This window comes from Lepidothrix coronata, unplaced genomic scaffold (genome assembly GCF_001604755.1).
Source record: "Lepidothrix coronata isolate B3197 unplaced genomic scaffold, Lepidothrix_coronata-1.0 Scaffold101, whole genome shotgun sequence".
NCBI classification, from domain to species: Eukaryota; Metazoa; Chordata; class Aves; order Passeriformes; family Pipridae; genus Lepidothrix; species Lepidothrix coronata.
The window spans coordinates 311,472-372,419 of NW_016690281.1; the positions used below are offsets into that span (position 1 = coordinate 311,472).

Consider the following 60,948-nt stretch of genomic DNA (forward strand, 5'->3'; position numbering starts at 1 on the left):
ACAGCGCTGCAGAGATACAGGGCAGCAGCTGCCACGAGAGCTGCGCTCGCTGCCCTCTGACAGGGTGGGCCAAGGGGGGTAGAATCCTGCTCGGAGCAGAGACTGAGGCGTTGCAAGAGACAGCTGGATCAGCTGAATATGGGACTCGTTTCTCAGGGCTTGGGGGAGAGGAGTACACTGGCCTCAGTGCCACGTTATGGCGCGGGTGCTGCTGGGGCACCTCCTCAGGACACTAGTCCCTGCTCACAGGTGTATCCTTCAAGGGCCGAATTATACCACACCACAACTCAAAGATTAGGACCCTGAGGTGTAATTGATCTTCTGATGGCTTTTTAAACATCTGGTGAGAAGGGGCTGCTTTCCAAACAGCAAAGTCTACACCAAAATGATCTTGATTTGAATAAGTATTCCATCCCTGTTTGGTAAATATACCCAGTGTTAATGGTGCTTAATGGTGCCTGTAATTGGTGTCTAAAGTTATTTAAAAGTAAATTTACCAGAAAATAATTAGCAATTTTATAGTTCACTACTTCCTAATCTTGTTGATAAAAGTTTTTCCGTGGTTTTTATCAGATGACACAATAGGGCTCTGCTGCGAAATAACCTTTTTCAAATGAGCAGGAAATTGTGCACACAAAATAAGATTAAAAAAATTTCCTCCTAATTTCTTTGCCTGGCAGCCAGCCCTCTCTCTCCTTTTATTATCCACTGACTTATCCTTAATCAGCAACTGAAACTTCCCAGGCATTGCTTGGGGATTTGTTCTTTGTGACCTTGGGAGGTGCGCCCCAAGCTGCGAGGTCAGTGAGGAAAGCTGTCCCCCACTGCAGGGACAAACCTCACTGCAGGACACACAGGCTGGCCAAGGTAGTCCTGGTCCTCCTCCTGGTCCTGGCTGCAGTATGGCCCTTTTGGCAGTGGTGGAGCTGTGGCCCACGGGGCAGGAAGGGGCAGCCAGCTGGGCTGGCAGGTGGCAGATCATGGCCAGCGCTGTCCTGTCGTGGCTCCCACTCATGGGGAGTTGGTGCTGCTGAGGGGGTCCAAGAGAAACGGAATCGAGAAATGCAGCTGCTACAACGATTTATTGTTTAGTGCTGTGGGTTCCAGGGTTCAGTTCCAGACGGTCATGTCGTTCAGGTACAGAGACACCAACTGACAGAGACGCTTTTGGGAGGAGGCGACAGCACAGCAGGTTGGGTTCAGAACAGATCAACTCTCCATTTTCAGTCTCTGAACCAGAAAGTACCAGCTTTTCCAGAACAATGAATCACCCAGTCTGTATATAAAATTAAATATAATTTATGCTTTGCTAATTGAAACCAAATACAAAATTCAATTTCCTGTGTATTCTAATGCTGACATTTGAATAGTTTAAAAAAAAAGGTGTTACTAACCTGACTCTCGTTTGGCACACCACTCTCCAGCCATATAGAAGATAATTCTCCCTCCAGCCCTGGTGACAGCGCAGCAGCCATGGAGTGCATTTCAGAAGAACAAAGCAGAATAACCTCCCCCAGTCCCTGTGCCCCCAGCCCACCCCAGAGTGCCTGGTGTGTACCTCGGGAAAGGGTTGGGGGCAGGGGAGTCCTATCCCACCATGCTGAAGTGGTTGGTGTCCATGGGGCAGGGGAGCGGGGTCTCCTCTCCCACTGGGCACACATCAGCTCCTGCCAAGCTGGAGATGACATCTGGTATAAAAAATAAACCTCTGAATATATGGCAGAAATAATAGGAGTGGATGTGGGCTGGCAGGCGGGAGAGGCACAGTGGGCACAGCGTCTCCCCGGCCCACCCAAGAACCATCGTCCCCTGGGGCTGAGCCCCTCTGATGGGCAGCCAGGGCCACCAGTCCACCACCTCCACTGTCCACCAGGGCCAGCCCAACACTGTGCCAGGACTGCAGCATGCTGGACACAGGCAGAGATTCCTGGATATCCCTCTGGTGACAGGAACATTGGGCCTGGAGCTCCTCATCTTCCAATAAGTATCTTGCACCAAATCCAAATTATGCAACAACAGGTTTAGTTCAGGACCTGTTCTCACATTTTAATAATATGTGAAGCACTGTAAAATTATTCTTATTACATACTTCCAATTTTCCTGTAATAATTTGGAAGTTTGTGGGTTTCTGAAAACTGTGCTATGTCAGGAGCTGATTTTAAATCTGACCAGGCTGATGGGAACTGACGTGACGTCAGCAGGGACCTTGTGGTGCCCCTCCAGCATGGCCCATGCAGTAAATTGTCCAAATGGCTTCAACTTTTATCATCCAATACAAGGCACCAGCACCACTTCACGGTGTAATGAACCACGCAACAGGCCCTGGAACCCCAAGTAGGTTCAGTTTGTCACCCAGTGCAACGCTGATTTCATCTGGTTAGCTGGAGCCGTAGGGAGTTCTACATTAATCAGAGCTGAGTCCTGGTTCTCCCGCAGCAATCCCGCTCTCCATGCTGCCAGGGACCTGCTGTCCAACAGCACGGGGCTTGCATGTCATTACATCCCACCCTGGAGGCATCTGTAGCCCTCATCAGAGCAAAGGGAGCAGCCGGCAGTATCCGAGCGTGCGAGGGACTGTTTCAGCAGCTCTGTGTTTCTTCCCCATTGTTCTCTCTCTGCCTGTTCTCTCTCTCACTTTCCTCAGCGATGGAGGTGGAACCCTGCAGCTGTGTTGAAGCACTGCTCCTGCTCTCTGCTGGGCCCAGCAAGCAGCTCCCATGGCGTTGGAGGATCCAGCTGGGATATAGGTTTAGTCTACAATTTCTACCAGGATTTGCAAATTTAGTTGACTTGGCCGTTTCCACTAGAAAGCACAGGTTTTGTGTGCTGAGCAGTGCTTGCCCTGGGAATTAATTGCTGTTTTGTAATTCTGAAGTATGACGAAGGCTGCTTCCCTGTTCTGCAACCCCAGCTGTCCACAGCAAACAGCAGGGATTGCATTTTCAAGGTGCAAATGAACAGCAGTGCCAGGGGTCCCAATGGTCAGACCCTGTGCTGGGGCTGTCCTCAGACCTCTGCCCTGCAGCCACCCCCGGGAACGCCCGGCTCCGAACCGTGAGCAGGGCACGGCACGGCCTCACCAGGAGGTGCTGCACAGACAAGGTGTGGCTTCACGCTGTGCCTTGGCCGGGCACTGGGAGCCTGGCTTGCTCCTGGAAACCCGGGGAATGTTCTTTCAGCTTCTAGGAGGGTGAGAGTCTGGGGGGATCCCAGTTCTGACCTCACTGAGCATCCCAGCAAAGCAGGAACAACTCTCTTCCAACAGTGGAGATGTACCAGTCGGAGGAGAATTGGGCCCAGGTGTTTGTGGCACTTGGTAAATTCTAGTTTTAGTGCAACAAGTAATTGAAACGTGGTGCAAATGAAGTTCCTGTACATAGTTCCACTGCAGCATAACTGGCTTCATTCCTTCCACACACTAAGAGCAGTGTGCATATGAGTGCACACGGCGCGAATTTACCAGACCTGATGCCGTTGTTTGGGAAAAACTAAAATCCAGGGCAGGAGAAATCAAATATATGGGTTTGTCCCAGTGCTGGGTTTTGGGAGCTGCCCTCCCACCCAGCTCGCTGTGGCAGGAAGCCTGGTCCTGCCTGCCTGGCCGCAAGGGGGACACCAGCAGTGAAATGTCAACACAAAGTACCCCATCACCCCAAGGAGCCCTGCTCCCTCTGCTTCCTCCTCCTCCTCCCACCCACCCTTGACCCCCACTGTCATGGTGGGGAGAGCCCGAGAGCAGCCCGAGGTGACAAGCCACTGCAGTTTCAGAAGTGGACACACAGAGCAACTTTGGCTGCAGCCCGGACAGCGCAAGAGCCTGGAACGCACAGGGCTGAGCCTCTGGCCCCGAGTGAGTTTTGAGTCTCAAATGATGACTCCCATCTCAAAAAAAAAAAAAAAGGTTTTTTCCTGATCTTGTGTTTCTACTTATCACTTTCTTCCTGCTCCCACTGGAAATCTTGGCCCGTCATTTGGTAAAACATGACATTGAAGGGTTTGTAAAATTTCCGCAGTCTGTGGATGACATCTGGGTCTATTTTGGGGTGAGTTCGACCCTTGGACTTGCCCAAGCACCGGGGAGCACTGCTGTCCTCTGGCTTCTTTAGACAGGGAAACCCCTTGGTTTTATTAAAATAAAAATGCTTCTCTGTCACAATCCTTTTGAGGCCTAGGAAGTCCTGGACCTTGGCCATTTCCCCTGCTGGGTCAGTGATGAGCCTCTCACCACTGACAAAAAGGATCTGGGAGAGGGGGAAGTACTGGAGCCAGTTCTCCAAGTGCAGGGCATAAATCCCGATGCGGATTGCACTCCAAGAGGCGTCAATCAGCCCCAGAGTCCGGTTCTTGAAGGCCAGCACCTCGAAGGTGGGGATCTCCGGCTTCTTGGAGAGGGTCTGTGTGTAGTCCGAGATGGCCCTGGTGACCGGGTTCCGCACCACCACGATCAGCTTCGTGTCCTTGGCCATGGAGTGAATGCGCCTGGGGGCCTCATTGGTCACGAAGTAGCTGGGGGTCTTCTCCATGGTGATCTGGCCATCCAGCGTCTTGGGCATCACATTCCTGTGCAGGAGCAGAGGAGGGGGTTAGTGAGGGGCCAGGCAGGGGTGGGCATCCCAGCGTCCCTCCTGCCCTGTGCAAGTGTTGGCAGGATGTTCAGGAGGAGGGACGCTGTCACTCCCATAGGCCCACAGACCCAAACACTTCTGGCTTTGTTTCTTCTCAGCCCCTGGCCATGGTGGGCACCTGAAATGTTAAGTCAGCCTTGGTGACACATTATACAGGCAATTTGCCATAGGCATACGTAGACCAAAGCTAATTGACACTAAACCTGCACAATACCTGCCTGTTCAGAAGCCATCTGCTCCCATTTGCTCAATTAAGCCTATTCATTCCAGAGCTGCTGTACAGAGCAGCGCAGTTCGGATTACACAGGACCTTTTTGTTATGATGACATGCTTTTAAATGTCTCAGCTAATAAAACTTAATACAGAATAAGATCCCTTGCTTCTAGTACAATAATTAAATTTATTTACTATCTTGTGTGTGAGAAAGAATGACTTTTCTTTTATCTCTAATTCACATGCTCTGTCAATAATTAATTGCTGCTGGGTTTTGAGCTTCCCATGCAAGCACTTTTATTAGCCAAAAGGAATTTGCCTACTGGATAAATTAGCATGTAGCAAGATTTTCCTGGATAGCATATTACCATATCGTGAAACGAAACTGCAGTGAAATAGCAGTTATGGCTAAGAAAATGAAGAGGTAAATGCTTGTCCCAATGCCCCCAGTTAAGGATTATCATAGTGAGCCAGAGGGTACTTAGTGATGTCCCTTGCAAGAGCACCACTGCCTTGTTCACACCTCCTGTGCTGCCCGGGGCTGGAGGGGCTGGTGGCTGTGTCACCAGCCGGGCCCCTGCTCGCTGCCCATGCCCACCTGTGCCGTGGCCCCAGCTGTGGGCAGCCCCAGCCCTGCCACGGTGCCGAGGAGTTACTGCTCCCGGGAAGTGCTCGCAGCACCAGGCAGGTCTCCTGTGGCACATGCAGGCTGGCCATGCCCAGATTTTGCAGGATTATTCCTTCATATTGCAACTATTTTTTAGTACAAACATATGGTGAGGAAACAATGTGAATAGGCTGGAAATGGCTCTGTGAGAGCACCTGGGGCAGCAGCAACCACAGCGATGCTGACGTCAAACTGCTGGGCGGCAGGAAGACCCATTTCAGGAATCACATGGCTGAAGCCTGGAGCAGAAGCAGCTGACAGGCACAGCCCAGCTAGATGTGCCTGTCAGTGTAACCTCGTATTTGTGGCTGCTAAAGGCATCGGATGGCTTTAACCTCCCCCATAATTTGTGGTCGTGCCAGGTTTGTTCTGCTGAGGTGCTGCTGGGGGAGGCGAAGGGCTGCCACAGGGCTTCCAGTGCCCTCAGCATTTTGGGTGAAGAGGTCAGTAGTTCCTGTGGCTGCCCCTCTCCTGCTGCAGAACCTTTCCAACTTAACAGTCTCTATCTGAGTCCCAGTAAAGGGGCCTGTGGGGACGCAGGGCTGCAGGGCTCCAGCTCCCTGTCTCAGAGACAGCATGCTGGTGGCCAGGCTCTCCAGGAGCCTGGCATCATCCCTCTGGCATCAGGCCCCACTGGAGCTGCCTTCCTGATGGCAAGGTGCCTGCAGTCCTCTCCTCTGCCCAGAGCACTCTTGTGCTTCATCCCTGCCTCGCATCAGCCACTTGAGTAGCAGTGACATGCAGGGAACAAGGATTAGTCAGAACGATACATCTTGAGGTATTTTTTCCTTTAAGAAAAGCCTGAACAAATTAAGAGGTATGTGAGCATTTGCAGAATTACACACCAGCTTCTGTGGGGGGATCCAGCACCTGGATTTAACAGCCCTGTGGGAAGGAAGCAGCTTTTATGGCTACGCACATCACAGCAAGCCCACAGTACAATCAGAGATGAGCCCTCGGGTGCCCACAGGGTGCCCTTGGCCAAGCACGAGGTGGTGTGAGGGACTGGTGTGAGGAAAGTGAACAGAAAATGAGGCCAGGAGGCTGAGCACGTGGGCAGCAGCGCTTGCCCAGAGGACAACAGGAGCAGAGGTGCTCCCTGCTGCTCACCACAAGCCTCTGACAGATGGGGTAGAAATTATGTCTCATTCTTGGGACAGAGCAGTGACAGGAGGGAGGAGAGATGGGGGCTGAGCAGGAGGAGGGCTGTTGGCTGCCAGGGGCTGCCACTGGCAGCATCACTCCGTGCCCATTCTCATAGCCCGGGCTATTGGCTGGCAGTGGAGGATGGGGAGTGACTCACCTCCAGAAAGGACCAGGGCCATGATCACAGGGTGTCTGTTCATGAGCACGGGGTGTCCATTCCCCACAGCAGCACCAGTCACCCCAGGGTGTTTGGTTTAGTTCGTATAAACAACACACTGGGGGTTTATGAAAGAGGCACGAACGAACTATTAATTACAATGGCCCCTTCAGATGATGTCATCACAATAAACATGAGCCAAGAAATTGCAGAGCTAATAATCTGGAAGTGTTGCCACATTTAAAGACCATGTTTAACTCTGTGCACAATAAAGACAAATGGATGGATGGGTTGGTGCTGAGGAGAGACAGCGGGGAAGCAGAGATCAAGGAAAAGAGGAGGGAAAGTAGATTCAGCTTTTGCTGTACAGTTTTAAGGATAAAGCTGGGAGCTGCAGTGAGTCCTCGATACACCTCAGCCCTGCAGAGCCTGGAACAACTCTGGCTCTGGGATTTACACGCAGAAAGGCTTTTCCCCAAACTCTGCCATGTTTCAGAGTCCCTTCCCAGCTGCTGCCCTGTTGGGGCAGGTGCCTAGCTACACCGTGCTGGTGAGGGGGGCTTGAGCCTGCAGCCTCGGAGCCGGGGGCCCTGCACACAGCCTGTAGCACTCAAAAGCTGCTGCCAGAGAGCGGCACACAGCACCGCCGGCTCCTGCTGCTGGGAATAACAAGGGTGTTAAAGCTGGAGCAGCCCAGCCACTGGCACGGCAGGAATGCTCCTCAGAGCAGTTAACCTTCAGAGAGCTGCTGCCATGTGCTCTGCCCTAATTGCATGTGCGCCGATGGAATGCTAACCAGATCCGTGTGCTCGGGCAGAGCGATGCTGCATCGCTCTCCTGCGGCGGCTGCTGCAGAGTAGTTTGCAGCACAGGGCTGTGCCTTTGCTCCTGGAGGGGACACGTAGCCTTTGGCACACACTTTGGTTTTCCCTGCAGCGTTTCTGTCCCTTCTGAGGCCAGGCTGGTTGGTGAAGAGGCACAGTCATGCTGTGACCACACTCGACATGCCTCCGCAGAGCAGCCCAGGAAGTAAGGGCTGGAATGGGACACGTCTACTCATGGTCCTGTCGCTGGTGTCTCCCCACCTGCCGCTCCTCCGTTTCTATTGCTGACCACCTGAAAAAGGGGAGCAATTACAACGAGCCCCTGGGAGGAGCTCCACTGCCACTGGCATGGACAAGCCGTGGTTTTTAAGATGAGAATGGATGTGGCACTTAGTGCCCCAGTCTAGTAACCGCGGTGGTAGTGGATCGAGGGTTGGAGCTGATGATCTCAGAGGTCTTTTCCAACCTGGCTGATCCTATGATTCTATGAAGCCCTCTGCTCCCTCATGGGACACGCGTCATCCCCTTGTGTTGTTGGTGCAGCATTGCTGAGCTGTGCAATGCCAAAATGAAACTCTCATGTGGGACTTGGGTCCAGGAATTACCTGGTCCTCCAAGCAGATTGATCCAATATGTATTACTGGGTGCTTGCTTGGGCTTTTGATGTTTCTCTCCTTCCCTGTTCATTCCCCAGTGCTGTGCCCAGAGGCTGAGGAGGGCCAGGCTCCTCTGTGCACCCCCAGGCCCCCGGGCTGCACAGGGACTTGCTGCCACCACTCCTTCATGTTTCTGCTCTGTGCATGGAAGGGCCCAGCCACTGCGGGCAGCTGGCAGGACCCCTGGCTCCCACGTGCCTTAGCTTGAGGCAGAGGCCAGCTCTAAGCTCTCATTGGGAAAATGTGCTGTAGTAATTGTTCTTAACTGCTGGCTTCAGACAAGCTCTCTATTTTCAAAGGATACATTTTATAAATTTGTGAATTTGCATGTTGCCAAAATCCCCTTGTGGTTTATTTAAATCCAGATTATCTTGTTTATTCCTTCAGTCACAGCTGTCATTTATCTCTGTGTAGGCAGCTTGTTCACGACGTTGCAGGTTTCCTGCAATCCCACTCAAAAGGAGTCTTTGTTAACTGTATTTTCATGTTTTCAACAAGAGAAAAAGTTCATAGCTAGGGGGCTTGGGGAACCGCAGAGGAGGACATGGATTTGCACGACTGCCATGGAAAGAGGTGATGGCCAGGTACTGCAAGTGTCGCCTGCCCACAGAGCTTCCTCATAGTGGAATAAACATCTGCTTTTGTCTTCTGAAAAGACAAACATGAAGTCCTTTTCCTTTTTATTATTAACACATTCTGGTATAATTGCTTGAGCTGTCAGCTGTGACCTGCCAATAATTCAACAGGCGTGGGACTTTCAAGGGGAGAGCGGCATTGCAACTGAGCCTGCAGAATGCATTAAAAGCAGAACCCATTTGCTTTAAGCCCCCGAGTCAAATCTCTTGTTGAATTTGTTCAAACATAAATTTACAGCTGAATTTACATAGGTTTAATGTTTTATAATCTTTTCGGTCTGTGAATCTATATTCAAGAGTGAGTGCATTAGCTCAGAAATATTGTGCTTAACGCTGAAAATAATTTTAATCTCTCCAAAGTCCAATCCTTTGCACATCACTAAACCTCAGAAGCCAATCCCTTCTAATAAGAGACACAAAACTTGCATCTGTCGCTGCCTAATAGATTCACACTGCTCTAATTCAAACGGCTCGCACATGTCTGTTAAAAACCATTAAACGCAAATTGTAAAGCACTTTCAGAAAAGCAGGTGCCAGTTCAGACTGGGGCCAAAGGAACACAAATTGTCCACAGGAGACTCACTGGAAGAGTTTAATGGTTAGGAATCTGGTGGCTGGGAGAAGGAGTGAACCATCCTTCTCTGTGACTTGAGCTCTGCTTTTTCAGGACTTAGAATCCTCAAGCAATGGCTGCCTATACCATTGGTTTCCCCTTGTCTCCAAGAGAAGGAGCTTCCCCCCTTCCCAGAGTTCCCCAGGCCATTTGGTGTCCATGCAGAACATGCTCACGAGGGGCAGTTTGAGATTGCAAGGACACTTCCTTGCCCCATGCCAGCCACATCCCTGCTGAGCTTCTCCCCAGTGTCTCCCAGGCCGTGCAGGATGTGGGAACCCAGGACGCTACAGCCAGAGTGGGGGCAGCCACAGATCCCACTGCAGCCAGGCAATAAGAAGCAGTCAGGGCTTGGGAGTGTCTCAGTGCCCCTCAGCAGGACCAGTCATGCCCCCATTGCTGCCGGGGGCCGCCTGGAGCCATCTCTCCATCCACAACATCGGCTGGGATGGAGCACGGCCCTGGGTTGCCATACCAACGCAGGTGCTAACGGGTGTTGACTAACTGTGAGCTGATCCGATCAGAGAATGGTAGCGCTGAGTTGCCATGGCAACCGAGATGCCAAATTGGAAATGGTGTCGATAGCAAAGGTACTCAAGAGGTGGCAAGTGTGCACAGGGGGCAGTGCCCGGCCGGAGGCTGCAAGCACCCCAGTGGGCATCTACCTGCCCAGGCCACCCACGGCTCCTCCTCCTGGGGTGGTGGGATGGTTCAGGGCACTGCAGCAGCTCGGCTGTGTCCCACGTGCCAGCCCCAGGTCCTCCATTTCATGGGGCACAGCTCCCCTGCTTCCTTCTTCCCTCTCCTCCTCCTGCTCCTCCTCCTCTGTTGTCCTGGCAGACACGGCCAGGAGTCAGTGCTGCTCACTGTGGCAATCCCCAAAGGATTCGGTTCCCCAGCCCAGGGGTGCAGGGCACATGCCTGGAGGGATGATTCCACCCACGAGCATCATTCAAGCCACTCTCCCAGACACTGAGGAAAATGCCTTTGGAGTACAGCATATTTCTAATGTGATTTTTCATCATCTCACCTAGTCTACAGTCCAAAAATCACAATGAAAGGGCTTCCGTGTCTCCACAAAATGCAAAATCTTTAACGGCTCATTGGCATGTGCTTAAGTTGGCCCAGATAAGAAGTTACTCCTGAGAACCTGCTATTGATTCTGTCAGGGATTCAAAGGTTTTATAGGCATCGCTCAGGATCTCTTTAGTACTTGTACCTTCTTAATGGCTCTCATCACCGATAGAACTGGAAACATCCCCCAGTGCCCTGGGAGCAGCTGACTCCATGCCAGGAGCTGCTGCCGTGCTGCTGCCCAGGAGGGTGTCTGCCCTCCCGGCCAGCTGGGAGAGCCTCCTGGGCACCCTGGGGGGACAGTCCTTCCATGGCTCTTCCAGGATCTTTTAGGAGGTGAGGCAGACACTGGGGCTAGGGAAAGGAGTGGGCAAACTGCACCCGGGAAGGCTCTTCTCCTCCTACCACTATGCAACAAAATCGGTGGGCAGGTGGCTGAGTAGCAGACAGAAATATAAACATGCTCTGATTTCACTGGGACCATCTGGCTCAGGCATGATAGGCGGGTAGGGATGCTATAATCATGGACAGAGAACTAAGCTGATCCATTAAAGTCTTTTAGCAGAAGCAACTATGGAACCTGTATTAATCCAGCAATGCTTTGTGAACAGACATCACAAGGTTAGATCCATTCAGCTGCAATTAAAACCAACCCTCACTGATCGGGCTGGCTGGGAGAGCTGTTGCAGCATTGTGTTCCCCAAGGCTCTCATGAGTATAGACTGTTGATGCTCACACAATGCAATCTGAAATTATGATCTAAATGCTAAATCTTGCTTTCTTCTGTTCTTTCCCCAAGTGGATCTCCTCTGGGACATGGCTGTTGCCTTGTGCCAAAATCCTTTGCCTATCTGACTGCATGGCTCTCATACAAATTGGACAGGCTCAGGTTAGTGCTGTGGGGTTCCACTGCCCTCCTTGTCAGCAGCTGTGGGATGCACAGGGGTGTGTTGGCTCCTGCACTTGAGGAGCTCCTGGCATGGCTGGGAGCACTCAGCATATCTGTGCCAGCACACACAGCCCTGGGTGTCACAAAAAGCCCTCAGCACCACTCAGCTTTGCTTGGCTCTGTGAATGGAGATGCATGTTCAGTGTGACACTGTTTGACCAGGGATAAATTTAGCCCAATCTCTCCAATTTTAGTGCAAGATTTATTGGCGGTCAGTATGCAGCCATGAAACAGGTTGTAAAAAAGGCAGAAAATGCCTATTTCTAACCCCTGTGCTGTCAAAATTGTTTTGACTAAGCCTCACTACCGTTCTCTACAGAAGCACTGCAATCCTATTCACAGAGAATCTCTTAGTGTCATCTACCAGATTTAATTACTATATTTGTCACAGTTATAGCAAAGCAGCCCTAGTCTGAGCTTCTTGCACAGCGCTGGAACGAGGACTTACGGGCAGGCAGTGGTGTCCTGCCTCCTCTCACTGAGGATGTTCAAGTCAAGGTAGTCTGCTCCCAGTCCAGCTTTCCCTTCAACACAGGGGTTCAAGTCCCTTCAGTGACAGCTCACTCACTTTCCACTATTTTTTGCCTTCCCTGTGCCAGTCCCCAGGCCCCTGCAGCTACAATGGGCCTGTGTTACATGAAATGCCCACACACGTGCCATCTCCGCTCCCAGGACAGAAATCCTCTCTGAAACATGCAGTCCAGTGCACCTTGTTGGCAGCAGTCATTGCAGACCTTCACCTCTCACTCCCTTGGGATTTCTGATCTGGAAACTCTGCCAATACACAGCACGATGAGCCCCTCATCGCCAGCTGTGGCCTCCTACCCCAAGCACAGTGGCAGGAACCCGCATGGACACCCGTGCAGGAGAGCTCCCGTCCAGCTTGGCCTTGCCGGTTGCTAACTGATGCCCATGGAAGTTTCAAAGACTGTCAACAACACAGCCCACAGTATTGCAGGCTGTGCTTCCTGGAACAGTCAGCTGGATTTGGGAAAGCTACAGGTGAGCAGGAGAGCTGTGTGCACACCATGTTAAACACGGATCAGGCTCATCTGGGCATTTCAAACCTACTCCAGTTTCCCAAAGATGTGCCTTTCCTAGGAGGGAAGGCCATGAAAATACAATATTAAAATGTAGTGGTTTGGAGCTACACATCATGAGGAGTCCTTTTTCATCTTCTGGAAAATTTACTTATACCAGGAAAAACACTCTCACGATAACAGCTGCCTAAGTGAAAGCACCGTGGCTGTATCATGCTAAAAGCTTTTCAGGGAAAACAGTAAATAAATTCCACTCTTCAGATGTATCTGGATGTTATTCTAACACAGTGCCAGAGTAATAGGTGAGCCATCAACAGCTAAAAGGCTGACAATTGTTATAGAGGAGCGATACTGCCGAACAGGCTGAAAACACATCCCGTGCAGAGCTCCGGTGCTTCTGGCAGACGGGGATGGGAGAGGGGCTCCCACCCCACTGGTATGGAAAGGCTGGACACAAAACCACCATCAAGGCTGTCACAGGAGCCCCTGGCTAGTCAGAGCTAGTGTCCAGAAGCATGACTCTCTGCACCTTCCCACCTGCATGTTCCCTTTCTAGTTGTAAACAAGACTGGTCCATGCAGGCCACCAGTGCTGCAGGCTGAGCAGGTGAAGGGGGCAGGTGGGGAGGTGACAGGCTCTCAGGGGACAGCAGATGCTGGAGCAAGGCCAGTCCCAAATCCCTCCACATAGACACTGGGTGGCAAGATCTTCCCAACTGCACTAAACCTCTCAGCTGTCCAAAGCACATTACCCCACTGTTTTACCTACAGCAGGCCAGAGTTTGCATCAAGCCCCTGGAGCCCAGCAGACACCCTGAGCAGAGCCTGGCACTCCACTTGCCATTCCAGGCAGCAATACACACCACCATGCCATGCCAGCCTCCTCCCCATGCAAGTGGGAACCACCTCAGTTCCAGCATCAGACAAGTTCTGTGGTAACCAAGGCACATCCCACAGTGACCATAAGGACCACGCAGATCTGAGACTCCTCCATTCCCTTCCTGGAGCTGCTCCTCTGCCCCTGGAGGGAGCAATGCCAGCCAGGCAGCTGCTGAGGGCACAGCTATTAATTATTTGCTTCTGTCAATTATTTCAGGGTTTAAGTTCATTTATTATGTATGCAAAAATGGTAATACATTGGCATCTGTATGTCTTTTAGGCATACAATATCCTTATTATTCAAAGTGTTTTTTCCTCCGTAATTGAATGGTTTACCTTATTATCACACTATGTTAATGACCCAGCATTTCCATTTTTCTATAGGATGCTTAATTGTAAGCAAAGTGCAATCAGAATCAGAGATGCCATCTGTAATTGACAGCATCATAATAACAGCTAGCATTGCAGGAACAAAGTACCAAAATAAATGGCAGCAGGGAGAAAGCTGCTCTGAAAGCCCCCAGGAAGCTGCTCTGGGCTGGGACAGAGCCCATCCACATGGGATCCTCTCCCCAAGTGCTGACAGTTTGGGCATTAACACAGATAAAGTGCTACTGATATCAGTTTGTACATTTAATCAGGTTTTTTGCAGTTTTCAGCGAGATGTGAACTATATCCCCATCCAAGGCATTTGGTTCAAATCAGCTGAGACAGAGAATAATCAAGATTTATGATTCTCATTCTGACTCAGATCACACAGTCAGTGCAAACGGTACAAGAGAGCTTCCTCCCTGAGCCCCAGTGACATCCCTCTGCTCACCCTCACACAGTGATTTAGTGTCCACCCCAGGAACTGTCACGACACTGCTGCGGCTCCGCACAACGTGACTCCAGGTTCCCCCAGTACCCCCGGGCACTGTAGGGGCACCACAACCCAGCTGGGGGTTGGTTGGCAGAAATCAATAAAACAGCACTTTGCAAAATAAAAGGGAATTCATCTTGCTGTGCCTCACAGCACAGCTTAGAGCAGCCTGAAGCAGGAGCAGCTTGTGGTGTGTCTGACCTCCCTTACCCAGAACATTCTTGCTGAGGAACCACACCACTGGTTCTCACAGGTGATTCACACCTGTCCCCGCAAGAGCCAGGGGCTCAGGAGCAGAGTGAGCACTGGGATTGCAGAGGGGAGGGCCAGGGATGGCTCAGGAGGCAGCTCCCAGCAGCAGTAAGGGCTGTCAGCACATCCTGGAGGCAGTTCCATTTCCAGGGGCTCATCACCAGTCCAGGGAGCTAAGAGCTCTCCAAGACCTCAGCTGGGAAGTGAATGTTTGAATAAAAACTAAATGATCCAAAACCAACTCTAATAAAACCAGCCAGGTGATGGGAACAGAGCAGTGGCAAGGCTGTTTCCAAGCCATTTTGAAGGCAGCCGTGCCGTGCGCTGCCGGCTGGCCGGGGTGTGCTGTCCCTGGCGCCCGGGATGCTCCGATGGGCTCCTGCCCAGACATCTGCTCCACCAGTATGAGACAGATGCGAGCCCAGGCCAGGCAGCCCAGCCACAACTGTGGAGCTGTGTTCTTGCACATCCACAGGCTACATCCACACTGCCCAGCAGACCTGGGAGGACCCTTCCCTGGGCAGCACAGCCACAGCATCTCAGCCCATAAACCCCATCTCACGTGTGTGGTTCACTGCACCCTGGCACCAGCAGTGGATCCGTTCAGGAATAGGGTGATGGGAGCTCCATCTCGATTGTCAAAGGCAGAGGGTTGGGACAGGGAGTGTGGGCTCCTCTTCACTCCTGCACTGCTCGGAATGAAGGTGGAGACGCACGTCAGCCATGGAGGGAAAATAAACTCTGTTATTTATAATGCCGGAGCGACACTGCCTGTGCAGGGACCTGGTCATGTTCTGTTTCGTCAGGGTTTGCTGAGCCACCTTTTCCCACACACACCCTGTGTGTGGCACCACTCAGGGTCAGCCAGGGCTCTCCATTAATTCACACATCCAGTGTAACATCCAAGTGAGCGAAAAAACAGCCCAATGCCACTCCAGTCAATAGAGTAAACAATTCATGGTTTGGATAAACAGAATTGCTAGTGCTGAAGAGCCCTGGGCAGCACTGCACACTCTGATTAGTGTAAATGCTAAACACAAACCAATTAACACCCTCTAAGTCTGCTTATCTCATGTCACTTAGTGCTAAAATAAAGCCTAACACTAAATACACACATTGATTTAGCCATTAAATCTAACATCACTCAAAACAGTTCATTATATCACCAAAAAACAAATAAAGTTACCTGATTTTTCAGAACCTGCTGTATTATGAGTAACGACTCAATTGCTCCACCCAGCACCAAGGAGTTACTATTGACACTGAGAACAGATTGGTACAGCTTTGCCCCAAAATCAAACCTGGGGTCACAGGTGATATCCCTGCATGACCTCAGGCAGCGCTCCTGTGGAAACACTTGGGGCCCACCTGATGCTGTGCCACCAGCTACAGCACCCAGGTACAAACATCACCATCGCTAAGAACACAATTGCTCAGCTGGTGCCAGCATGAGTCCCGGGCATCCATCAGCCCTGCTAAGGGGGAGGACAGACTCACCACACAGTTCCAGCAAACCCTACTGGCCAGTGCCCCTTTCCAAGTGCACAACCAGCAGCGACAAAACACACTCCCCTTAATCCCTGAAGAACCAAAGCTACTTTGGGTTTGATTTGGGTTTTATATGACTCTCATCTAGAAACGACTGGAAGCTGGCGCGTAAGAAGCGGATGATGGGAAAAGCCCATCGGGGGTATCCTGCCCTAACAAGAACTGGGAGCAGGTGGGGAATGATGGGTGGATGTTAGTAGGCAGTGTGGGATGTTTACATTCCTAATTACAAGGGCTAATTCTTCGCCTTGGCCAGGTGTCCCTTCTGCAGACAAGGTTAATGGGATGTGAGAGGCCACAGCTGCCACAGCACCAAGTGAGGAGGACAAGCAAGAGACAGCAGCATTAATCAGCCAGGAGCCATGCAGAAATGGTTATCTCAAGCTGTTTGGAGGCATGGAGTAAAAATAAATTTCCCTGTGTTTAATATTCTGCCAGTCAGCTCCTTTTTGTAGGTGGAATCTATTAAAAAATTATCTTTCTGCTAAAATGCTAAAGTATTTCTGACATTTAACAGCTTGCTTCGAGCGAAAAGGTGCAATAAATACATGGGAGAGCTAATTGGCACCAGAACACCCAACATCCAGCCCGGCATGAGCAAGCATTGCTGTGCCAGCTCCTGACAGGTCTGGCAGGCCTTCCACTGAGCACAGTGCCCTGGCTCCCACCGTCCTGCTCAGCTGAGGGAACTGGGAGGTTCCCACTGTCATCCAGCAGTTGCCAACAGAGCGGTTGGAGCCGAGGGTCCAGGGGACACGTGCTGCAATCTGGTCCTACCCCAGTCTTCACTTTGAGGTACTTGGTTGCTGCAAGATGCAGAAGGAACTGCTTGGCAATGTGGTCTCAATAAAAATTAAAGCTTTAACAAGAAGCCAAATAGCTACAGCTAATGCTCTTCTGAATGAGATCTAAATTTTATTCATAAGCATCAGTGTCAGAACTAAAACAACAGTTTTATAGACCCTATGAGCATAAACAGCTCCACTGATTCAAAAACAGAAACTGCACTTCTGAATGAATCAACTCATTCATTTGGAACAGAAGCACCATTCTAAGTACATGCCTCAAATAAAAGAGAGAGCCAGAGACGGTGTTCTGGTGAGCCTGCTTCCAAGGAATGCACTGTGCAGAGGATGGGAGATGAGGGGGCGAAGACTGGGAATATGCTAGGGAGAAGGAGCAAAGATCACTCAGGGACTGCCTAGGACATGGCTGGAAGTGGGGTGGGATGGTGTTCCCATCTCATCTGCATGTGGAAAACAATCCCAGATGGAAAAGAAGAGTGCTATGCTGCTATGGAAATCCCTGCTGAGCTCCAGCATTCAGAAGGGGCTGGCTCTGCCACCTGTTGAAATGGTCTTCATTCATTTGGGGTCAGTGCCTTGGAAAAGGGGGTGAGCTGTATGGCTAACAACTAACTGATAAGAGATTTTTAGAAAAATAGCTCTTGGAGAGTGCTCTCAGACAGACAGGTAGAAGTCAGGTAGCCCACGGTGTGGTATGTGTGTGGGTCATGGTGAGAGCACGCCGGCCAGAGAGACTCCAGAGCACGGCTGAAACAGGGTTGGAAAACACGCTGTGTATTCCGTTAGGAGTTTGTTATGCTGCTAATGGAGCCATAACGGGCTCTGGACCGTTTGTTCACTTTACAAGGCCAATTAAGGACTGTGCAAGGGGGAAGTGTAAGCTCCAGCACCTCCACTCTCACACCCCTTCCGCAAGTGGGAATGGGACCGAGCAATTCCAGTCGACAAGGAAACAACCCAGATATCATGATGTTCATCCAACCCTGACAGCCCAGAATCCTGGTCAGGACAAGCCAAGCAAGCCCCCTGCCCCAGGCAGCCCCCAGCCTCCCAACAGCCCTGTGAGCTCAGGTGATGCAGAGCCGCTCTCCCTGGGAGAGCCCGACTTTGCCGCTGCTGCGCTTCCCGTAACTGGGGCAATATATCTGTGGCCACAAATGAAAGATCAATATTTATTTAACAGACACACTACCCTTTAGAGCCCCTTAATTGTCAATTAATCATCATTAACTGACAGTAATTGAACATGCTGAAAGCTGCGATCGCAGCTTTCCCCCACAGCAGGGCCCTGGCGCAGGCACCAGCAGAGGTGAACAGGATGGAGGTGGCAAGTGGAAGAAGGACCACAGTGGCACTGCCAGCCCTGCAGGGATGATCAGGGACTGCTGCACCCCAAGCTGTGCTCAGCCCATAGCAACCTGTCACTGGCAGGACAGAGCTCTGTGGGCTGGGGATCCTCACAAAACAAAGAGTCAGCCCTGGAACAGGCAGGTGCCTCTCTCCCTGCAGCAGTCCCACAGCCCTGACATGCTGGTGCTTTGGCTTGTCTCAGCTCCCACGGGAAAGGCTGAGAGTGGAAATGAGAGGAGTGAAGAGCTCGTCAAGAAGGAGGACATGGCTCTGCTCTGCCTGCCCCAGGGGCTGCAGTGGGTCCTGGTTAGGGGGAGCACCCATCCAGCACCCGTCCAGAATCCTGATGCCACTCACCTGCTTGCCATGTGCTGCCTGCTGGAGGCACAGCTGGTAGCAGACTAAGCCCAGGGGATGCCTTTCCCTTGGGAGAGAAAAGCTGCAGTTTGTTTCTTTCCAGATTTTACAGGAATACATACCAGCAGTGCAAGCACCAGCTCTTCCTCCCCTGGCTGCCGGGGCTGTGGGGTGTGAGCCTGACCACAGGGTGCTGCTGGAGGGACCCGAGGGGGACCCGGGGAGATGCACAGCCACTGACACAAGTGTTTTGAAGAGTGCTGTTTTTCAGACACCCTTGCACATTGGATGGCTTTAGAGATATTGGTGTGCTCTCTAAGTCTGGGGTTTTGGACAGCTCTACCCTATGTTTCTGGTGTCACAGTGATTAAGCAACAAAATCTAATGTTGCCCTTGGTGGGAATGCAAGAGAGCGCGTGGGTCTCAGTGCCAGCGGCTGTGCGGGGTGAGCTGGAAGACGGAAATGCAAATTCCCTTCCTGTAGGACGACAGTGGCATGAACACTGACTTTATTAAAATGCAGAATTATTTCAGGGCCCTTTGTTTAGCTCAGAGCCTGGAGGTAATTTATGCACAAGGATGGAGCAGCGAGGGCTGTGTTCAGCTGCCTGGCACTGCCAGCAGTTCTTGGCTTGTGCTCCTGGTGTGAAAGCTTTCCAGCTCTGGAGGGAAGGTCTGGAAACCCACAGTCTCACTGCTTGTTCTTGCTGAAGAAGTTTTCCTGTCCCCACAGCTCCTGTGTACAGTTGCTGGGGTCGGGGCCTTTAACACAGAGGCTAATTAAGTGTTCACTGATCAAGTCAGCTGGTCTTGTGCTCCTCAATGGCAGAGCTATTCCCTCTCTGCCCACCCTTCTCCTGCTGCCTGGAAATAGCCTTGCTGTGCTGGGGCCTGGAGCCTGCTGCACTGAGATGCCATCCCTGAGTCCTGCTGATGGTGTCCCCTTGTGCTTCCCCACAGCTTCCTTGGGAACAAAGCAGGAGCACTGACACCCTGCAGCCTGGCCAAGGAGCCTTTTGAGCCGCAGGCAGTGAGGAGGGGACCCGCTCCCTGCCCCACCATGGCTGTGAACTGCTTATGGGAACTGCAGCCACCAGACATGCCCTTGCTGCTGTTCCACCCCAGGTACCCTCAGGCCAGGCAGTTCATGGACTTTGCAGCCCATGAATTCTCTTAGGATTTGGAGACTCATAGCTGGCAATCCAAGCCTCTGCAAGTTCTGATCAAAACTCGGGCTTTGGTTGGCACTTCGGCAGCTTTGGCCTCTGTATTGAAGGGAAGCAGGCAGGATTTGGCAGAAGAAAACCCAGAACCTGGCACAGAGATGACAGTTCTTATGAAGAAACACCAGAACTCAGTGGGATGAGGTTCAGGAGTCCAGGACTCAGAGTACCTGTCCTGGTCTGCACATCCTGCAAACGGATATGGAGACCATGAAATAGGGGTGTCCCACAAGCAACAGAAGGTAGACAGAAGAGAGGTCCCACTGAAGAGGCTGAAGAGCACATTTGTCCATCACCACAGTCCTGGGAGAGGATCCAGCCACCACTGGTGGCCTGGGGCAGCTGGCAGAAGGCTTGGACCGTTATATTCTGGAGAAGGTTCAGCCAGGTGCTGGGGTGAAGCAGCACAGCCCAGGGGCAAGGAAGGGTGCCAGCCTCTGTCCTGGCAGTGGCTGGGGGCTGCTGCAGCAACACGGATGCTCTTGGGTGTGGGGAACGATGTCAGGCACTTCACCCGAGCGTCACTGCGAAGGCAAACAGGCTCCTGGAGCTTGCTGACAGGGAGGTTTATTGAAATGAAACCTTTGCAGCAGGTTATGTGCTCCTGTTTTGAGGAGCTTAAACTATGTCCAAGATCAGGTTAGATTAAATCCTTGACTTCCACTGCTGCCCAGGAAGCCCCATCTAGGCCGATTTGCATTTTCATCTGCATACTAATGCTGGGCTTTAATCAACAAGGAAACCTTCCAGCACATTGCTCCAAAGGTAAACGTCTGCAGTGGAAAGTAAATGGGGGGGGGAAGGCGGGAGGAGCCCTTGTCACTGCACTTCTCCCCAACTACTGCACGGACTGGATTTGCCACACCCCGACTGACAGGACACAGGGGCTATGCTGCCTAATCCCGGGAGCTGCACAGCTGGCATTAGGTTGTGCACTGCTGGGGCTGTGCTTGGGGAAGATTATAGTGTTTGACACAAAGTCTGGCTTCACTAGCCAGGTTTATCACCTGGTAAAGCTACTGTGCCCAGATATTAGAGGCAGAGCAGAGGGCCTGTTATTAACAGGAGAAGGAACAGGGGAATAAATCCAAGACTTCTGCTTTTGTGCAGGTGGGATGCAGATTTAGGTTGCAGAAGATCTGTGCTCTCTGTGTGACTGAAATCCCACCCCACCCCTGCACACATCGATCCTGGCAGCTGGTCACAGCCCGCAGGTTGGCAAGAGGAGGGATGAGGTGCTGGGAGTGCGCGGAGCCGAGAGCCTGGAGCCAGCCACCCCTCTGAAGGGAGTGCCTATTCTTAGGCGGGTATTTGGATGCAGTTCAGAGGAACCTGCCTTGTCACACATTTAAATTCCTCTCCCCACAGTGGCACAGTGACAGAAGCCTTCCCGTATGGCACCGTGGGAGGGAAAGCTTCCGCCCGCCATTGTCTGCACGGATACCAACCGGCGCGCTGGGCGCCTGCCATCGGCACGGGCTGGCACCCCCGAACTGCGCCGGCTGCTTGGGGCGGCGAGAACCCACAGCCAGGGCAGCACTGGAAGCAGGTGCCCCACACCATGCGGGGCCCTGGCCAGAAAGCATCAACTCATGGCATCCGAACACCCTGTCTCACCCACCAAGCACCCCACTTCCCTACACCTCTTCACCTCTCATTCCTCACAGGTGATCTCCTCACCACCAGGCTACCAATTACTATGCAAAATAATCATGCTAATCCAGCAGTGGGGCCCCGGCACTGAGACCATGAGTGCAGTGCTGCCTGTGGAAAGGCTGGGCCAGCAGCGCTGGGAGAGCACGGCTGGGAAGGAGCTGCAGAAGCCTCAGGTTACCTGGAAGGAAAATGGCCATGGCCTCAGCAGTAATCAGTTCTGTAGTGAGAACAGCTTTGTTCCAGTTGGCAGTGGCATGATGTGCCACCAGCCTGCTGGCCTGTGCCCTGTCCTGCCCTGGACAGCTGTTCTGGTGCACTGCATGCCACCACTGCCCTTGCACTGCCACTGCAGGGCAGCGCCGCACCACCCCTGCCCCAGCCCAAGCTCATGCTTGCCCTGGTTCCCGGCTACCAGGGAAAATGCTGACAGGTCTGGTTTCAAAAGAAAGCACTGCATTCCACAGACTTTCCTAGAGAAAATGTTTCTTCTCTGTACTTGAAAGTTTCCTGAAAGTTTCCAGCAAACTGGGGTTGCAGATGAGCAGAGGCAGGGTCAGCCCATTCTGTGTGAGAGGCAGCCATACAGCCCTGCTGCAGCACACAGAGGTGTGAGGACATTAATCACCATGGCTGAGCTCCTTTCCTGCCACTGTGTCACAGCCCTAATTATGCTTGTTAAGTGGAATGTCTTCCTGGCACTTGCTCGGGGCCATGGCTCATTCAGATAAGACAGACCCAGATCAATGCAGTTTGACAGGAGATGCACTCCTAGTTCCCCCTGTCCTCAAGGCACCATCACCTTCACAGTGCCTGACCCTTGAGCAGGGAATGCTGCATGGGCTGTGCCCCTCAGAGTGCTCCTGCCCAGTGAGGAGGGCATCTTCCCAGAGCCCAGTGACCCCCATGTCCCCGATGCGCTGCGGGGAGGGAGGTCTCCAGTGTGGGTCTGTGCCACTGTGCTGACACGATGTATCTGCACCACTCTCCACTGAGCTTCTACCAGGAGGCACCAGCCTCCTTGGGGAACCTGTTCACATTACCAAGAATGATAACCCCAACTCAGTCCAAGCTCTGCAGAAAAGCTGCTGTTCCTGTGTTCCCCTGGCCTTCGGAGGGCTCTGCCTTTCACGGCTGTGCTGAGCACAGGACAAAGTTGCTTGCGCACTCAACGCTCCTGGCACCACAGGTAATCCCATTAGATGTTTTGTGTTATCTGACCAGTCACAAATGCCTCGCTCTAAGGCAGAGCTGGCTCCGCTAGCTCCAGTCAGTAATGCTCGTTCTGAACATGTCACCATTGCTCGTGGGCAGATGCTCACACTGCATCCCAGCGGCACGGGCTCGGAGCAGGGAGAGGGCCGGGAGCCACAGCCAGTCTGGGCACACCTGCTGGCTGAGGCCAAGTGGCCTTTCCCACTGCCACCTGAGGCTTTTCCAGACTCCCTGTATTTGCTATGCCTTTTGCAGCTCAAAGGGACAGGCCGTGCTTGTTGGAGGCAGCAGGACAACTTCCCTGCCTGAGACAGAGCTCCGGGCAGTGCAGTGTCTGTCAGCTCTCATCACCTCAACAGCCTCAGTCCACGTGGATGCATTTCAGACCAAATGCATCTCTGGCTGAGGAGTGCTTGGGGACCAGCAGTGATGGATAGAGGTGGTGGCTGCCCTGGGCAACCTCAGACTCATATGGAGAGACGTCTCCTTCCTGTCAGAGGAGGAAAAAGCTATAATCTGCTCTAACTGCTGCTGTGATTTTCTTATCCATCACAGTGGCAGCTTGTTTATACCCAGGACCCACTGCTGCACGGGCAGCAGAGGAGGAGAAATGGGGCAGTTGCAGGAAAGCAGCGGGAGCACCTGATGGGCTGGAGCATCAGGACCAGCGGGATGAGTCCTGCTGACCAAAGCCAAAGGCAGGTGCCCAGGAGAAGGGGGTGCAGCACCAGTCCTATGTACCCCCAGAGCAGTGGAAGACCCAGATGGGTTCTGAGAGCAGGAGATGAGATTTGGGGAGTTGTCACGGCAACAGCATCACTGACTGTCAGGGTATGCCAGGGCAACACATCTCTGAATCCAAAGCCTTCCTCCAGACCAGCTCCAGAGAATGCCATACTGCCTTTGGGAACACGCAACATTTTCAGCATGTTTGTCAGCTGGCTGGTGGTCTTCCCTGCCTGGATGCCATCCTCTAGCGCAGCCCCTGGGAAGTGCCACAGACCTGCTCCACGCCAAGACCCTCGGCCGGGCAGCAGCATCCATCCATCCCTGCAGCAGAAGCGCAGCCGCCGCAAGAAGCAAACCTTTCCTCTGCGGAGGGTCTGCCCTGCGTAGTCCTGTTACAAGTCACGCCTCCTACACATCCCCTCACTATTTACAGACACATATCCTCAACATATCACAAGGAAAGGTTCAGCTTTGCCAGCTAGACTTGTAAACCACTTTGCAGTAGCCCACAACTCTAACATAGACATTTGAATGTGACACCGTCATGCACCGCAGCTCCGCCTGAGTCAGCAGTTGCCAGGTGAACCCCTGTGCCAGGGTTGCAGCACAGCCACCAGCCCTGCAGCAGGGGTGTAGCTCCCAGCACCTCACCCTGCCGGCTGGACCCCTGATGAACTGGGGACTGTCAGCCAGCCAGGCTCGGGACTCCTGGCTAAGTCTTGGGTCAGGCAATGACAGCAGGAGCAGCTGAGAGAAGTTGCAGGGGCTTTTGCCCAGCCTGGGAAGGGAAAACAGCAACTTTTTCCCAATCAATTAGCTCTATGTCGATTAGCTTATGCTGAAGTAAGGTCATTACATTACCACTTACAGAACTCTCGCTCTCCTGGAGAAGGTACACCTTCCTCCTCCCTTCCTGGCACCAACAATCCCTGCACTCATCACCAGCCTCATGGCCTGGTGCCTGCGGAGGTGGTGGTCAGTGCTGCCGATTCCACTGCCCTGGATGCTGGCTGTCCTAGCACAGCACCAGCGCTGGGACAGGCTGGGCACAGGCTGTGCTGAGCCCTGGCTCCTGCACCCAGCTCTGCACTGTGCCCATGCTCCCTTCTCTCCTTCTTCTCTCCAGATGCTTCTCCAGGCCCTCCCCAAAGGCTGATGGCTCAGGAGAGGGAGGGATGCACTGGGTGCTCCCAGATCCCAGCCAGATACAGATCCTTATCCCAGTCAGCAGTGCCTGATGAGCTCTCCTTTGGTGTTTGGTGAATGCCACTGTTTCCCTGGCTGTTCCCTGTAGCCACGGCTTGGCAGAGCCATCACAGTAACAGTCCCAAGTTCAGGAGCTCCATCTCCAGAGGTGGATGCTCTCCTCGTGGTATGATGCCTTGCCTTGCCTTGTCTTGACATGTCTGCAGCCAAGCGGCAACTTGCAGGTGTGTCAGGAGAGGAAATCTCCACAAAAAAAAATCTCCATAAAAAATAAAGCAAAATAAAAAGGTTCCATTGTAATCCTATTAATGCATCTCCACACAGGTTGGTATCTCCTGAAGAACACTTCCCATTAAAGAAATCAATTTAGTATTCGGCTTTCTTCCTGTGGTGCATATTGAAGTGGGATTTGACAATGATGGAAAACAGATTTGTGTTAAATACTGCCAATAATGTCTCATAGCTCAAGGTTACAGCTTCTGGTGAGCGACAGACGCTCGTAATCCAACGCGTGGAAAATACTGCACTCCACTATCAATTATCTGGAGTTATTAGGTTTTAAAATAAACTGCACATCCGGACTTCAGGCCTCACGTTTATTTTACATTTCTCTTGCAGCTGCTTCAGCCTGTTTGGGGATTTCTGGTCTGTCTGAGGGCTCTGTGCACAGCTGGCTCTGGCTCCAGCTCCAGCCTCAGCTCATCCCAGGACCCCAAATCCTCACGAGGTGCAGAGCCTGCATCCTCGGTGCCCAGGACTGCAGACCCAGATGGAGTTCCAGGATCCAGAGAGGCTTACAGCAGACAGGGAATTTCTTGAGCGTCTTCTGTTCAGCTAAATACAAGTGGGGGGTTTCAGATTCACCAGTTTAGTTGGGAATTTCAAACAGCTGTTTTCCTTCCTCAGGTTCCTCAGGAGCCCACAGCAAAGCAGTTTTTTTGTGTCCTGAATCCCCGCTTTGATGCTTGACAAAAGCTTTCTTCTCTTTGATAAACAGAAATGAAGCCACACATTAATGGATCCTTTCCTTTAGCTCAAGAAGGCTCGGGAGCCTTGCAGGGGGGTCAGAAGACCTTATAGAGACTCTTTTTACTTTGAGGCTACAGAAGTCTCAGCCAAGAGGAGCTGAGCCCCCGCAAGCTGCTCCATGGAGGAGATGCCTGGGCAGCAGCAGGGAACCACACCAATGTCAAGGTGCAGGTGACAGCACTGCCCAGCTGGTACCCTGGGCTGTGCAGGGAGCTCAGTTTCAGCAGTGCCACAGGAAAACGGGGATAGACTGGGAAACGCATGTGGGGCTGGATTTCAGCTCTTGCTTGGGGTTGCACAGCATTACGTGTCTGCGGAGGAGGAACTGCCACGTGCCAGGGAGCAAAATCAACAGACAGAGCTGGGCAAACAGAGAGAGAACTGGCGGATTCAGCGACAGGTGGGAAGTGCCAAATGCACACATACCTGGGCAGTGGGGCCAAGGAACCCAGACCCCTAGGTCCAGATGCCACTGCTGGGCACCTTCCCTGGGGATTTTTACCCTGATCTGCAAGTCAGTAAAGACATACGGAAACCCTGTCCCATTTTTGGATCGCATTTTTTAAGCAGCATTCCCTGGGATGAGGAGTTTGCAGAAGGGGACATGAGGGCGAGCAGAAAGCTGGAGCCAGCCCAGGGGATCATCAGCTGGGACACAGCCCAGACCACAGAGACCTTTGCTGGTCCTACAGAACCCAGGGGAACAGAGAATATTCTTCATCCCTGCCTATCAGCACTTCATTAAGCAATTACAGATCTACAGACATTTCTCTTCTATAAAGTGTCCCTGCATCAATGGCAACAGCCTGCAAATATTCTAGTGGCATAAACAGAGTAATTAATCAGGTGCTGTAATGGCAAGAAATTAACATAAGGAAAACACAGACTGAATATCGGAGAAAGTTTTCTGGAAGCAAACCACGTTAATCAGAGAACTGCCATCCCAGGGAAAGGGGAAAACTCCATGGCATGAGACGGGTCACAGACTCCTGGCAAATATCCCAGAGGGAATGCACAAATGCTGGCTTGTGAGAGGGGCAGGATGATCCAATATGTGAGTTGCTTTTCCTGACACTCAGAAATCACTGAGTGATTTCTAATGATGGATTCACTGCTCCGGGTAAAGGTGCCTTCAGTCACACAGTTTGCTGCCCTGCCACAGGCTGGGCTTTGCACCAGGGGAGTTATTTCTTTGCAGCAGGTTAACCCCTTACAGCAAGACAACCATGGAGGCTCCGCCGTCTCGCGCCATGGTGCCCGTACAGCGGAGAGCCGGAGGTCCCCGCTCCCCGTGTGCTCTGCAACTGTGACCACAAGAAAAGCACTCTCTAGCTGTGGCGAAGAAATTAATCCAAAGGGTTGGGACATGTTTAGCTACTGCCGGCTGCTACCCCCGAGCCTCCGGAAGGCTATGCCCTACCTGTCATCACAAAGGAGTTCGAACACAGCAAAGACACTGGCTGGTTTCACAGCACATGCCAGGAACCTGGTGTAGTAACAAGTGTCATGAATGCGACTTGTGCAGCTGCACAGCTGGCAAGGTTACCCGTACCTGCCATCAAGGGGAGCAGCAGCCTCGTAGGACATGTCCCCTGAACACTGACAGATCATTTGCTCTGCGCGTCCTGGTGCAAACAGATGTCTCTGTGCAGCAGAGCAGCCACCCGAATGCTAAAGCAGCTTGCTTTGGCTCTCCATAAAGATGTTCTATTTGTTCCCAGAAGTTAATCTTTAAAGATTTTTAGAGCGTTCAATAACCAGTGCATGTGTGCAGAGCAGGCTGGAGCAGTGGCTGGGGGCAGCCCCAGTGCAATGAGCACCCACGCTGAGGCCCGTGCCTGACAGAGGTGACCGTCCCCTGCAGCTCGGGACTGAGGGCACCACAGTGCTGGAGGGCTCGAGGGACTGGAACTCTGAGCCCCATGGCACTGGGGGCTCTTGGCACCGAGGGGGCCATCAGGGAACCTGGGCAGCACTAAGCCAGGCCAGCAGTGGTGGGGGTTCTCAGGGCACACTAAGTCCTGCTGGTACAGACTGTGGCTGGGGGCACACCGAGCCCCACTGGCACCGGGGCTCCTGCACACCTGTCCTGAGCCACAGGCAGGACAGCTGCGAGGAACAAGGAAAAGTTTAGCTTCAAACTGGCAGTTGGATTAGCGGGGAGAGGAGTGCTCATTGTCAAGAAACTGGAAAACCATTTCATTTGTGCTGGGCAAACAGCGTGATGCTGGGCTGCGCTGCCCGTGGGGATGGCCCATGCTGAACGGAACAAGCCCGTTTCTGCAGAGCACACAGTGCAACCCGGTCCCAGAGCGGCTGCTGGAAAACCGAGCGTTTGTGCACAGGCACAGAAAACGTCGTTACCCTCACAGAGCTCCCTCAGGCCCTTCCCTGGGGCCCTTGTTCTGCACTGTGCTGGCTCCCAGAGCCAGGGCTGGTGTGAGCCCTCGGAGCTGCTGTGGACCTGAGCTGCCCATCAGTCTTGGAGCACATTGTGCTCCAAGAAAGGCAGGATAGGAGTGTTTCAGGAAAGCACCCTGGTCCCAGCAAACCCCCTTCTCCGATCTGAGAAGAATTTCCATATTCATGAGCCTTATCACTCCCCTCAAGCTGCTGTGTGAACTAGCAATTCAGAAAGCAGCACCACACAAAGACAGATTTTGAGGCCGTTGGGGAATCAGCAACAGAGTTTCTCGGTCTCCCTTGCCCTGCACCTGTCCTGACGGATTTGAGCTGCGTTCCAGCACCACTGGTCCCCAGGCAGTGACTCAGTCCCAGCAAGGCTGGTGCAGGTCAGATGTCCCTCATGGCACTGTCCATCACGTGGCAGCAGCAGGGTCAGTCCTGGCCCTGCCCTGGGGCACTCAGACATCCCCGGGCACTGCATGTGCGAGGGCTGCTCCCAGCAGTGGGAGGGTGGGAGTGGGCTCCCATGAGATGTCAGAGTCAGCGGCTGCTGCTGATTGAGGTGGAGCTGGGCAAGTCTCCAGGCTGCCATATCACAGCTACAAGCCACTGCCACCAGCTGACCTGTGGCTGGCTCCTGGGCTGGAGTGGCCATGCTCAAGGTGGCCACAAAGCCTCTGCTGCCACCTGCTCTCAGCCCTGCTGCTCTCAGCCCTGCCAAGTGTTGAGTTTGGCATTTTATTAAGGAGAGCCATTATCATTTGAAAAAACATTCCAGGCTTTGTCAGTGCTTATCCTTGTCTGACTCCACAAAGCTCAATGAGCTTTTATCTCCTGCAGACTAGATTACAGTAATGCCTCAAAGCTTGGTCCCCTTGCCAGGAGGGCTGATTACCAGCCCTCAGCCCCACAGGCAGCACAGAGCATGCCCACTGTGCCCACTGTCAGCCCAGCACCTTGCCCGGGGCTGCTCCCATTGGGTGTCCCTTTTGGAAGATCTGGAAAGCAGAGTGCTCTGGGTCCCCAGCACCAATGAGTGCTCCCCCTGCCCCCATCACCCCAGCTGCAAGGCACTGTCCTGCAGGGCTGGGCAGCCATTTCTGCTTCCACACAGTTTGCCCCTGATAGAGGAGCCCTGGGAGTCCCATCCCTGCCTTCACGTGGCTCCAGGAGGGCGGCTACTCTAACGGCACCCAGTCCCTGCTCGTCCCTTGCTGCAGGTGCCATCACACCTGGCACTGCTGGGTGGAACCACTGTGGCACTGGTGGGGCCAAACACGCTCCCTGCACGGGGTAAAGCTGCCCAGACAGTGATTGCCAGAAATGTCTACCTCCCAGGAGAAGCCCAAAATGCCACTTACATGTTCAGGCAGTGACCCCAACCTGGAGCAATGCTCCTGGACCATCCCATGGGACTGAGTTGTGGCTGGCCGGGCAGCAGCAGGGGAGCAGGGGAGTGGGGCTGCTGATGAGACCAGCACTCCCAGCAGTTCAGCAGCTGTGCCATCAACTCCCCTTCACACCACGTGCCAGCTCCTGCTGCTTTCCTTGCACCGTTCTGCTGCGGGCTAAATTAATTATTTCTAATAAACCCATGTTTAAATTAACAACCCAGGCAGGGGCCAGCTGATTTGAGGGCTTCTCACTACATTAGCTTTACTGCAGTCAGCACTGGGGCAGGCAAAGCCCTCGCCTGCACCCCTGTGATCAGCTGGAACAGGGTCCTGCAGCCCTCCTTCCTCTGCCGGGTGGGACCTCAGCTGTGCCCCTGGGCCTAGGGATTTGCCACATGCCCAACCACTCCTCAGCCTTGCCTGGACTGTGCCAGTGATTGAGATGATGTTCCAGGCAACAGGGAGATGGGGACAAACTGGCAGCCCCTGCTGAGGACTTGCAGATCCCATTTTGGGGTAAGAGGAATGACAATATGCACCAAGGACAGCAAGTGAATTTACAGCCAGTGCTGCTTCATGAGCAGATGTCTGCAACAGGTAGCTGCAGCCAGTAGAATCTGCAGAGGCGGCTGCAGGGACAGGGAACATACCACGGGGAAGAGGTTGAAGCACCCAGGTAGGACTTACCCTGCCCCTCAGGGCGTCCCAGCTTCACTGGCCTGAGCCCAAAGAGGTGAAGCACAAACCCTCACAGGCAGCAGGTTCATTCCAGCACTCTGCAGTGTCTGAGCTCAGCTGGCTCCCCCCACAACTGAACTCTTCCCAGATGGCTTTTATCGTTAAACTACTGTACAGCAATACAAAAAGACAACAATAATTTAAGATCCTCTTTGACTGCAGGCTAATACCAATTCACTCTGCTTGCCGAGGGATGGCACTTTCCCTTTTTTATACAGCCTCTCTGATTTTTCTAGTGTATGCAGATAATCTCAAACTCCTCATAAATGCAGCCATAAACTTTCCTCCCTCTGCCCCCTCAGAAGTGCATAAAACCAGTGGGATAACCAGCATCATCCCAGGAGGCCTCTGAGGAGGCAACAGCTAAAACAGGGCACAGCAGCCAGACAGGTCTCAGGGGAAGCTCCCCTGAACTGGCACCATCGCTCACCCCTCGCCAGCCTGGGCAGAGAGGGCAGGGCAGGCACAGAGTGAGGGAGCCTGGATCTCTGCACATTGAGAGTCTCTCCACATCCACACTGGCTGCCTGGGAAGGTCTCCCCAGGAAATGCTGCTGGCCAGTGTATGCTGGGGAGTGGGACCTCTGGGCACAAAGGGCTGCCAGCCTGAAATCAGCTCCTGGTCCCTCTCAAAGCCTGCCTGGCTCACACAGACACCTCTTGGGTGCAAGGCTGGAAGGAATTCCTCCTTACAAACCTGCCAGGAATGGTTTTCTTCTCCTTTTGAAAGAGATTTTGAAATATAAAATGCTCTTCCTGTATGGATGAAAGAGCAACATCTTGGAAAACATTATGCTCTCTCAGTAAGTTATTTGGAGTCTGTGGAAAGGCAGCCTTCCCAGATTTCAGCCCTATTAGTTTTGGTTTTTCTACATGCTAGGCCTGAATTAAGCCTTCATGTTCTGACTCATTTTCCAGCCTGTTCACCAGTGCAGCTGAGAGAAGGTGTTCTGTCAACAACGGAACTTTCTCCCCAAAACACTTTAAAATCTGAAGGTTCATCAAAATCAACTTTAGTTTGCAAACTGTTTATGTTTTGACTTAGCAGCTTTTCTCATGGCAAAAAGAACGGTTAAGAGAAATGCTCCCAGACATCTCTGCTTGCAGATTCTGGGAGAGCAAAGGGGGCTGGCACACAGCTCTGATTCTCAGCCAATTTCTCCAGCACCGGATTATAAGCATCCTTCCTCCTCTTGCTGGAGTGCAGACAAAAACTGCATGTTCCTGCGAAAGCCTCCAGCCATAAAGACAAGATGGTGTGATGTTTAACAGAGCACGGTCTCCTGGCTCTGGCTTTGTGTCCCTGGGGTTACACGTCAGCAGCTCAGGCCCTTGCTGGGCACCATCACGCCTGGGTACCCACGGTGTGGGTACGTCTCTGACTGAGAAGGTGCCACCATGGACATCAGGGTGTATCATCCCCAGAGAGGAGTGGACCTTTCCAGGGGGGCAAATTACCGAAAGCCCCTTCCCTGGCAGCAAAAACCTCCAGCAGCTGCTGGCTGCTCTTTCTCAGCTCTTCACTGAGAGTGAGAATGAGCACTTGCATTTCCCCTTGGCCTCTGACGGTGAAAGCACTGGAGGAACATCTCATACTGCCGGAAAGGTGCTGATACATGTGGGGCCTGGACTCAATGCCCACCTGGCTCCAAGATGCCTGGTCTGACAGGGAGACTTCAGGCTCTGTAGGTTTCCTTGGCCACAGCTTCCCCTCCCTGCTCTGGGGCCACCCGGGGCTGTAGGTGCAGTACTGTGTGTGCATCTCCTCCACCAAACCTTTCCCAGTCTGCTCCCCACCAAGAAGCATCATTGAGTTTTTCCAGGAGTCATCTCATTCCAAGTGCCTCCATCCTGCAGATGACAAATCACTGCCTGAACGGACGGGTTGCACAGCATGTCCCTGGTTGAGTTGAGATTTCACCCAGAACCACATCCCCAAGAGTTATTATCAGTTTCATTAGATTAATGATTGCAGAACCACCAGCAGCATCACAGATGAGGCCTTTGCGTTTGCATTCCCATACAGTAGCACCAGTTGCATGGTTTTGCTTAAATCAGGACAAGAGACTGACTGGAGACTGACACAGTGAGCCGTGACTTCTTGCTGGCTCCAGCAGCAGGGAGACAGATTTATGATGCCTAAAAAACACCAACTGGACTGGGAAATGGACAGAAATCTTCTTGGTCTGTGCATAATGACACACAGGACTTTAACCCCCTGCATGCTGTAAACTTCCCAGTTTATTCTCAGATTAGGCTGGTGGTAGAACCCCCACTCATGCAGTGGAGTGAGGAAAGCAAACGAAAAAACATCCGCTCACTGCCTAGTCTGTCATCTGTGCTGCTAATAGTCATGAGCAGAGCACATGGTGGGCCTGCTGAGATAAAAGGAAGCTAAGAGATTGTTTGTACCATTAATACATCTCGTGATAAATGATGTGTAAAGTTTTACTGCAAGGTCTTAAGAAGGCTGTGAGCATGGAACACCAGCTGAGGGAATGCCAACATGGGGGAAGGACTGAGAAGCAAATCCAGGGAGGCTGGGGAAGGGCTGGGAGCAGCCTGAGCCCGGAGAAGATGAGGGAAGGTTTCTTCCATCTCCTCCAGGTCCGTGTGATATCCCAAAGGCAGATGCAAGGCACTGAGATCTGATGGATGTTGAATGAGGAGGGCTGGGGCATCACATCCACACTGGGGAGGTGGAATTGAAGACACCTGTGACAGCTGAAATACTGAGGCAGCCATGTCTAATCCTGGTGGCTAAATATGCTCCTAGTGGACTTTCTTGCTCTACCTTTTTTAATATTTTTCCTATACTATGACCCAGTGCTACATGGAATAAAGCAATTTTTCATTCTGAAAATGGTGCTTTGTCCTCAGCCCAAGGCTGCTGAGAAGCAAATGGCAGGTCACCATGACCTGGTGTCCAGTAAGCTGGAGTGAGCCAGGCTCTGTGCCTCTGGCCACAGTCCATGTTTGAGCCTCTCAGCACCACTCCTGGAACAAATCCCCAGGTCCCTGTGAAGCTGCCGCCTACCCACATCTGTTCTCCGTGCTGCATCCATCAGCACCAGACCATGCCATGCAAATCCTGATGCTGAGGGCAGATCTGTGACTGGGGGCACTGCGAGCCCCTCTTCCCTGCCAGGGCTTTGAGATTCCTGAAGCAGAGGACTGATGCCATGACTATCTCAGAAATACTATGCACACATGAAAATTGGGCAAATGATAAAATGGAGATGACTTTTCAGGAGCAGAGAGATTGAATAAAAAAAACAAGGCATCAAACTATGCAGCTTATGCAACAGAAAAGATGTATCTTGACTGGAACTAATATTTTATGTGGAGCCAATAACTCAGTAGTAACAGATTTGCACATTTAAAGATGTGCTATTAGGAAGAAAGTCTTGGTTTTCCCTACTTCTCATCAGAGTCCCTGACATAAACAACCTCCTCACCCTGCTCTCAGTGCTGCCTCCTCTTCCCTGACCTTCTCCTTCCTCCATGTGGGAGCTGCCACACTGGGATGGGCCTGTGGCTCCAGCTCTCCAATGTGGAGGAAAGAGCACCTTCTCCCAACATCCAACAGACAACGCTGTGCGTGGACTTGGGGTGCAGAAGAGCCTGTCCTGCATGCCCTGATCCCCCCGTCGCAGCAGGGGCTGCCCTGAGCCCCACTCCCTGTGCCAGGGGCTGTTCTTGGCACAGGGCATGCTCCTCAGCTCCGCAGCATTAGTGCTTTATGCTTGTGTGGTTACTGTGCATAGAGACAGTTGAGCCCACCCCAGGGGAAGACAACATGTTGGGGGAGTGTGAAAACAGCGATGGCAGGACCAGCTGCAGAGGGACACGGAGTTGGGATCTCCAGGTCATCCCGGACTCTGCCACAAGGCCACCAGGACACCTTTTACCCAGCCTGCCTCAGCAGCTCCCAGCGCTGCCTGTGCCAGACCATCTGTCTGTACTCCCCGTCTCTCTCTGCCACAGCCAGAGATTTGCACAATCGAGCCCATTTAACTGGCACTGGAATCTTCCTACCTGGCGTGAGGCTCTAAGCCTTATCTGCATTTAGGAATTGCGCTAAGCCAGCAGATCTCCTGCGTATTTGCTCTTTGAAAGCCTGCTCTGAGGAGCTCTGGCAGGAGGGCCACATAAAGGGAAAGCCCCACAGCTCTAGCCCAGAGATAAAGCTCTGCACCATACAAGACATTTTGATATTTTATGCCAGCATTTGGCATTGCTCCAGAAGAGCTCTGAGTTATCTTAAGCTTTACAAATGCAAAGCTAAAGCATTATCAGGGGAATTGCTCCTAAGTCAAGGGTTAGAGGTGCACAGCAAAAAGGGTTCTTAGGGGGTGGTCTCCCACTGGCTTTGGGGGATAAATGCGTATTTACCCCCCCACCCTGGGCAAACGGCGATGCTCCCCAGCACTAAGCTGAAGGGCTTTACTGAAACACTCCAGCAAACCTCCTGGCTCCTAAGTACATAAAAGCATCAAAAAGTAAAAATGTATTTTAAACTGTGGTGATTAATTATGATGATGGATGGGGACAAAACTCTGGTTCTGTTCCCTCCTTTGCATGGATGCAGAAGCAGGGGGTCAGAACACGATGTCACTCTGGGGGGTTGCTTTGTGCAGCACAGACAACAGCAGGACACAACTGCAGCCACCAAAAACATGCCAGAGGCTCCTGGCCACACTGGCACTGCTAGAAAGGGGCAAGGGAATCAGATATGCATCTGCACCCACCCAGGGCTACCCGTTTTGCCGGAATGGATAGTGGGAGCTGAGGAGCTAAAATAGATAGTCTTGAAATAATCTTGAAGGAGAGAAGCGAGGCAGCTGCTCAAAGCCTTATGCCAGCCTGGAGCCGAATCTCACTCCAGGAAAGGTGCCGCAGCAAAGGGGACCCTGCGTCTGATCAGGGAGCTCAGTCAAGAGCTGGAACATTGAAACAGCGACAGCAAAGGAACTGGGAAACAGAAAACAGGAAAGAGCAAATGGTTTCTAAACAGTGGAAATGTTCCGCTATGGAGGAGGAGGAGGGCTGGAAAGGGAGGATTAGCCAGCTATAAATACAAGCAGTGCTGAGTTAAAAGGCTAATTAGAATAGCAAAAAGAAATACAGCAGTACATTTCAGAGACGGTTTTGACTAACAAAGAGTTTTTTAAATCTGTTTGCAGGAGTGAAAATTGGATTCCTATAAAATGATTTCAAGAATTGGAGGAGGAAAAAGGTAATGGCAGATCTCTTCAACAACTAGTCAGGCTCCCTGACATCTTCATCTGCTGCAAAGGCAGAGAGAAAACCGACAGGTCTCAGTTTTCATGTCTTAGGAGAAAAAAAAAGAGCCGGTGACAAAGAATGGTTTGTGCAGAGATGGAGCACAAAGGGAGAGGCCAGAGGCAGCCTGGAGAGAAGTGACCAGTTTAATTACTACAGGCTGAATTGGAGGGGCTGGAGCTCTGTCCTTCCCTAGGGCTGGGGGATTCGTGCCCTGTGACGTGATGCACGGAGGGGACACTGCCACCCACCACAGCCCTGACTGCCCGCCCCAGGGAGGATGGCAGGGCCCGAGGTGACCCCAGCTCCAGCTCACGGGACGGTGAAGCCAGCGTGGAGCAAATCCCCTCTGTGGCAGTGAACCAGTGAGCCCCTGGTGATTTAGCACCTACAGCCTCAGCATATGCCAGAAATGGCTTTAGCTTCCCCAAAAGCTGGAACAGATGGTCCTGAAGTTCTTAACCCATTAAATGTATACAGACACACACAGACACACGTACATACATACAGATATATATAAATACATCCCCCGGTTTGACACCTTGTACCTGCCTCATCCTACAGATATGTGAGGCTGGGCTGAGCCGTGCGCTCCCCTGCCATGCTCACCCTGTTCTCCTCCTGTGACAGACAGGTTTAATGCTCCAGTTTTTCCAAGTCTTTGGGACACAGGAACATTCCAGCACTAAAAGAGCTTGGACCTAGCCTGAGAGAGAGCTTGTCCCACATATCTGTGGGTCAGAGGCAGCATGGTAAAAGGAGGCTGTCACCAGAGCAGAGGCTAGTTTGGATTCACATCCTTTGTCTGGGGCCCCAGCAGTTTGGACTGTAGTGTTGGGGTGTCATCAGACCTCTCTGCAGCTGGAGGAGAGGGACTGGCATCTCCAGAGCTCATGTCAAAGTAAACAGCTGAGGATAAATGGGATGACTTTTATTCTTCATCTCTTCATGATATCACTGGTGGCTGCTGTGACTAGAGCCACAGGTCACAATGACATCAGGCCATTAACGGGACAAAAGGGTGACAACCGGGATGATTCAAAAAGCAGGAACAGGGCAGGGGGGAAGAGGTGCTTAGGAGGAGCAGACACAGAGTGCTGCTGTCTCCTCCCTGGCAGACAGCACGAGCTGGCTCTCCGTGAACCTGCCTGTGGCAGTGGGCACACAGGGACAGCGTGGTGGCTGTGGAAAGGGTTGGCTGGCTGGGAACTCTCTGAAATTAAACTAATTGCATTGCCTAGTAAATCACAACAGCAGCTACGATACTTTGCTCTTCTCCAAGGATGCAGAGTGGCTTTATGAGCATTAATTAACTCGACTCACACAACACGCCTGTGAGGCAGGTACAATCAGATCCATGGAGAGGGAAGGCCGCAGCCCCAGGTCCCATGGCCGGGCAGCGTGAGGGCAGCACACACGACCTGGGAGATCTCACGGTCCACACAGGATCAGCTCCCTCCCTGGGGTGCGATTACAGCGCAGGAGATCCCACTCCCAGGACTCCACTCTAATTAACCATCCCATCTCCCTGTGCACTCACATCCATATTCATCATGACTTCCTAGAACAGACAAAAGGCAAAACCATGAAGAGTTTTGCTAATAAACAGCCACCAGTGGCAGCCCTCCAACCTGGCCAGGCCCAGCAGAGTACGTCTGTCCTCGTACCATGACCCTCTGTTCCTCTGCTCCCACCTGGCACACCCACCTCGCGCAGCCCACGGGGCCCTGCAGCTCCATGTCAGTCTGCTCCCACACCTGGGTGTACTGGGCATGAGCCCCGGGGGCATGGGACAGGGCATGTAGGTCCCAGATACTCTGAGCACTTGGCTCTGTGTCCCTGTCCTCTCCCCCGTGAGATCCATGGGACGCCATCCAGCACGGTGCCTGTGCTCCAGGCAGTGCTCCTTGTGCTGGAACAAGCAGAGGAGAAGCAGAAAAATCCACAGACATGCACCTAAATAAAATATTTTAAAGTGAATTTCCCATGAGGTGTCAGCAGCTCTTTAATATTGTTCTGCCTTTCCTGGCTGATCATGTTGTCACTCCAGCTGGCGGGAGAGTGGCTGCCAGCTGCCTACGGGAAAAGGAAGACAGGAACATCTCATCTCGCTTGGGAGACCTGCACTGGCTCATCCTCCTGCACCATTCTTAACTCTACAAACAAATGGCTTCTTGCAGCAGGAGCACGAAAGCAGCAAGAGCGTCGGCAACACACGTACGCCACATGGATCCCTGCGCTGTCCCCAGTGGGGAGTGGAGTGGAAGGTCCCAGCCATGGAGTACACAGGGTCTTGCTCAGGAATGAAGAGCTTTGCTGTTCCCACAGGGGTGGAACAGGATGGAGCCTTTTATATCCCTTCAGCTGTGCCCCACTGGCCTGCCGGGACACTGTCCTGTCCCCAGAGATCTCACCCTCCCTCCAGCAGCCAGTGGGATGCAAAGGGTAAAGCCCCAAAGGATAAATAGCTTTATCCTTTGGCAGGCCCTGCTGGGTGCCTGGCTGGCCTCTGTCCCGGTCCTGAGGCTGAGGGCATTTGAGATTGGAGAAATACCAGAGGCACTGGGGAGCAATACTGCGTGCACACAGGGACACCCTGTCCTGCATCCCTGACCCATGGTCCCTGTGGGATGGCAGGACCCTGGGCTTGGTGACCTGCCTCAGCGTGACCACTCATGAGGTGCCATGCCCTCCCCACTGCTCCAGTCAGTACCCCCACTGCAGGGGTGGAGGCTGTGGTACAGAGCAGGGACAGCTGCTGCCAGTGTCCCTGTAACAGCAGGCATCACCCCCGCTGGACAGAAGAGCTCTGTGCCCTTTGGCAAAGCCAATGTGGCTGAGCTGCACAAACTCACCAGGTCAAAGCTGGCCAGCTACAATTTGCACTTTCTGTGCATTGGGAAGAAATAGTTATTTCCCCTAATTACATCTTAAATGCCAAATAAATGCCCTGTCCTCTATGGTAACTGCAATGTCACTGGTGATTTAATGCCCGCTCTGCACACTAAGAACCTGCACCAGATCTGCAAGCCACAATAACCTGCACCCCGAGTGCCCCAGCTCCACACAGCCATTCTGTCCCCAGCTCGTGCTGGGCCAGAGCACGGCTGCAGCAGGCACTGGCTGACAGAGCTGCTCTGCACCCGTGCCAGGAGCCATGGCTATGCCAAACTCACAGCCCAGTCCCAGAGGCAGCTCTGTGTCCCTCGGGGGTGCAGCGCCCAGGCCCATCTGCCCCAGGGGCTCCTTGAAGCTGCTCGTGCCCCAGTCAAGGGACCCATCACGGCGCTGATCAATACCAGGCTGAACATGGACATCGACCCTCCAGCCCATCTCATGTCCCAGTGGCAGCATCGCCCTCCTCCCAGGACTTGCCACTGTTACCTGTACCCACTGACACAGTGTGGGAACAGCGGTGGCCAGGGCTGGGCCGCACTCCCTCAGCTGCTGCTGCTCCTGAGGGGCAGTCACCAGGGAGAGGGAAAGGCTTTCAGGTTTAGCTTTATATGTATATGAGGGTCTCAAACAGTGACACTTGCTAATTACAGTTTAGAAAACAACAAAAGGAAGTTCTAGAGAAAAGCTCAGCATTTAGTCTTCCCCCCCTTTTTTCCTTATTTAAAAGAAATCATCTTTTAAGCATCAAAAAACTCCCCAGTGCTGCTGATACAAATGTATTGTAACCTTGAATTATATGGAGCAGGGCTCGCTTTCATTATTTATTAGCAAGATCAATTAGAATATTCTGTTTGCAGAAGAATATAATCCAATATGTACTTCAAGCACTAACAGCTAAATATATGCTTATTTAAAAATCAATCTAAAAGTCAAGGTTTCCTTTGTAAATCCTTACTACAAGATTAAAAAAAAAAGCTTTGAGTGTTACCACCTGCTGAATGCTGTAGTCTCAAGGAGACAGTTATACATTTTAAAACATTTCAAATGGGAATTGATTGTAACAGGCGAACAACTGCTGAACCCCCAGCATGGAGGGCTCATGGCACGCATGAAGGCTGTGCAGCTCCCACGGGGCACTCTGGGCTCACAGCCCGGCCCCCCCATGGGAGAGTGGGAACAAGCCCCCCAACCCAGGCAGTGACAGCCACCACCACCCTGCCTGCCAGGGAGGGCACCGGGAGCGTGCCAGCCGTGCCAAGTGACTTACAGCATCCCAGTACAGGCTTGTTTTTCACTCACTTGCCTGGGCTGACATGGAGCCAAGGCATCCGCCTGCCAATCCGGCCCAAGATCTGCAGTGTCCTCGCCTTTCTCCCCTGAATCACAGGTTTCTAAGATTAATTGTCATGTATAATTTATTGACCTCAGCCCTGACCTTGGCCGGCATGGTTTCTTTTCTCTGCACTGTGGCGATGGCAGCAGCAGCCTCTGGTAGGGCAAGGGAACACCAGCGGTGCGGGGTGGTCAGCACTCGGGGCCCCAGCCATGCCATGGGGCTGCCCCATGGCCCCGGAGACACCCTGGCCACTCTGTCCCCACCCCTCAGAGCCACTTTCCCAGCTGTGCCAGTGCCCGCTTTAATCTCCCCCCTGCCGCCAGCCAGGCGCAGTCTGCTCAGCCAGCTTCCCGTTTCTCCTTCTTCCTTAAGCCCCTTCTCTTTCGTCTTTCATTTTTAAATCTTATCTCCAGGTAAAGAGGGTATTTGATGGGATCAAAAGGTGACCTTTAACAAGGGTAGCAGAGCTTCAAACAATATCCCTGTGAGTTCATGCACACTCAAGTGTTAAAGGGAACAGTTCTCTGATCTCCTGTTCCTCGGTGGAAAAGTTTTTTCACAAAGATTTCTGCCAAAAGTCGATGCAGCAGACTGAGGAAACTTCCTTAAAACCCAGCACCTAGAACTTGGCACAGGCTGTCCTCAGCTTCTGAGAAACCAATCCTTTAAATTTTTTTGGTTTCCATCTTCACCAGCAAGTGCTCCAGCCACACCACCCTGCACCTAGGTGGCAGGAGGGTTGGAACTGGATGATCTTCCAATCCAAACCATTCTGTGATTCTGTGAACCTCTGAAGTGTTTCTTTCTCTGCTCATGTTCCCCATCTCTTCCCAGTTCCCTGGGTCTAACAGATTCCTGACGATCCCCAATCTTTCACTTAGCTGAATAAAATCACTGGAACACCTCTTAGGCAAAGCATTCCGACTGTGGAGGGAGGTCAGACAGAAGCAGTCAGGGGTATCAGAGAGTGATTAGTGGGCTGGAAATGTAGCCAAGCAGAGAGGGGAGGATGGATACCCCGTGGTTGCAGACTGGGCCAGAGGGAGTAAGTGCCTTGTCACAACGGGCCTCCCCAAGGTCTCCTCAGCAGCACAGTGTCCTGCTCCAGCCTGAGGTCCTCCGAGCCATGCCAGGAGAGATGCAGAGAGGGACCAGCAGCACGAGCAGGTGGGTGGCAAATCCCTTCCTGAGGAAATGGGGCTATCTGACCTATGAGTGGGGGGGCACTCCAGCTTTGGTTGAGACCAAGACCCACAGACCTCTCCTAAGCACCTTTTGGATAAATTCCAGGTGGGAGAAGAACAGCCTGGGCTAAGGGATGATGTGGGCACATGGCAGCATGGGTCCTGAGCTTCCACTCTGCTGTGGAGTCAACGGGTTACAGTCCTGTGTCCCCCCAGGGCCCTGGCAGACAAGAAGGGAGCAGGGAGAGCCAGAGAACGTGCTGTGCCAGATCAGGACAGTCCCACGCTCTCCAATGGCAGCCCAGAGCCAACACTGGCAGTGACACGACCCCCGTGCCACCAGCAAGGCAAGGGAACACACGCAGGGTGTCCCATCCACAGTGGAGCTCACTGATGCCTCCACACATGGCAGGGTGCCAGGAGTGAAGTGGACAGACGGGAGCAGTGGGTGGGTGGCAATGACAGCAGCGTTAATCATTTCCGTGGCGCTGCACACGAAGGCGGCAGGCACAGCCTGCGCCGCCCAGCACTGCACACGGGGGACCAGGGCACGGCCAACCCACCCCTGCCTGCTCAGCACAGCCAACCTGCCACGGCTCCACGGGCCAAGAGCAGGTCCCTTCCCTGTCCCCACTGTGTCCACGTGCCTCTGGGTAGAGGGGCGAGAGGCAGCAGCTCTGGGTGCTGCTGGGCGGGATACACGGAGCTACGCTCCCACCTCCAGCTCCTCACACACACACATCCCTACAGCACCTTGTTGTGTGGATGGAGATCCACCCCTGCATGCCAGCAGCCAAGGGGTTAAAGTGTCTTGTTATTCCTTCCATACCCGGGCTCCACTTATTTGCAGCCGGAATTCCCCAGGAGCCAGGGCTTTTACTAGTGGCTCTGCTGTAGAACCATGTTGTTATAGATTGCAAGTTCGTTAAAGGTCAGATAACACAACACAATTGAATCATATTAGTGAGCATAGTGAGCTGGTATTTTCCTAGGAAAACCCATAGAGCAGATTGTTTGCTACAGAGAAACACACGTTGTATAGCAAAGCCAGTGTAATTTCAAACAAGCATTTTCTGAGAAAACCCTCCCGTGCTACAGGTCTGTGGGGCAGGTGCCAGCAGGGCTGGGCACTGGGGACCTCAGTCAGGCTGGATTTCAGCTTGTGTTACAACACTGAAATACACTGCAGAAGATGAGTAGGGAAATAACAATTTCCAAGTGTATTGTTGAGAGACAAATACTCGATACTTCATTTAATGTCTGGCTTGCAGGTAGCAGTTAATTCGAGACGGTGCCCAGCTCCACATTGCTATTAAGGAAATGCAGAATTGATTGCGAGGATGATTGAAGATTTCTGAAGAGCACAATTCCCAAGGCCGTGATGACCCTTCCTTTTTTTTCTAATTTGCCAGTTATCTATTCAGACAAATTCTTTTATCGTGTTTATTTCCCTTCCAAGTTCCAATGGTGTGATTAATTATGGAACTTTGCAGTCCTACTTACCCTGCTGTACGGTCTAATTTTGCTTCCTTTTAAAATGGTTTTCCATCCCAAATAGACACCTTTCCTTTTTCAGCACCTGTACTTTGTCCCACTGAAACCTGCTGTCATTAACCCAACCCACTGGTGAAGGATATCCCAGCAGATGCCCACCCCACCCGATTCTGCAGTTCCATCTGGAGACAGGTGGCACCAGTGGTCACTTCCTTCCCACTGCAGAGGGGCTCAGGACTTTCTGTGGGGAGATAAAAAGCACAATTCTCTTTCTCCAAAAATTCGGGCACTTTCAGACACTGGGGGGCCGCAGCTCCTCTGCCAGCCTGGAAATTTTCATTTGGTTCTAGATTTAACCTCAGAAAGAGAAAGGAATTGGAACTAGTACAACTGTTTTAACCTGTCCCAGTCACAGAAAAAAGGAGAAAAGTAATTAAAAAAATAATTTTGGATATACAAAGCCATGTTTCCTCTCATTGACCTTCAACACCAGTGTTGGCTGTCTGGTGCAACGGAACACTGCCGGCTCCCCCTTCCACCTGTGCTGGCTCCCCCTTCCACCCGTGCCAGCTCCCCCTTCCACCCGTGCCAGCTCCCCTCCACCGCATGGCATCGTGTCCCAGCCAAACAGCGGCGAAACGCAGGTGGAAAAGCAATCAGATTTAAATCTTGTTTCCTCTTTCTACCTCGCCTTTCTCTTTTCTCTATTTAGATGCTCCTCAGTGTTGTAACTAATACGATTTGTGTTTAGCACGGTGTGAAACAAGAATGATTTATGTGTCTGTCCACACTACACGCTCCCAATGCCATCGCAGCCCCCCGAAAGGGCACTGCCAGAGCAGCCTGACGATAGCATTCTGGCACTACATGTAATTCTTTGTACACCCTGTCCACATGATCACTGCTACTCCTAGCTCTCACAGTGCCTGTGTGCTTTCCTTACACTGTACTGGGCTCTGCTTAGGGAGGAAATGGGACTGGGACCCCTGACCAGCTCCAGCCCTTGCTGCCATGCGCCAGCCATGCCACTTCCACAAACCAATCTGCAGATTTCAATGATGTTTCAGCTCAGAGTGACTTGTGTCACTAAACCAAACAGGGGCTCAACCCCTGTGTTTCACTACCAACAGCTAATGCACAGGTTCTGGCCGTGGGGCAACTGAGCAGACCTGAGACTCGAGCATGGTCAGGAGCCCAGCACATGGAAGGCTGCACTGACTCGGGTGCCAAAGTCCTACTGAAAGTCTCTGGGATCTGTCAGGTTTTCCTGGTGGCTCTGAGTGCAGCTCTGTCAGCACAGCTCCTGCAGCTCTGCACCAGCAGTGCCCTTCATTAATTCCTAATGCTGCCCCAAGTACATCCCATGTCCTCCCTGGCTTGGCAGCCCCCGTGAGCCAGGGCACAGAGCACAGTTCCCTCCCTTCCTTCCACATATAACAAGAAGCCAAATGAAATAATGAAAGAAACTCATTTTAATGCCACAGAGGGAATTGTTTTATTGCTAAAGCAGCAAATAGAACTAATTGAATCCGCTGGAAGAAAAAAAAAGGAGTGAAGGAATGGAAAGGGTAGGTGTGGAGCACAGACAGAAAGGGCGAGCTGGAGCCTGAATATTCATGGACCTGGAAACTGCAAATCCTTGAATGCAAAATATCTTCATAACTGATCATACTGCCAATGGCGATGCACATACAGCTCAGAGAGAGGCTCGGAATGTTTGCATTTATAAGATTTTTTTTTTAAGTAATATTATGGAAAAAATTCTCTGGTTTGTAAAGCTGCTTTGCACCTCCCTAGTAAAAGTGAAAATCCTGGGAGTGGGCACCAGGACCAGTGCAGGTTTCCACTGGCACTGAGCGCAGGACAGGCAGCAGCAGACACTCCTGGGACACTGTAGTGCCCCCAGGGTGGGCAGGCAGCTGCCTGCTGCACATCCCTGCCGCAGGCTGAGCACAGTCCTGCTTGGCCAGGTTGCTGAGCTGGGGCATTTCACCCCAAATCACCTCCCATTTCACACACCACCAGTTACACCTGCCACAGGCTTTTAAATTGCTGTTTTCAGTGAACCTTAGTTTTCAGTGGCAACATATATATTAATGTGGGGGGGAGAGCATTTTAATTAAGCCATGTTCTTCATTATAATACAAAGTCATCCAGCAAGGAACACCAAGGATATAAATCCCATTAATGAAGGAGGAGATGCGTATCCTGCACTGTATGCTCCAGCACAAAGGCACCAGTACGAGATGACTCTCACATGAAGTGCAAGGGGAGAAAGCTGGATTAGAAATGCAGTTTATACTGCCAAGGGTCACACAACCTTCATCCAGCACCACTGCACTGCAGGCCCCCCAGTCTGCATCCTAGAGACACCCAATTCCCCTCCCCTACCTCAGTCTACTTCCCCCCCCCTCCACCAGAGAGAGCTGAAGGCACAACACAGCTGCCTGGGTGTGCCAGTGGGGGCACATGCAGTGCCCAGGCCCCTCCTGGTCCCCGACACCCACACCTGGAAGACAGAGCCACAGGTGAAAGCCCTGAAATCCACCTCTCTGCAGAACCCTTTGTCCCTCCCTATGCCAGCATCTCAAATCCTCACCCTCTGGGCACAGCAAAGAGCTTTAGGCTCCCCTCTGCCTGCAACATGCTCCAAGCATTAGAAAAAGTTAATACGGGTCACAGGGTGGGGAGCTGTGCTGGGCAGCACCAAACTGGGGCACCCCGGGGAAGGGACCCCAAACTGGGCAGCAGGAGATGCCCCTGCCGGGGTGCCACAGGACCCTCACCAGCCAGAGCCCTGCTCCTGCATCATTGCTCCGCTGCAGCCAGCAGCTCTGAACTCAGGCTAATAAACAAGCTCCTGGCCATGGGAAAGCACTTCACCATTGCCTACTGCAAAAAATGGCTGAGGAGTTTCTGATCGGGTTTTCCAAAGGAACCGGTCTGCGGCAGACACAGATCGTCTCCCGCAGAGACAGCCATATCCATATCCCAAGACGAGAGTGCTTCAGAATCTTATGTGGGAACAGAGTAATAATAAAACACCTTTCTGTAACTTTAGCAGCAGTGGCTCTAGCAGGAAAACCTGTAATGATCTAATAAGACATTTCCCCTGCTGCCACTCCAGCCTCATGAAATCCAGGATAGTTTGAGCCATAAATCCATCCCAGCTCTTCCTTTGTCATTAATTGTTAGGCTATTTGTATTACACATTTCACATACCAAATCAACTCCAATTTCATGGTGGGCTAGACTGCAGAAATGCTTCTTTTAATCTTTTTTAATTCTAAAGTGGTACAAACTTTAATATTTTCTAATGGAGTGTATATTTTACTCACATCTAACAATATCTCTACAATTTAGGAGCAATAAAAGTCAAGCTCCCGTCTATACGATAAGCTTGCAGCTCTATTTCCAAAGTTCAATCAGTTAACCTTGGAGAGCAATAACTTCCCTACAATGAATAACGATGCAGAATAATATTTAGATAGAGATAAACCCTTTTTGCATAGGAAATTGCATTATGATTTGCTAGGTCTACAAAATTCTCAGCGAGATGCTTTAGTTTACCAAAGAAGTTGTTGCCTCAGGCATTTTTCCATAGTGCTTAGATTTTTTTGGGGAGTTTCTAGAGGATTTTGAGCTGAGTAAGGAGGCGTTACTGTTGGTAACACAGACACGTGCAGCAGATCCAGTGGCACAGCTCCTGCACCCTTCTCCCTACAATGGCAGCACAGGATGAGCAGTCTGAGCAGCAGCTGCCCCAGCTCAGGGAGGCTGTGCAGCCCTGGGGTCTCTGCCCCTCCACACTGTGGCTGGGGGCTGCCCGATGGTGGCCCCATGGGGGTCTGCCCTGCCAGCCCCAGCCCCAGGAGGTGATGCACACAGCCAGGACAGCGCCTGCAGCAGCTGCCCGGCTGCCCTGGATTTTGCTCATTCTGCCAGACACCCAATTTTTCGGAGGGAGCCATTAACAAGACCTGGAGCAGGAATGCTGCTGAGTGCCACCCTTTGCTGCCGGGCCCCAGGCAGGTGTAATGCCCTCCTGCCTGCAGTGCAGCTCAGCGCCAGCACTGCCCACAGTGCTGACATCCTCCCTCACACCATGGAAGTGTCATCCCCGCTGCACTGTTCAGTGCCCCAGAGCCCCTCCAGTTCACACCTGGCTCTGGATTTGCCTTTCTGTGCGATGTGAACAGCTCATGTAGAGGAGGCAGAGCCCTTTCCTAGGGTACCCAGCGCCCTTTCCTGAGGTACCACTGTCTTTCCATGTATCCCTCAGCTCTGCAGGCACCCCGTGCCATTGAGCACAGGCAGTGGTTGGTAATTTGGGATTAACAGGGTTCAAATAAAGAGCTCTGAAATGAGCTCAGAGGTGCAAGTGCTGACAATGCAGGGGACCAGCAGTTGGATCAATGCTGGTGCTCTCTGGGGGAAAGACCAAGGAGGGCATGAACCAAAGGCCACTTAAAAACCTCCAGCAGCAACAACTTCATGATCCATGGTCTGCCATTGGCATTTCTTGAGTCAGCACTTTGGATGGAAAAGGGTCGGTTTGTTCTTGAACAAGCAGGACCGGAGCCGAGTAATTGACAGTTTGTCACCTGCACATGTGACACAGCCCCTTCCACCCAGGGCTGAGCCAGGAGGTGACCTCTTCCTGCATGTCTGGGGCTCAGGGCTGGGCCGTGGACAGGAGGCAGCAGCTGAGCCTCCCAGGGTGCAGGGGCACCTGCAGGAGCCCCAAAGCCTCTGAGGCTGGTGCATTCCTGTGTTGGCATCACACAGGTTGGGTGGCTTTGTCTCCTCCCTGGCTGTGTACAGCAGCTCCAGGTGTTGGCTGCTGAATCCAACCACAGTTCAACACCTGCTCCTGACACTGATGTCAGCTTCCTATGAGCATCCTCACAGCTCGGCTTAATTTTATGAGTGTCCATCAAGAACAAATACAGAAAGGGCAGAGCTGAGGCTGAAATAAAGTTATTTGCAGATGTGGATGAACACTAACAGAAAGTATAGAATATCACTGAATCCATCTCAATGCAAGATGAAAGGAAATACACTCTAAAACAAAGAAGAGCTGCGGATTTGGGCTGCCCCAGCAGATCCAAAATGACTACTGCTAATAAAGGAGGGGGCCAACTCCAGTCCAGCCCGACTCTGGAGGGAATGGAAATCAGATTTTAGCTTGAAATGTGTTACAGCAACCTCTATAATACAAAATAAAGTCTGGCAGATGAAGCTATTTTTATCCAAAGCCAGTTCTGTTCAGTAGGTCGGTGGCTATAACCGATGTCCCTTTACTATTTTGTCTTCCTCCAGGTCCCCCTGCCTCAGTTTCTCCAGGCACTGATGAGATTGGAGCAGACAGCTGCCAGTATATTTTGGGAGGATCCTATTTAGCTATAAAAATCAATTGTGAATTTTGCATCCACCCTCAGCATTTGGCCTGTTTATATTGCCAAATATATTCTTTAAAGAAGTACTGTACTTCACAGGAGAGCTTGTCAAGGTAAATACCTTCATTTACATAAAATGTGACTAGCAAATGAAATGTTAAAGCCATAAAGAGCAAGTTTATGATCCATCGTTGATGCCTGGATGTATAATATGACAAGGGGGGAAATACTGCGCCTTGCAACACTTACTAAATTGGTGTGTTGACTCTGGGGATGGAAATGGGAGATTTGAAAAAACAGGTTGGAGGGGTTTTAGAGGGGGTTTTTTTGGCATTTTTCTTCTTCTTTTTCATAAGTATGAATTCTTTCCCCAGCTTTCAATATTTGGCTTTTAAACACTCTCCTTCAGCTTGGAAACAGCAGCTACCTAAATAACAAAAGGGGGAAGGCAGTGCCCACATGCCATCACATGTGGAGCAGGGTCTCGGCAGCAGCTTGGCCGTGTCCAGGGAGGGGAGCTGCTCCTGGCAGGATCAAGGCACAATCCTGCCTGGCTGCTCCCCCCCATGCACCTTTGATCTAAACAGGAATTTCTCACTGTGACTGAAAAGACTCTTATAATTTAGGGGTTTCCTTTAAACTTTTTCAAACATAGGGGAAATCAATTTAAAGCACCTCCAACTCTAAATAATACCTTTTAATAAGTGGATCAAAAGGCTGAAATGAAATGCTGCCCACATGCACACAACAGGGAAATTACAATATCCACACTGGATGCTCTGGAAAGTTTGATCATGCAGGTTCCTCACCTGGACTCTGTTCGAACGTTTCAGCCATTCATTCATGCTCATACTCTCATACCCTTTGCAATTCATTGAAACCACTTCAAGGAAAAATCATTTGAAAGAAATTACCTCTGTGTATCACACCCCGAGCAGTGAGAAATGTCCCACACGAGCTGCTCCAGCCCCCAAAGCAATAAAATTTCTGCTGAAGTGCATGAAATAACAACTCAGGGAAAAGGAGTCCCCATGACAACAAGAGGTAAGAGAAACCCATGAAAAGCAAAAGACCTTTGTCGATACGAGGTGTCACCAATTTGTGTTGGGATTTTGACTTTGAAAATCAAAAGCTTTCACCCATAACTCTCTTTAAGAACCTGTTGGTCCTTCCTTGCCAGTCTGGGCTCCACATGGAGCAGAGTGAGCCTTGCTGAAGCAGGGAGCATATGCAGGGGTCAGGCGCATCATTCAAACCCGTGAACGTGACAACCCGACTCTTCCCCTTTGGCTTCTCCAAGGGGTTGTTTTTACCCAGGCCTATTCTCAGGTTTTCTCTAACTCTACACATGTGAACAGTACTGCACTCACACAGAGTGTGAAGCTCACAAACTTTGCCATCACAAATAACACTTAAATCATTATCAGCAAAACACCGGAGTGTTTACTCAGTGGGTTACTGAACAAAATCCTAGGGAAAGGGTGTTCCTGAGACTACAGTGCAACTGCTAGATGATTTTGGGGCTGGTGACGTGCCAGTTCCCTACATGCTCCAAGGGATGCTCCAACAGTCACCAGAAGAGGCATCCCCACGGTGCACGGCTGTTGTGATGAGCCCTGCGTCCGTAACCCTCCCAAGGGAGCTTTGGGGCTGCTCCCATTCACAGGCTCCCTGCACGCACTGGGGTCAGAGCATAAGCAGGGCAGGGCCCAGCTGGGCAGGGTGGTGGGATGTGGCCCTGGTCATCCCCCCCTCCACTCTGCTGAGGGAGTAGGGCCAGACACCTCCCTGCCAGGCCTGAGCGGGGCCGGTGCCCAGGGGCTGCCAAGGGGCATAGCACGTGCCACGCTGCGTCCCCTTCCTGCTCCCACCCTTCTTTTGCACTTTGTGCCCACAGTCACCTGCAAACGCATTTCAGACGGAGGCAGAAGCAGCGACCAGCCCTGCAGGAGCAGGTGCTCCAGAACCCTCCCGCCAGCGTGCTGGCCCTGGCACTTCTCTTACTCTCTTTGCAGGAAGAGCCAGTGCAGTGCACAGGGGCTGCGGGTGCTGAGAGCAGCTGCCCTTCCCATGGCTACAACCGAGCAGCCTGTGGATAACCATCATCAGGTGATAAAACACTGCAAAGAGACCCAATTCATTCCTGCAACCCATCCCTTTAGCTGAAACAGAACAGAAAGGAGGGAGACAACTGCTGCCCAGGAAGGGGGCATGGTGAGTTCCTCTGGTTTAGAACACAGGGCAGGGGCAGAGCTAGGAGACTTCCAGCTCTGGCATGCAGCGGATTCACTCCAATAGCTCTGGGTGCAGAAAAAAATCCACACCTGATGCTGAAGTGGCCTCTCTCCAGTCCCCAGATGGGTGAAATGTGGAGCCAACCAGCAAAGTGCCTGACCCCTGGCTTGCAGTCCCCTGCCCAGAGCCGACCCAGGCATGGGTGGGGAGGTTGGTGCTGCACACATGTACTTGCTCTGCACGGAAGCCTTGAGCTAGAAAAAGCAGGATTGAACCCAGACTAAAGACATAGGAAAGGTGAAGGAGACAAGGTGTTAAAAGAGGTGTTACACGGAAATACTCGTACAGCCCTCAGCCCAGGATAAACCCAATGCACTGGACCACAGAGGAGGCAGCTGAGTCACCACATTTCAGCAAAAGCCAGCTCACAGCAGGGCCCAGAAACAAAATCAATACACTTTCCCTAAGTTACCCGAAGTGTGGCAGGTACAACACTCTGGGAAGGCCTTTTGCTGAGAAACACAGCAGTTCCCAGGCTCTGCAGCAGTGCCCGTGGGCAGCAGCAGACCCCAGTCCATCCGCCCGCTGTTGGTGTTCCTGCTGTGCTGCCAGCACAGGCTCACAGCACTGGTGGAAGCTGTTTGATTTCCTGAATGCCCTGAGCCGATCAGAATGGCACAGGCAACACAGCAACACAATTACAGCTCGCAGCAAGGTGACGCTGTGTGGGACCAGGCTGAAACAGCCCCAAGCTGTTGTGGCCCAACAGCTGTTAGGGGATGCTGCAGGGGGGTCCCAGCACACAGACACAGCCAGCACCATTACTGTCAGCAGCCACAGAGGAAAGAGCCTGGTGCTCCAAGGTTGGATCATCCCTGTGCATGCAGGAACAGACCTACTGGCCCAGACTCCAGGTCAGCAGAGGAAGGGAGGCGAGATGGCCCTGTGGGGAACAGGGCCCATGGCACTGATAACCATGCACAACAACTGCTTCCCCCATATGGACAAGTCAAATGCACAAGTCGCAGGGATGTGACTGGGAGCACCATCTCTGTGGACACGGTCAACAGCTCCTTGGAACCAAAGAGCTCCCTGTCGTGCCATTATTATTTGTATGAGGGCGACAGCTCGCCAAATAACACACAGGCCTAACTGCTTGGGAGAATGCCCTGAAAAACCCAGGCAGACAGTGCAAATAGCATTAGACATGCAAACTTGTCGTGGCAACTGCTCCTGAAGCAGGGCCACTCCATGCACACAGCTAGTGCAAGAGCACAGCACCAGAGCCCCAGGACAGAGAGGGGAACACGATCTAATCGCAGACAAGGCTGCAGCCTCGCTGTGAGGCTTGGTTCCACCAAGGAGAAAGCAAGAAGTAAAGCAACGTGCGTGTATACAAAGAATTCAACTCTTCCAATCAGTGAACTTTAAAACTCCTCAATTTCAGCTCTCCACCATCAGGTGTTCTCTTTGCATCATGGAGACCATTCTTGTCTTAAAACTGCAAGTTCATTTTAAAAATACTGATACAAATCCCCAGTTTTTCTGCTAAAGGCAGGATGGGGAGATAGCCTTGAAAGCACGAAGGGACTGAACTGAGCCTCCTCACTGTGCTGAGCCTGCAGGCAGCTGTGAATGGTGGACTGGGACCACTTGGGCTGTTCCACTCAGCTCAGAGGGTCTCTGGGGTGCAGAAGTGCTGAGGTCTCCTGTGCTGGTGATTTGCACCAGCAGAAGGACCCAACTAAAGCCCCCCCATGCTGGTGCTTGGAGGTCCCACTCCCTTCACACAGCCACCCGCAGTGTTTCTCCCCCAACACCGCCAGACCAGTCACCAGCAGTATGTGAGCATCCTGAGGTGTCAGCATCTGCACAGGTGATCCCATCCCACCACTGACAGTACTGGCACAGGGCAGCGTGGCCACTGAGCAGTGCCAACAGGATCGCCTCCCCTTCTTCTCCAGTCACACAAAGCCACTGGGATCACACTGACTCCAGGGCTCCTCTGCAGACCCCTGCCCAGCCCCCTGGTACTCAGCTTCCACAACACCAAACCAAGACCTCCAGCACCACAAGGGGAAAACCTGTCCAGGTGTCAGACATTGTAAGCAGCTTGTAGTTCCCATGATCCACAACATCCTTTTATGCTTGTGCATCCTTGATCCACACCCAGGCAGGGAACTCAGTCTGTCTATGCTGGTAACAAGCATCTGTGGATGTAACCTCAATTCCCTGGGCTCAGAGGCTTCCCTGTCATTCTACTGTCCTTGTTGTGCTCTCAGAAAGGCTCCCAGTGCTTTTCCAAATGCAGGATGGCTTGGGGCAGAGCTCACGGCATGGAATATGCCCACTGAGGCATGAGCATCACGCTGGAGAGAGCAAATTCCTGAAGTCCAGCCTGGTCACTGGGGCTATGCAGGGGGGGGTTACCCTGTGGCTGGACACATGAGGGACCAGGGGAACACTCAGACGCTGGCTAAAAATCAGCAGCAGCTCCCACAGGGAAAAACAGCATATCCTGCAGGTTAGAAGGAAGGAGTGGGTGAAAGAGAACAATTTCCAAGGGAACAGCAGAGCCCTGCTTCTTGCCACAGCAGGACCGAGCTCTGGCATATATAAGGGATGAAGTCGAAGTTCATCACCGAAGATAATATTTACTGCCAGGAATCAGTGTCCTGTGCTTAAAAAAGAGAGATGAAGATATGCAAGTGGCACACACACCACAGAGAGGTGTGATCACACTGCTAACAAAAGGAAAGGTTTAAAGTCTCTTCCTACTCCCCTTCGGCACTGTTTGAGGGCAGTCGGGTACATTCTGCATTAGGGGGAAAAAGGCAAGTGAAGGAATTTATCAATGAAAATTAAAGTACATTTATCAATGAAAAGTAAAGTACAAGTACTGGGTGCCATTAATGGTACTGGGTGCCATTAAGGAAAGCTGTACCATGGAAGTTGTCCTTTGGACACCCCACCACTAGGATGGACATAATCACAAATTGCAAACACACAAACAATTCTGGCAGCATAACAATAACTAACCAAAACGAGTCTCAGTTCAGTTTGCACCAGTACGTGCGTGCAAAGACCTACATTTGCAATCGCCACCTGAACTTTGGCTGCTGAGCTACAGCCATTGCAGACAGCAGCCAAACCTTCAGCTTTCCCTACAAGTTACCAGGCAGTATGGAGCTGCCATCCTGACAAGCCACCCTGCCCCAGCAGCATGGAGCCGGCATCCCCACCATGCTACCCTGTCCTACAGTGTTTGCAGCAACTCCAGCTTCTGAGACTGTCCTTACTGAGACCCTGGACCAGAGACCCACAGCGCTTAGGGATGACCCATCTCAAGGCAGCGAAGACACAGATAACATGGCATGGAGCAAGCACGAAGAAATGGCAGTGTCCTGGTGCCAACTCCATTTTACAGGTGGAGAAGCCAAGGTGAGGAAAGTGCTTCCCTTCCCTTCTGCTCTGCCAGGCTAGGAGATACTCTTGGGACTGAACTACAAAGCAAGGAACCCCAACGTTCTGCCATTCCCCTATTTCACTACATAAGAAAAAACCTGACAGTATTAAAAGCTCAGAGTGTATAATGCATCTAAAGAAGTGCTATATGCAATATATAAACAAGTGATAGAAGTCACTGTAAGGAGATGCTGGTATAAACACTTCAATAGTTGCTTCTTTGCTTAAAGAACACTGACATTTCTGTGCATAGGAAAAATCTCCAATTACTCTACCTGGGACACAGCTGCGAGCCATCAGCTTCCCTGGTGCACTCAATCAGGTAATCTCAGAGAAGGTCAGGAAGAAATAGCTGCTGGCTTGGGCAGCGATCTTCCCCCATTCTGTCTTTGTTTTGTGTTTGTATGGCACCAAGCTGGTCCGTGACAACAGCCCAGCACCGGCACAGCATCAAGGAAGCTGTGGGTGCCGCTGAGGTGTGAACCACCAGCACTGTCCTGCCCCTGCAAGGCTGAACACTCTTGGAAGGAGGGGGTAGAAGCGCATGTTTGGGTTGGGCAGGTGTAAAGATGGCTGTAGGTCAGGCAGCCAGGCCATATCCTCAGCGCCACAATGGCAATGGAGCAGCAATATCATTTCTTTATCCCATGCCCAGAGCACCCCACCAGCCTCCTCTGCCCAGACCCTCTCACGCCAGCTCTGACACAACCTGCTCTTCTCCAACCTCTTCCCCAGTGCCGCACAGCTCCAGGGCTAGGAATGAGCTGCACAAACCAGAGAGCTGATGCAGGGATAGAAAATACCAAACCGCATTCTGCAAATGAAAACCTGTGTATGCCTCTTACTCCATGAGAGAAGTTACACACGCTCACTAGCCCTTTTCTCGTAGCATGACTTTAAAGATGAAAAAGCAGCTGCTCACCATATTCAGTGCTTGATCTTCTTCTTCCTGTTTTGAATAAAACCAAACCTTTTTATATGCTGCTTTCTATCCTCTTCTACTAAGTTTCTAAACTTATATTTCAAGATAAACCTTTCCTGCAAGAAAATTCAGTACAATAAAATACTGTGTCTGAAATTATATTTATAAACACAACAAGCACAGTCAGTCCTTTATTCCTTCCCCCCATTGGTGCAGCACGCTGAAAACACTCATGGACAACTGCACTTTCTCAGTGCTGATGTCCACTTTCTCAGAATCCCTACAGAAAAATCACACAGAACCAAGTGGATGCCACACCAAGCGTTATCAAGACTTTGCTTCCACAATTGCCACAGAAAACTGCTTGGAGCTCCTCACATTTAAATGCCCCTGACATGAAGACCGTGTACTCTATTGCAATAAAGAGTGACCAGATAATCCAGGTAGTAACTAACGTCCTGTCTCGCATTATTTTTTCCTTCAATTTCAGAGCAGCTAAGCAGCTACCGTACTAAGAACAACAAAAAGTTCAGCAGCTCACCCTCAGACCACTTCTTATCAAGAACAAGTATGGATTGCTTGGAACCGTGAACTACAGAGCTGGGAATCTGCAAGTTCCACTGATGTGCTGTATTCTTCTCAGAGATTTTTAGAGAGAAGCACTGAGCTATCACAATCCACTGATTTCCTAAACTGCCGAGGCACTTAACGCTTCCTTACTGCAGTCCAGTGTTTTCTAATAACAAGGACTTTCAGCATAAAATTCCCTTAAAATGTTACCCAACATCAGATAGCAATATTTAGAGACTTCTTCACTAACAGAATTAGATATTGTCAATGGAAAAAACTTCCCGATGTAGAACTTGTTGAACAAAGAGTAAACCTCATTTGTTCAGCGAAGCCTGCGCTCGCATAAAAACAGCATCCTTCTTCCCTTCAGCCCAGCAGCACCTGGAACAACTTGCAATCTTGTTTATTTCAGTAATTATTAATTACCGACCTATTTAGGCGTTTTACACCAAGTGCAGCTGAATTGCTACAGTCTGCTCAAGCACTCTGAGTAACAGAGCAGAATGTTTTTACACATTTTCTACCTTCCCGCCAGAACAAGGCATTTTCAGTCACCACCGGTGCCAGGTGCGGCCCCCGGCGATCTCCCCCGCCTGCCCCGGGCTCGGCTCTGGGGCTCCGCACCCGCCGCGTCCCGCAGACCCACGCGGGGGTCCCGGGACTTGCGCCTTCGCCCCGGGTCCCACCGCCCAGCCACGTACAGGGGCCGTTCGGGTCGGAAACGAGGACACCCCCACCCCACGGCCCTCGGAGACCCCCGGGACCACACAGGAGGCTCCCCCCGCCCCGCACGGACGCCCATTTCCCCCCCCCGCCCCCCCACCCCCCACCGACACCCCCGCCGCACCCACCCCCCCCCCGCCCCAGCCACGGGTCGCGCCCGCAGCCCCCGCCCTTACCTGTACCACTCCAGCCCCTTCTCGTAGTTCCTGTCGAAGAAGTGGGGCTCGGTGCCCACGGCCCGCACGTCGGGGTGTGCCCGGATGGCTTCCAGCAGCGCCCGCGTCCCCCCCTTCTTCACCCCGATGATGAGGGCTTGCGGCAGCCGCTTCTCCCCGTAGTCCGGCGTGGTGCTGCTGCCACCGCCGCGGCTGCTCGGGCTGCCGGCCCGGCTCAGCTCCTCGTCCGTGGTGCTCGACTCCTGCGGGTCCCTCTCGAAGGCTCCGCTCTGCGCCGTGATCACCTCCCCGGGGGCCAGCGGCGTCCGCAGCCAGGCGCCCGCCGCCCCTTCCCGGCTGCCGTTGGAGGCCCGCGGCGGAGCGGCGGAGGGGGCCGGGTCGCCGGGGCTGCCCGGCGGGTTTGCGGGGGAGCGCGGGGCCGCCGTGCCGGGGAGCGCGGCGGGGGAACGCGGGGCCCCAGGGGCGGCCGTGCCGGGAAGGGCGGCGGGGGAACGCGGGGCCGCCGTGCCGGGAAGGACGGCGGGGGAGCGCAGGGCGGCCGGACCGGTGCCCCCCATCAGGCTGTAGCACAGGTAGGTGAGGCAGAGGGAGAGGCTGCACATGCAGAGGAGCTTCCGCGCCGGCGGCCCCTTAGAGCCGCGCCCGCCCGGCACCCCCGGCTGGGCGGGGGGGGACATGGCTGCTCCCCGCTCCTCGCCCCGGGCACCGGGCGCACATGGTGTCAGTCGCCGCCCGGCCGCCCCAGCCGCATGGGGCGCCGCTGCCCGCCCGCCCCGCCGCCGCCGGTGGGGGGGGAGCCCGCATGGCACGGTCGCCGCCGGCCCCCGCCGGGCACCGGGGCGCCTGGGCTCCGCGCTGCCGCGCTCGGGTGCTGCCGGCTCCGCACTGTTGCCGCCCGAGTTCCTGCCGCGAAACTTTGAGCCGGGTGGGAGGCGGGAGCGCGTTCCCGGCGCGGGGAGGGCCCGGCCCGCCCCCGCCCCGCCGCCGAGAGCGCGGGGAGCGCGCCGGGCCCGGCCGGGCCCCGCCCGGGGCAGCGCCCGGTCAGCGCCGCGGCCGGCGGCAGGGGAGCTCCGAGCCTCCAGCCCGGAGCCCCCAGCCCGGAGCCCCCAGCCCAGGCAGGCCGCGCTACCTCGGTCCCGCTGGCCCACCCGCTTCGCTGGGAACAGCCTCCAGCAGCCCCACACCCCGCCCGCCCCATCTGCTCCCAGACCCACCCGCCGTGCCGCATCCACCCGTGTCAGCACTCGCGGCACAGGGAGGGCGTGGACCACCAGGAGCTACAAATTCTCCTCCTTTCCCCCTGCGAAAATCACCGTGCCACAGCTCCTTGGCACCTCGTCCCGGCCTGGTTCCCCTCCACCTCCCCCAAAGTCCATTCTGTGCCCATGGCTCCTGCCAGAGCCTCCAGCTCCCCAGAGAGGAACATCCAAACAGGTCCTCTGGGGCAGCCCCATGCAGCGGGGCCCAGGTCTCCTGGCTCTGGTCCTATGGGGATCTTGGGCAGAGAGGACAGTTTCTTAGGGCAGCCTGCTGTGTCCTGGGAGCCTGAGGAGAAGTGGCAGACCATAGGTGGGGCCAGGCAGGAACTTCACTTGGAGCATGGAGGATTCATAGTTTAGGTGCCAGGACCTGCACTAGTAGATGAGGCCAATTACACTCTCCTGTGCTGCTCTTCCAGGAACTCTGTGGCCTTGGTGGAGCAGGCTGGGGCTGACAGACTCACTCCTCACAGTTTTTCTGGAACAGCGACCACTGTTCCCAGATCCATGTTTTGTCACTTTCTACCTCCAGTTCTCAGCTTTGGCTTTAGGAAGGATTTTGTGAGGGGAAGAAACGTGTTAGTGTCTCTCAGCTTTCTCCTATCCCTCATATGGGCTCTCCAGGATTCTCTCCCTCGTGGGTATTGCCCTGTGATATTGGGGCACATCACAGCCCTTGGCATCCTGCCCCACGTGGTGCCCTGCAGCAGAACAGCACTGGCAGCAGCATGTACAGAGATGAATTGAGGAACATTTGCTAAAGCCCTCACAGGTGCACAAGCAGCAATCTAACCTTGTGCACCTGCATCACCAGCACCACCTGAGTGCCACAGATCGCTGAAAGAGCCAGCACCTGACCCCAGTGGCAAGAGCTGCAGAGCAGCTGCGTGTTCCCACATGTGAGGGCCACAGCTGCACTTCTGAGTCAGTGTTGGGAAAATGTAGACTGTGTCTCCAGCCTCATGTGGCTGTTAGTGCTGAGTACCTCATCCTGCCTGTGAGCACGAGGAGTATTTGGAGGCAGTGACTCTTCACTTACTTCTACTCCGGGGAACTGTTGGGTTGTGCATTCTATCGCACAGAGGTGTTCTGGACAAGGGCTGGATGGAAGAAAGCTGGTGGAGCTCCTTCATGCCCTCCCAGCTGATGAGTTGTGGCCTAGGTTTTACAGGGGAAGCCCAGGGATTGCTCCAAATCTTGCTGTTACATAGAGAACATAGAAAAATGGAGTTTTTTGAATTGTAAGGGACCCTTAAAGGTCATATAGTCCAACTCACTGACATGGGCAGGGACACCTTCCACTATCCCAGGTTGTTCCAAGCCCCATCTAACCAGGCCTTGAACACTTCCAGGGATGGGGCAGCTACAGCTTCCCTGGGCAACCTCTGCCTCACCACCCTCACAGGGAAGAATTTCTTCCCAATATCCAATCTAACCCTGCCCTCTGTCAGTGTGAAGCCACTCCTTTTTGTCCTGTCACTTCTTTCTTTGACCTCCTTTTTTCAGCTGACACACCTGTATAAGCACTTCTTATTCTGTGTGTCCCTTGTCAAGCTCAGCTCCAGCTGTGCCAGGGCCTTCCTACCTCTATCTCTACACAACCGAATGGTGTCCCTGTACTTTTCCCAGGATACTTGTCTCTGCCTCCACTGCCTGTCCATTTCCTTCCTGCCCTTCAGTTTGACCAGCAGGTCCCACCTCAGCCATGCCAGACTCTTGCCTTCCTTGCCTGATTTCTTGTGCCTGGGCATCATGAACTCTGGTGCTCTATGGAAAGTGTCCTTAGAGATCTGCTAGGTCTGCTTTGCTCCTTGTCCCCTGGGGACAGTTTCCCAGGGGTCATATCAACTAACTCCTTGAAGAGCTGGCAGTTTGCTTTCCTAAAATTCAGAGCCCTGACTTTACTCTTCACCTGACCCAAATGCCCCAGGACTGCCAGCTCCACCAGAGCAACGTGCCTTTGGAGTCTCAACTACGCTTGGTCTCATGGCAAAAGCAACATTTGGAAATAAAAACGAAGTGCCAATATTAAGTAGCTACCCAGAGCCAAGAAATGTATTCAGGGAAAAAGAGGGAGAGCACCGACATTTCCCATAATGAACAGAAGCTCAATGCTGCTCTCAGCTGGACATGTATTCTCTCTGTGCAGCTTCAGTTCTGATGGAGATTATTCCTTCATAATATATTTTTTATGGCACACATGAGACCTCTGGAATGCAGTGTCTTGTGTCCTGTAAGTAATTTCCTATAACTTGTGGTTTCCTTTTCAACTGCATTACTGTAATGTGAATGTTTGGGGACTAACTCAAACTGACAGATGCAAAGCCTCACGTCCCCACTTGCAGTGTCCCACAGGCAATGTCCCACCCTGTTGCTGGAGGAGCCACACAGCCCGGCCCTGGGTGGCAGTGCTTGGCCTGGGGGGTCCCCTCTGGCACTGCAGAGCCCACCAGGAGGGACACAGCCCCTGCCCTGGGCAGCCTGAGCCCACAGGAAGGCTATTGCAAATTCAGAAATCTGACTTGAACCTTAAATGAGAACCCCAGTAGGTGCAGTGTGGGTCACACTGCAGGATGGGGGACAGACGGACACTCTCAGGAAGCCCTGGGCAGAGCAGGTTCGTTCGGCTGCTCTGCCTAACTTATACACGTGGCCTCTCACGTAACTTTTCTAGTATGTACGGATCTACCTTGAGAGAGATGAATCCTTCTCATACATGGAGATACATTTATTCCAAATTGGAGAACCCACAGAGAGCCTGCTGGCAGCCACAAGCCTCCTCTCGAGTTTCTCAACATCAGACCAAAAAACTCCAAACCAAAACAGTTTTCAGTTCCAAAAATATAAGACAAACCTCAAACCAGGCCCCATTTAATGAAGTCACAGTGCTTTGGTCTTTCAGACACTGAGCACACACCCAAACTGCAGTGCTTAGCAGAATGCCCTAGCTTGACATCCCTGTGGCTCTTCTCCTGTGATGTGCTGCACAGGAGACTAATGGGATTTACAGCAAACCACACAGAACGGAGAGACGATTTCTTCTTGGGCACCAGCTTCCAGCCCAGAGGAAATTTTATAACCAGAATGTAAAGCCATCTAAAACAAATGGTTCAGCCTTAAATGCCTGCTGCTGGGCTCCGGCTCCCGATTCATCACGGAGTGTGTATTTCTCCTGCACAGATGTCAAACGCATCCATGAGCAGATCTGAGTGTTATCCGAGCGGCTGCTGCTGTTCCGCCAGTGGATGCAATAGGAGCTGATGGAGTGTAACACTTTATTTGACAGTTCTGCTCTTGAAGGCTTCTGTATTTACCCTGCATACCTGCCCCCCCCAGGCACATCAATTAGCAGTGGGAGTGCTTCCCAAGCAAGCAGCAAGTGGCCAGTCAAGCAAGGCTGACTGGCAATTGCCAGGGCAGGCAGGTTGTTTGGGTGGATCACCTACTTCATGCCCCACATTTTGGCAGAGATCAAGAGCTGTTGATTTTGAGAAAGTGGAAGGAACTCTGTCGTGGGTGGCCGTGGAGCAGTTTCTTTTAAGTTCCCATCATTTGGAGGGACTTGTGGCTGTCCCAGACTAGGGGACATGCCTGTGATGATCTTGTCTCCACAGGGACAGCAGTGCTGAGATTCGTCCCAGAATCTTGGTTATGGGGACATGTGACAGTAAGTCACGGGAGGCAGCTGGCACATCCTGAAGATTGGTCTCCAGTTGGAGCTGTGTTTCACACGTAGTAGACTGGGAAGCCTTTTTGG

General features: G+C 52.5%; 1 protein-coding gene and 1 long non-coding RNA gene across 3 annotated transcripts; one reads left to right on the forward strand and one right to left on the reverse strand.

The window, feature by feature from the left end:
• Positions 1-1,063: 1,063 nt before the first annotated feature.
• On the reverse strand, positions 1,064-58,942 carry HS3ST4 (heparan sulfate-glucosamine 3-sulfotransferase 4). The gene is made up of 3 exons (XM_017823028.1): positions 58,777-58,942; positions 55,933-57,175; positions 1,064-4,560 (listed from the first exon to the last, which is right to left on the reverse strand). Exons 1-3 carry the CDS (start codon positions 58,940-58,942, stop codon positions 3,924-3,926), a joined length of 2,046 nt encoding a protein of 681 aa, XP_017678517.1. The 3' UTR covers positions 1,064-3,923.
• LOC108501406 lies at positions 10,071-12,645 on the forward strand. 2 transcript variants are annotated; one of them, XR_001876181.1, is made up of 4 exons: positions 10,071-10,126; positions 11,410-11,499; positions 11,951-12,057; positions 12,159-12,645. It is a non-coding gene; the product is annotated as an uncharacterized LOC108501406 (long non-coding RNA). The 2 variants fall into 2 exon arrangements; XR_001876182.1 differs by lacking the exon at positions 10,071-10,126 and adding an exon at positions 10,148-10,293.
• Positions 58,943-60,948: the final 2,006 nt, after the last annotated feature.

Excerpts from the sequence above, each read along its gene's own strand:
- HS3ST4 (XM_017823028.1), bottom strand. The coding sequence starts at position 58,942 with ATGCCCAGGCACAAGAAATCAGGCAAGGAAGGCAAGAGTCTGGCATGG. Across the intron at positions 57,176-58,776 it reads TCGGTTGTGTAGAGATAGAG|TGCTGACACGGGTGGATGCG; the intron begins GTAGGAAGGCCC and ends CTGTGCCGCGAG. Across the intron at positions 4,561-55,932 it reads AAGGGGCTGGAGTGGTACAG|GAATGTGATGCCCAAGACGC; the intron begins GTAAGGGCGGGG and ends GCTCCTGCACAG.